Source organism: Kogia breviceps, chromosome 7 (genome assembly GCF_026419965.1).
Source record: "Kogia breviceps isolate mKogBre1 chromosome 7, mKogBre1 haplotype 1, whole genome shotgun sequence".
Classification (NCBI taxonomy): Eukaryota; Metazoa; Chordata; class Mammalia; order Artiodactyla; family Physeteridae; genus Kogia; species Kogia breviceps.
In genome coordinates, this window is record NC_081316.1 from 118,970,512 (window position 1) to 119,023,369 (window position 52,858).

Here is a 52,858-nt window from a genome sequence, read left to right on the forward strand (position 1 = left end):
TCAAAAATGAGACAAAGAGGGAGTCTTAAAAGCAGCAAGAAAAAAGAAACCTGTAACTTACAAATGAAACCCCATAAGGCTATGCACAAATTTCTCAGCAGAAAACTGAGAGGCCGGGAGAATCAAAGCGCTGAAAGAGAACGAAAAACAAACAAACCAAAAACAAACCTAAAAGCTCCCAACCTAAAATATTCTACCCCCAGCAAAGCTGTCTTTCAGAAATGAAATAAAGACTTTCCAAGAGAAACAAAGGCTGCGGCAGGTTGTCACCAATAGACCTGCCTCACAAGAAATGCTGACAAGAATTCATCAAGCTGAAATGAAAGGACACTAATTAGTAACATGAAAACATATAAACGTATACAAAACACTGGTAAAGTTAAGTATATAGTCAAACTCAGAATGCTGTGATACTGTAATATGGTGGTATGTTAACCACTTAATTCTAGTATAAATTTAAAGGACTGAAGTCTTAAAAATAACTATAGTAAAATAACATGTTAATGAATACAGGATATAAAAAGTAAATTATGACATCAAAATATAAAATAGGAGGGAGTAAAAGAGTAGGGTTTTTTAAATGGGATCAAAATTAAGGTGTTAGCATTAAAAGACTTATATCTATAAGATGGTTTCTGTAAGCCTCATGATAATTACAAAGAAAAACTTAAAATAGATACACAAAATAAAGAGAAAGGAATAAAGGAATACCTGTACAGAAAATCACAAATTCACAAAGGAAGGCAGCAAGATAGGAAGAAAGAAATAAGAGAACTCCAAAACAGCTAAAAAACAATTAGTAAGGTGGCATGAGGAATTCCTTACCTATCAGTTATTACCCGTAATGTAAATTGATTAAATTCTCAAATCAAAACATATAGAATGGCTGGATGGGTTAAATAAACAAGACCCAACTACACGCTGCCTACAAGAGACTCACTTCAGCTTTAAGGGCAAGGGTTCAAGGTGAAGGGATGGAGAAAGATATACCATGTAAGTGCAAACCAAAAGAAAGCAGTGTAGCTATACTTATTTCAGACAAAATAGACTTAACACTAAAACTGTAGCAAGAGACCATGATAGTCATTATATAATGATAAGGGTTATAGAAGGAATGTACCTCAACATAATAAAAGCCATATACCTTAACAACAAAATATCTGAAAAGGGAATAAAGAAAACCACTCCATTCACCATAGCATAAAAAATAAAATAGTTAGAAATAAGTTTAACCTAGGAGGTGGAAGGTCTGTACACTGGAAACTATAAGACTTTGAGGAAAGAAATTAAAGAATACTCAAATAAACCTGAATATATTCTTCACAGACTGGAAGAATTAATATTGTTAAAATGTCCATACTACCAAGAGCCGTCTATAGGGTCAATGAAATCCCTATCAAAACTTCAGTGGCATTTTTCAGAGAAATACAAAAAGCAACCCTAAAATTTGTATGGAACCACCAAAGACCCCAAACAGTCAAAGCAAACTTGAGAAAGAACAGAGTTGGAGGCATCACACTTCCTGATTTCAAACTATGTTACAAAGTTATAAATAATAAAATAGTATGGTACTAGCATAAAAATAGATACATAGAACATGGATCAGAAACAAGAGCCAATAAGTAAACACTTGCAAAACGGTCAACTAATATTTGACAAATGAGCCAAGAATACTCATTGGGGAAGGGATAATCTCTTCAATAAATGATGTTGGAAAAGCTGGATTATCACATGCAGAAGAATGAAATTGTTCCCATGTCTTACAACATTCAGAGAAATTAACTAGAATTGGATTAAAGACTTGAATGTAATACCTGAAACCATAAAACTCCTAGAATAAAACATATGGGAAATGCTACTTCACATTGGTTTTGACAACAATTTTTTTGGATGTGACACAAAAAGCACAAGCAACAAAAGCAAAAATAAACAAGTGAGACTACACCCCAAAGCTAAAAATCTGCATATCAAAAGAAATAATCAACACTATATGTAAAATAGATAACCAACAAGGACCTAGTATATAGCACAGGGACCTCTACTCAATATTTTGTAATAACCTATAAGGGAAAAGAATCTGAAAAAGAATATATATATATATATATATTCTTCATATACATATATATATTCTTCATATACATATGTATAACTGAATCACTGTGCAGTACACCTGAAACTAACATGACATCTATTCACCTATACTTCAATAGAAAAAAAGAAATAATCAACAAGCTGAAAATGTAGCTTACAGAATAGGTGAAAAAATTTGCAAACCATGTATCTGATAAGAGGTTAAAATATATTAGGAACATATACAACTCAATAGCAGAAAACAAAAATCTGATTTTTTAAAATGGGCAGAGGAACTGAATAGACATTTTTCCAAAGACGTACAAATGGCCAACATGTACATTAAATGTGCTCAATATAATTAATCATCTGGGAAATGCAAATCAAAACCACAATGAAATATCAACTCACACATGTTAGAATGGCTGTAATCAAAAAGATAAGAGAGAACAAGTGTGGACAAGGATAAGGGAAAAGGAAATCCTTGTCTTCTGTTGGTGGGAATATAAATTGGTGCAGCCGCTATGGAAAACAGTATGGGGTTTCCTCAAAACAATTAAAAACATAACTACCATATGATCCAGGAATAACACTTGTGGGCATATATTCAAAGAAATGAAATCAGGATCTCGAAGAGACACCTGCAATCCTATGTTTATTGCAGCATTATTCACAATAGGCAAGATATGGAAACAACCTAAATGTTCCTCTGTGGATGAACGGATAAAAAAGATGTGATATATATCATATATACAATATATAATATATAGTGTGTTTTTGTATAAATATATGTGAAATATTATATCAATAAATTTATATATAATTCACCCCTGAGAAGGAAGAAAATCCAGCCATCTGTGACATCATGATTGGACCTTGAGGGCATTCAGCTAAGTGAAACAAGTCAGACAAAGACAAATAATGCACAATGCCACTTATATGTGGAATCGAACAAAGCTGAACTCACACACATAGAGTAAGATGGTGGTTTCCAGGGACCGGGGGGTGGGGTAAACGGGATGTCAGTCAAAGGTACAAACTCTCAGACATAATATAATGAAAAAGTTTGGGGAATTTAATGGGAAGCATGGTAGCTATAGTTAACAATGCCGTCTTTTATACTTGACTTTCCATATGCTCTTATACTCTTCATCAGAGTCTTATACTTGAAAGTTGAAAATTATGTGAAGTGAAGGAGGTGTTAACTTACCCTACTGTGGTCATCATTTGGTAATATATAAGTGTATCCTATCATCACATCCTATCGTTAAATTACACACTGTTATATGTCAATTATATCTCAATAAAGCTGGGGGGTGCAGAAGTTCATACGAAGCCTCAGTTTCCCCGTGGCTGGTGGCTCCTGGCCTGAGAGGTACCCAACACAGTCTCAGCGAAAGTTCTCACTTCAACCCCAACATCAACGATATTAGTATTGTATGAGGATTTACAAATCCCTTCCGGAACATTAGGTCTCCACAGAGAGTTGAAAGAGGAGTTCAGTAGGTTTTTGCTGTTCTTGCTGAATCCAAGTTTCTTTCAGTCCCATTGTTTTCCTTATATTTCTGAATCATGTTATCTTCTTTCTGGTACACGTGTTCCTAAAAGTAAGCAAGGAGATTTCTAGAAATCAACGCACTGCCGCCGTGACGAGGAAAGCAGTTACATTTGGAACTGGACAAGAAACTACACGTATACATTGATGCCTCGTTGTTTATTCAGGACCTAATATATTCCCGACACTGTGCTAGGTACTGGGGATAAAACGGAGTGCAGACAAAACCATTCCTGCTCCGGAAACATTTCCAGTCTGGTGGGTGAGAGAGTCCGTAATAACATTATCACACGCACACATGCACACACGCACAAGTATGAACATATATACACATTAGAAATGTGCTCTGCGCAGGGTGCTGTGATCACATGTCACGTGAGGAGCTTTCTGGGCGACCAGGAAGGTTTCCTGATGAAGTGAGGTCGGCTTTGAGCCAGTAAGAATGGGGAGTCACCTGAGTAGGTGGGAGGGAGGGAGAGGAGGACAGTGACTCCAGATACAAAGGCCCTCAGCAGAGGGACACCCAGCAGAACAGAGACATCGGTCACCTCCAGCTTTATTCTCTCATACACATCGCTACACATTTTTTTTTTTTTTTCTGGGACAGGGAACCTTATACATATAATTGAATGCAAGCCAGTATAACTGCCATTTTTCTTACACACACATTTGACACTTAAAGACCAGTGAACTTTGAAAAACATAAGGTCTGTGCGTTAAAAGACAGGCCTATTCTAGGGCTTCCCTGGTGGCGCAGTGGTTGAGAGTCCGCCTGCCGATGCAGGGGACGCGGGTTCGTGCCCCGGTCCGGGAAGATCCCACGTGCCGCGGAGCGGCTGGGCCCGTGAGCCGTGGCCGCTGAGCCTGCGCGTCCGGAGCCTGTGCTCCGCAACGGGAGGGGCCACAGCGGTGAGAGGCCCGCGTGCCGGAAAAAAAAAAAAAAAAATTTAAAAAGACTGGCCTATTCTCAACCCCCGGTGCAGCACATCTGAATCATGGGGGGAGATACCTATCAAATTAGAATCTCCAGGGGGAGGGCCGTGGAATGTGTCTTCTAAACCTGAGGTCCCCAACCGCCGGGCCTCGGACCGGTACTGGTCTTCAGCCTGGTAGCAACCAGGCCAAACGGCAGGCGGTGAGCGGAGGACGAGCGAGCCAAGCTCCCCCTACGGCTCCCCATCTCTCGCGTTACTGCCTGAACCAACACCCCCCGACCCCGTCCCCGGAAAACTTGTCTTTCACGAAACCGGTCCCTGGTGCCAAAAAGGTTGAGCACCGCCGTCCCAAACTAGTTCCCCAGCTGAGCTCTCAGAACGAGTAAATCCGAAACAAGGCATGCGGTTCTTCCAATTGCTTCCTCTCTATAAATGTCACCTCAAACCCACACCTGGAACTGATCTTGGATTCCTCTCCCTCACCGCCCGCACACGTCCCATCAGAAGACCCTACCACTTCCAACGTGGGTCGCACAGGGGTCCAGTTCCTTCAGACTCACACCCACCTTCCTCTGCGGCCCCCTTACTGCTCCAACCACCCTGCACTGGTCCCCTAACTATTCCACCGTCGCCCCTAATTGGCCTCCTAGTTGCCTACATCCTGCACGCAGCTGCCAGAGTAATGTTAACGCACACACACACCACCCATCCTTCCACAACCCATGGTAGCTTTTGACTCTTTTTATCTCGTGAATCCCAGCAACCCCCCCCCCCTTAGGGCATCTCTCTGACCCTGATTTTCAGATGCCTGTGTTCAGACACAGGGATGCACAAGGTCACTAGAGGTGAAGCCAGGATTGTAACCCAGGGGGTCTGACACTGGAACCTGCTCCTTCAGTCTCTGAGCCACACGACCTTTCATAAATGCCTCTTGAATTCAGTTCTAAGATTCACGTTGAATTCTTTGAAGATGTGTCTTGCAATTGGTGGCACGTCATAGTTTAGTTGACATCCTTTTCTTCTGGTGGTATATAAACTAATGGCATGTCTTATGACAGATGGCTCTCAGAGGTGGTGACACACAGCATTTGTGAATGAGGAGGCGGGAGCAGGAAGGCTAGCATCTCTGCCCTACTCCTTGCCTCCAGGGGAACAGCACATGCACTGAATGCTCTGGAAAAAATCTGTAGAGACCTATACAACTATTTTTATCACCGTCAACTAGTGAAGGCCCTAATGAATTATATGTTAATTTATTTAACAGAAAGGAACTTAAGGGAAAGTTACATTAGAGTATCCCTCCTTTGTTTAACGTTTCTTGATGACTCTTAAGAATTTCGATACTCAAATATTTCTTCCAAACTGCTATTGTGAGATTTTATTAAGGCATTAAACTCACGCCATTTTCCATCATTCTAGATGGTTTGAACTAGATGATCTTAATTTTAGTCACCATGATTATTATTCTCTGTGGGTCACACTTCTAAACACAATGTTTTCTTGTGTTAGAGGAGAATAAAATCCCCGCCAGGGACATATGATGCTCTCCTTTCTACTTGTTTGCGTGTATTTTATTCATTACTCTAAGTGGATGATGTGGACTGGATGTTTGGGAGTTGACCACATACTAGTCAGTGACTGAGGAATAAGTGCCCAGACAATCCCGCAGGAGTCATAGGATTAAAAATAAAATCATCTCTTCTTTGCAATCTACAAAGTACTTTCACATACGCTATCTCATCTCATCTTATTTAAAGCTCTCCATACTGTGGAAGGAGAGACACGGCCTTTCACAGTCTGCATCTTCTTCATTGTTTGTATCTCCCTCAGAATTTTCTCTGGGCTCTAAAGTGACTACTTTGGACCCAAAGTCATGAATTAGCCAAGGAGACTTGAAGAGTCCCAGCAAACCGGGGAAGTGCGTTTCTGGGTGGCGATGAGCCAGCGAGTGCAGAGAAGAACTGCTAACACGGTTCCATGAGTCTGGCCTACAAAGACGGGGTTGGAGAAAATCCACAGGGCAGGGCCTGGGCAGTAGGGACCCCTGACCCAGTGGCATCTAACTGTGACCAGCTCTGTCCATCTGCCCTACAATGCCACACATACACGTGTTTTCTGTGTGCTAGGACACGCACGAGGTTGGAAACGCTGCAGACTTCATAGCAGGTTAAACCTTCCGGCTGGGCCCTACCTCTCCAGGCCCACTTCCCCGACCAAATCTGCGCCATGCCCTTGTCTCTGGTCTACGCAAAGGAAGGTGCCACGGGGCCAGGGGATGGAGCACACAGCCCCCATGGCTTCGTGCTGGGCCCCGCATCTTTCTGCAACAGAGACGCTAAAAAAACTCACCATCCAAGTCTCCATGCGGCTCCTTTCTTGGAGATTCCATGCCAACCCGGGGGCTTAAAAAAGCGTCGAGCTTTGGAACATTCCTAGGAGTGACCTGATGATGATCTCTTGGGAACTAAAGCTCTCGGAGTAAAGACTTGGCTGCCTAACCCTCACTCTGCCTGCTTCCTGTCTCCCAGGGACCCCAGAGGACTTCCACGGCCGTTCCCCTCTGCTAGGATGAATTTCCTAGGTGAGATTTCCTGGTGGGCGGAGAGTGCCAGCACTCGGGCTGTAGTGGCCGGAACACAACCTCCGCGGTGAACCAGGCACTGCTGACCCAGAGCAGGCGGCTAAAAGCCATCCATACGATGTGGGGACAGTATTAGCAGCCCAACCATTAACAGAGCTATAATGCCAGAAGCTCTAAGACCCTCCAGGAGCTCGCAACTTCTGGGAGTTTTTACCTTCGATTCCATTTAAGTCCAAGAGGCTTTCACCCCGCCGGCAGCTCCGGAGTTACTGCTGAGGCTTAGGGAGAAACTGTTATGAAAAGCTGAGGTCGTTGCTCAGCAAAGGGGGGTCTCGCCAGGCAACTGACAGAGTCAAAGCAACACCTGGTTAAGCTGAAACTGACGGGAGACCTCCTCTCGCGCTGCTTTTGTGAGGCTAAGAGTTCCATCCACCTCATAGCGAAAAGGCAGTAAACAGGGAGAATCGCGGTTCCTCCAGACACGCGGTTCCCCAACAGTGGGGACACGGTGAGAAGGTGCAGCAGACTGCGGGGCGAGCAGGTCGTGCTTGCGAGGCCCCCCAGCAGCCCCTCGCTGGGCAGGGGTGGGCTGCCCGGAGGAGGCAGACGCTGCACCTGGCATCCTCCGCCAACCTCACCTGGCAAAAGGAACTTACTTGCAGGAGAAACGGCTTCTCCCCCGTTGCTACGAAGGCAAGGCTCCCGACATCTAATGTGTAGGTGGTATTGCATCCAGGGAGCCTGGACCCATTGCTTTCCTCTGGGAGCCTCACCGCGGGTTCAGGAGATCCGGGGGGGGTGGGCGGCCCTGCTCATTGTCTCGGCCTCGAGGTAGTCTCCTCATTACAGCACTGACGCACAGCAGAGATTTATTTTGAAAGATATAGCATGGTTCCAAAGGATAGGTGCCCCCCAGCGTTCGCTGAAGCGCTGTTTACAACGGCCAAGACATAGAAGCAACCTAAGTGTCCAACGACGCAGGAATGGATAAAGAAGATGTGGTACGTATGTACAATGGAATATTACTCAGCCACACGACAGAATGAAATAATGCCATGTGTAGCAACATGGATGGACCTGGAGATTACCATACGAAGGGAAATCAGTCAGACAGAGAAAGACAAATACCGTAGGATATCACTTATATGCGGAACCTAAAAAAAATGATACAAATGAACTCATTTACAAAACAGAATCAGGCTCACAGACTTTTAGAGAGTGAACTTATGGTTACAAGGGAGGAAGGGGGAAGGATAGATTGGGAGTTCGGGATACACACTGCTATATTTGACTCAGGGAACTGCAATGCTCCATAGTCTGTAATAATCTACATGGGAAAAGAGTTTGAAAAGAACAGATACAGGTACATGTATAACTGGATCACTTAGCTGCACACCTGAAACTAACACAAGATTGTCAATCAACTCTACTCCAATATAAACTAAAAATTAAAGAAAAAAAAAAAAAGATAGCAGAATGTCAGGGCATCCCAAATGGTGTTGCCCGGATTGTAAGGCGGGCAGGTGTTCAAAGGAGACAGGGGTGGGAGTTTGGGGGGGGTGGCTGGAATAGCCAGAGTGATCCATTGAGTCGGGGAAGGAAGACAGGGTTCGGACAGCAAGAAGATAAGGACTTCCGGCAGGGAAACCATGCGAGGGAGACTCCAAGGTGAAAACGAACAGAAAGTTAGACCTTTCTCGAGTGAGAAGAGACAGGAGGAGATGGCTGAGACCCATGCATTGCTCCATTTTTTCCCTCCTGTAGTGCACAGCAGTAAAGGTGACCGATAAAGGACACAGAGGCAAGTGCACTCGGCTTATTGCTGTAAAGCTGTGACTGCAAACACCCAGGTAGGACCTCTACCCTGGAGCTGGCTCAGCTCTCCTGGGGAATCACAGTCTGCTTGTCTGTTGCTTGAAGACTCCTTACCCTGAGAGCTGGAGAAGTTGGTCCCTGTTTTCTACCTTAGGCAGAGCTTGCCTCTCTTTTCCCTGCTAGAGTGGTAAGCTCTAATGGGATGAAAATATAATGGAAACTAATACAAAGGGAAAAGGGGAGCGTGACATGCTAAGACTTAGTGCTTTATTCAGAACCTGGTGTCAGGGAAGCAAATCCTTTCCATTTGCTATTCAGGGGCACGGACAGATCAGGACAGACTCCAGCCGACAGGGGCTGTCCTTGGGGTGCCCTGCCCGGCCAGGCCTTGGGTGCTTAGCTTGAGTATCTTCCCTTTGCTCCTGTGAACAAAGCCCCCTCCTTCTCTCCCTTGCTGTGCGCCCGGAAGGCTGGCCTTGACTGCTGGCCTCGGTTACGACCCCTGTTGTCCAGCTATAGGCCGGAGGCAGCTCTCTGGGCCACCAGGAGGAGGAGTCCAGAAGGGAGCGGGCAGAGGGGTTGGGCTTTTCCTTCCTGGGCCCCTTCTTGCTGGCTGAGGTTGCTGCTGGCTATGTGCCTCCTCGTAGGCCTCAGCTCCCATGAGCTCTATAGTCGATATAGTCTCTATAGTCTCCACGGCTGTAGATCTAACCAAATTCCCATAACCACTCCACACCCTTGACGTCTCAGGCCGAAGGATTGCAGAAGTGTCCCACTCTCCCTGGGCCTGAGGTGTCTCTCCAGCCCTTGATGCTTTTCCTTAACCCCAAACACATGACTGTACCTACGTCCCCCATTGGTCTCTCTTCAGTCCCCCCTTGGGATGTTACCCGCTTCTTGCAAAACTCCCAGATGATCCGTTCATAGCCTGATTTTGGAGAGACCCAAGAGGCTCCACGGGAGAGTGGATGGGGTGTCCAAGAACAGCAAGGGTGTTCAGGGGCAGTCAGTATGGAAACGTTTCCGCATTTTAGCAGCCACAGTCATCACACACATGGGTGCTGGCTCCCATCAGCCCCGTCCTGAGCATTAACTGCTTCTGTCTCCTATTTCACATAAAGGAATCAAGACTCAAGAAGGTCAAATGAAACGGCCCATTATAATTTTCCTGTCTGGGGCTACCGCTTACGAATCCTTTTAGGATGGTGAATGCCACATTCTATATATAAAATCATGACATATAAAGGAAACATGTAAGAAATTCTTTCAAAAGGGTCAGAACCCTGAGTGCATTTATGTCCTTTACCTGTGATATTTTTTTATCACCAACTCAATGAATTTAGTTTCTCTGCTCCCTGGAAAGCGCCTATATCATAGTGGAGACCTTATCTAATTCTTTGTTTTGCTACAATGTCTGACATGTTTTTGGCATTTAATGAATGTCTATTAATAACACCTATCCACAGGGGCTCTGTGCTCAGTGTGACCGCTTGCTGTTTCATATACAGACATATAATACAAAATAAGAGATCGACTTTCTTCCAGATGAAATCATGGGTCAGCCCTCGAGAGGGCTTTCCGAGGCCATGTCACTCAGCTCTCCACCCCCAGGCAGACCCGGGCTCCAACCGTGACCATCAGAGCCGTGTCTCTCACGGGCACCTCTGCACAGGTGCCTGGCGGGCCCTTCCCCGACGCTACCAGGCCGACAGCATGAGGGCATCTCTTCCCGTTTGGTCTAAACCCTTCCCGTCAGACTCTGCCTGCAACTACGGGCACACAGTGGGCAGAGAGAACCATTCACAGCCGGGCGGGAGGAAACTGGTGGAAAATGAAAGCAAAGCCAGTGGAGAATGACGGGGACAGGCTGGGAGGCAGGGCGCTCATTCCTCCCAGGTCGGAAGCAAAAGGATGAGATTTTGGGGGGCGGTCACGCGTGCCCCCCCAGGGACAGCTGCTGAGCCTCCCCTGTGTTTCGGGCGGTGTATTAGGCCCTAAGGATATGCGAATAAATACGGACATAAAAATAGGACATAGGGATGAATCCTGACCCCGAGGAGCATTCTGTTTAAAAGGATGAAAAGTAGAAAACGGTAGCATAGTTTGTGGTTTATTTGGGGCTTCCCTGGTGGCGCAGTGGTCGGGAGGCCGCCTGCCGATGCGGGGGACGCGGGTTCGATCCCCGGTCCGGGAAGATCCCACGTGCCGCGGAGCGGCTGGGCCCGTGAGCCATGACCGCTGAGCCTGCACGTCCGGAGCCTGTGCTCCGCAGCGGGAGAGGCCACAGCAGTGAGAGGCCCGCGTACCGCAAAACAAAAAACAAAAAACAAAAAAACGGTAACATAGTTTGTGGTTTATTCCTTCCCATATTCAAGTTCCAGGAGCCTGGGATATGAACAAGAGAGCTTCAGATATTTCCCTTCCAGCAGCATGCTAGAGTTAAGCCATAACTGGCTCTGACGGTTATTTAAGCACCCTAGTACCCATGACATCAGGTTTTGATAAGATTCAGTGAGTTCATGTGCATAAAGCACTTTGAACAGCGCCTGGTCTATAGAGTAAGCGGTGTATGAGGGTCACAAAGGAGAGCTACAGTGTGAGTTGAGAGAAATCTCGGGGCCTAAGCTGCTCTTAGGCATCAGAAGAGGCCTCCTGGAGGACACGCCGTGTAAGCTCGGGTCGGGGTGCAGGCTGCGAGGAAGCCCCCCAGCAGCGGAATCAGCGCCGTGCAGACACCGTGGAGCGAAGAACTTGGGCCCGGCCGGCGGGAGCGCAGGGGAAGAAGGAGGGGACGTGAGGGCTGCAGCTGCCTTGGTCCTCAGGTGCAGGGCAGCCCTGCGGGCTGGGAAGGGGGTGGGCCGGAGTCCAGCCCAGGCAGCAAGGGTCGGCCTCCCTGGAGCCCTGCATCAGCCCCGACTCCTTTACTTCCGTCACCTGGAGAAGGAGGTCCCAGAGACATAGAGAAGTGAGAGACCTCGCGGTGGAGACCCCAGGACCGTCACCTCCCAGATGCGAGACGAGAGGGATAACACTGAGGAGACGGTGTGACCCCCCCCCTCTAAGGGACTCGCCAGGCGCTTCCTGGGTGTCTAAGGGAGCCCACCCAGGGATTCTAAGGAGACGTTTCTGAATTGACCCAAAGTAGCTGGCACTACGTCAACAAAGAAGAAACAGGCGAATGCATGTATTTCATCTCAATGGCGAATCCCGTTGAAAAGCTCTTAGGATTACCACGGTCCAGGAAACTAGTTTTATGAGCCTGTACTTCTTAAGGGCCTGCACTTTTAGCCCTGGTGGAGTGACGGGGTTTATTCTCCCGCCTGATGTGTCTGGGACACAAACTGAACATAGGAGCCCGGATTTCACTCACTGGATAACATAAGCAAGGCAGCACGGGACAGCCAGCCCTTAGAGAAGGGGGACAAACGAACGTGGTCAGTGGTGGCCCCAGGTCACTGTTCAGAAAGCGTTTCCCGGCCTCAGTGCAGAGAACAGGGCCCAGCACGGGGCCTGACAGTCTCCTGAAGCAGCCGGGACTCACAGGTGGAGCACTGAGAGAAGGAAGCTGCGCGAGGCCCCCCAAGGCGCCTTCCCCCGGCACCGGCCACCTGAGCATGTATGTGCCTGGCACACCCGGAGCCCCGGCAAGGCCTGCAGCTTGGATCAGGCAGAGGAAATGACCACACAGCACACAGGAATCAGGAACCTCCAGGCCCACCAGGTGAGGTGGAAAATCCTCCCGTCACAGAGAGCTACTTTGAAAAAATAAGTATCTGCTGCTTAACACCCGAAGCATGTATGCCCTGCTTCTGGAACAGCGGGCGTGGGTGCTCCTGGCTCACACCCGGAGGGGGCAGCTGTCCAGAACCCAGAGGGAGGAGGCCTGGGCCGTCTCCTCTGTTGGCATCTGGGGCTGCCCTGGATGTGGGTGTCCCCTCTGCAGCTCAGAGAGGACAGACACTGGGGAACTTGCCTTTTCACCACTTCGTCCTGGAAGTCACACGTCACGTCTGCTCTCACTGTTGGGAGGAAACCGTCACGCCGGCCGTTCGACAACAGGCCTCGAAAGGAAGTCAGTGCTTGGGCAGCTGTCTCTCATCAGCGGCAGCCTTGTCTGCTGGCAGGGGTGGGAGTTGCTTCAGTGACTGAGTCTAGAAAGAAGGCTGAGGGGTGACTGGTGGGAACTAATATGCTTGTCATCTAAAGCTCAAATCAGGACTCTGTGAAAGTACCCCCAAACCAAAAGCGTATCATTTACTGTGCCAGACAAACTACCGTCTTTGTCATCCGATGTAGTTCAGGCTCCCCCGGGCTCCGGTGAACTGGCAAGGAGGGTTGACTGTTCAGCTCCAGATCTGCTCTTGAGACCATCACCCTCACTCTATCGGTGACCAGCATTGGAAGAAGTAAGCGGTAAATTCACATTTAAACAAAGTCGTCGGGCTTCCCTGGTGGCGCAGCGGTTGAGAGTCCGCCTGCCGATGCAGGGGACGCGGGTTCGTGCCCCGGTCGGGGAGGATCCCACATGCCGCGGAGCGGCTGGGCCCGTGAGCCGTGGCCGCTGAGCCTGCGCGTCCGGAGCCTGTGCTCCGCAACGGGAGAGGCCACAACGGTGAGAGGCCTGCGTACCGCAAAAAACAAAAAAAAAACCCAAAAAACAAAGTCGTCAAAATTAGAGAAGCGGCCTTTTCCTCGTTCACCCGTATTCCGGGACGACGTGTCCCTGCTGTCAGCACTGAAATGTCGCAGCTCAGGGAAAATGTGTGTCTGACCTCTTCTCTGACCCTTGCCTCACTGCCCCACGTGCTTCTGTCTGGCTGCAGCCTTGTGAGGGTGTCAGGGGCAGGAATGCCAGGGCGGCCTCACAGCAACACACAAAACATCAAGACAACTTCCCTCTGCTGTGGTCACCTCTCCAAAACTTTTCCAGGGTTGTGGATCAAAACCTTAGAAATGTTAAAAAAAAAAAAAAAACTCTTTTCAGGCTCATGAAAATTTTCCCTAATAGTCCTTAATTCTACTCCAGTAGGTCAAAAGTCTGGTTTCAGCCACAAAAAGACAGAAGACTTAAATAATAGTCTTTTGTATCTCGAAAGAGTGAGTGCAAAACCGTGGTCCTGGCTGAGCCCATGCAGTTGCACAGAGACAGAGCCTGCGCCCTCCGGCGTTTATTTGCATGAGAGAAACACAGACCCTGAGCAGACCTTTTGTGTCCTCAGGCCCAGGCGGCAGGTGAGACACAGGGCACAGAGCCCCTGACCTGCCAGCAATGCTCCTGCTCCAGCCCAGGGATCCAGTCCGGGCCCCGTGAGAGGGAGGGGTCTCCCCTCTGTTTTGCGTGAAACATCGCATTTGCCATAGATAGAGGATGCTGTGACTCCTCGGGGATTCTGTCGCTGCCCAGAGAAACAACATTTGAAACAGGACTCAGTGTTCTCACAAGAGGTGGCCGGGAGGTGGTGTGGTGCCTGGCGTGTGGCCCTGGCGAGATGTGTGAGCCGAGAGAGAGAAGCAAGCATCCCGGGAGAGCTGGGGTGGCCAGAGGGCGAGGGAGCCCAGAGTGAGGTCCTGCAGTCACGCAGACCCATGCAGCAGCGTTCACAGCACATGGGGGTGAAGCTTGGGTCATCTGGGTTGTGCTTTTGAGGATCTCACACAAGACTGGGAGGTCCCTTTGCACCTCCGCTGATGGCTATTTTTAGAATAGAGTCAGAAGTACACCTTCACCACGTCCACCAAAGCGCTCAGAGGCCGGACAAAGCTTGGGTGCACGTCTGCAACCGGGCCCTGGCGTCTCGCGGGACAGGAGGAGGTGCTGTTGGATCCAGCTTGACGTTGGAACCAGTGCCGCGAGGGGCGTCCTGTGAGGAATGGGGTACGTCAGATGGGGAACAGGACCTGTGCAATAGTTTATGAACTCTCTAAATTAGTAAAATATATATTTTTAAATGTCTCAAAAGCATCCGGGGAGGAGGGGTCCTGGAACACACTGTGTAAGGCAGTGTCTATGTGCATCTTACTTCTCAAACTATAGATGACTTTTCTCCACCCAGAAAGGAGGGTTAACAGAGATGTACTAAGCGGACATCAGGCTGTGTCTACACCTGTGTAGGTGACGTGGCAGGTGGTGGGGGCCCAGAACCAGGCCTCAAGAGCACCCGCAGCTGCAGGAGACAGTGCGATGTGCAGGGACAGTGCCTAGAAAGAAATGCAGGTGCTGTGGCCCTACAAGCCCTTGAGACGTTAAAAGACCAGTAGGTGCCCGAGGCAAAGCAGGATAATGATTTTACATGCCCACAAGCCCCGGCGCCAAAGGTCGTCTGTGACCTCAACCCTACGGCTGCCTGGAGACCCGTCACCAAGGGCTTAGCTGCCCTTAAACAGCAGCTGGTCACGTGGAGGCCATAGGGACCTGCAGATCCACCTTCTTCACCCTGAAGCACGGGCCAGAGAAGACCCCGCACAAGGGTTGAGATCAGAGAGGCCGCTGCAGGAGGCCGTGCTGAAGGGCGCGTGGGGGCAGGAGCAGGGGCTCAAGGGCACCTGTGTCCCTTAGATGCCTTTTCAACGCCAGTGACCCTGGAGCTGGTGCTCAGGGTGGAGGGCGAGGAAGCAGAGCCAGTGACACAGGGTCTCGGGCGGCAGGACCGGGGTCAGGAGACGCAGCGACCCGAGGCCCGGCTCCGGCCAAGGGGTAGGCATGGGTGTGGTCCTCCGCGGGTGCTGGGGTCAGCCCGTCACCGCCAAGGCATTGCGAGGGAGCACAGCCAGTCTTGTCCCCGGCCTGTCCTCCAGGCAAGGCTGTCTGGGTGTAAACGGGCCCGCTCTTCCGCCATCCTGGGGGACAGGACACGAGCAACACAGCCTCTAGTCTCTGCTAAGGAGTCTCAGAGACAGGTATTCAGCCCTTCGCGGGGCGTCCTGCAGCAGCTGCCACAGCAGCCGAGTTGAGAGGAGGCTGTCCTCAGCCCCCAAAGGGAATAGGTCCAGAAAGCCCTAAGATTCCGCGAGTAAACAAGCTTCTCTGTTGAGTAAGGCAGGTGTGTTTGTTTCCTGTTGCTGCGGTAACAAATGAACCTGGTGACGTAAAACATTACAAATTTCTCATAGAGCGCAGGAGGTCAGAAGTCCAAAATAAGTCTCACTGGGCTAAAGCCCAGGTGTCCGCAGGGCTGGTTCCTTCTGGAGGCCCACAGGATATGCACACTTTTCCTTGTCCTTGCCAGCTTCCTCAGGACACCGGCAAACCTTGGCTTCTGGTCCAGCCCGGACCCTCAGACCCTGGCCTCTTTGACACCTTACCTTCTCTGACCCCGATCTTCCTGCCTCCCTCTTATAAGGCCTCTGTGATTACACTGCACAGCACAAACAATGAGGATGCGCTCTCCATCCCAGTTTCTTTAATTTAGTCACACCAGCAGGGTGCTTTTTTGTCACAAAGGTAACCTGTTTACGAGGTCTGGGGATAAGGACACGGAAACGTTTGGGGACTGGCTGGCGGCTCTGTACAGCCGGCCGTGATTGGCTCTCTGTGGTGGAATAGAACAATACGGACCAAACGCCCCCCTGATTCTGAAGCACACGTCCTCTTGAAGGATGATGGTAAAGCACAAGGGCTGGGGCAGAAGCCACTACGTTACTGTCAAGGAAAGGAGCTCCGAACTCCCTTCCTGGAGAGGTGTTTCCTCTTCAGGGATGATGGGACCCTGGAGAGGGAACGAGAACCACGGAAGCACCAGGGAGAGAGAGGGGCCCTTGCGGCCTGGACCAGGCGCAAGCGTCCAGTGTATACTCAGGGCGGAGTTGGGAGAGGCCTGCTTTGCTGTTTGTTTACCGTGATGATGTTTACTAGGGAACCCCTGAAGCCTGAGTACGGGGCGAGAGGCCCTCTCTGCTCTGTGCTAGACAGTGATGCTGCTGTAACACCCCGAACTGTGAATAAAGAGAACTGGGGCTCGAGAGCCGGCCCGGAAACGATGCTCACCCAGCCGGCCCCAAACATTTCCACGCTCACTCTCTCTGATGCAAAGAGAGCTGCCAGCCAAGAGGGCTTGGGAAGAGCTTCTCTGGGATGGGACTCGTAGGCAGTGACTGGCGTCCATGCCAGAAATCCAGCGCCAGACTGGCGGGGCCTGGCCTAGGTGGCAGGCTTTAGAAGTCCTAAACCCCGCTAGAGCCCGGAGGAATGTTCGGTGGTTCTGGGAGTGGTGGACAGGGAGAGGCGTCACCCAAAGTCCCTTCCAAACAAGACCGGCTTCGCAGCCGGGGGTGTGATCAGCAGAGAGCCCAGAGCTCCTGCGGGGCCCACCATCAGGGCTCAGAGCCACGCCTGCTGCAGGCCACGCCTCACCGGGAACAGCCCATGTGTGAAAACAGCGAAGCAGCGTGAGGGCAGTACTCTCTCTAGAGCCCCGACCAGGCTTCCTGGGGCCTGAATCCTGCTTCTGGATACCGACCAGGGTTCCAGGCCTTCCCCAGGCAATAGAAATTGACTAGAGGCCAGACAAGAAATTCAGGCAAGGCTTTGCTGGGGCCCCTGCTGCACAGCAGCGTGGCGGGAGAACAAACAACAGGTTCCCACGCTTGCTGGCTCCCTGGGTGGGGGAGGGGAGCTGGTTCCTTACATGGGGCGAGGGTAGGGGCGTGTCCAGGGGTCGTGCTGGAGGGGTGGCTTGGGTGTTTCGCCCACCCCCCTGGTGGTGCTGAGTGCAGGGGGCAGGCGCAGTGCCCCGCTTTTGCTCCCGGCTCCTCAGAATTGGCAGTTGGGTTGGTTTGTTTGTTTTTTAGTTGTTTTGTATCTTGTGTCCAGAATTTGCCTCAACTGTGCATGCTGCATGCAGTTATTTTTAGTCCCTTACAGTTTCTGTGTCTTTTGTTGCTGAAGGAGAGGTGTGTCTAGCTGCAAGCACTGCGGCAAAGGGTCCCAGGTCCCAGCCTGTCTCATAGGGACCTCTCGCCACGCGCCATTCCTCTCCCTTCCCGTAACAAGCATCGATCCCTAGTGTCCAGTTTGGTCTTTAAGGAGAAGTCACCTTGCATCAGAGAAGCCCGAGCAGCTCTGTCACCCAGGAGGTTGGGAGCACAGACGGGCAGGGCTTGGTGGCCAGGATGGCCATTGTCCTGAGAGGAGACAAATCTGGACAGGGGATGATACTTGCTCAGAACCAGGCGTCCTGGGGGGAGCTGGCAGTGCTCTGCAGGAAAACACCTGAGCAGGTGCCCGGGACCAAGGAAGCAGCAACTTCAGAGGCCATGCATGCGGCCCCACTGCAGGGCAGGCAGGTGCTGTGCCTGGTGAAGGCCTTTCTGCGGCACAGACGAGCGTTGTGGATCTTAGCAGTGAGGCCAGGCCGAGGAGGTGGCAGTCCGGCAGGGGACTCGTGTCCTTTCCAGGCATGGCACTGAGAGAAGAGTCTCCTCCCCTCACTTTCTATCGGGCTGAGTAGGTGCCTGGGGTCTTGGATAATTCAGGGTGGATGCTCTTTAGAGAGGGAGGCACTGAGGGTCACTAACTGCAAATAGAAAAGAGATATGGATGTATTTGCAAGCAAAACTGGGAGAGCAGGTCATAAGGACATCATTTAGATGTTCAGATTGGCGCCATCACTAATGCGTGACACCAAATCAGTGCTAACACTGGGACTTCCATTTCCCACATGTGGAAGAAAAGTAGTTATTGAAAAGTAGTTGTTTCTCTCAGTATGAGAGAGGTTCAGAGATAGAGGATGTAAGTATGCAGAGTGGGCCAGCGAACAGAATGGACTTGAATGTCTTCTCCAGAGAAGAACACGGAACCCTGAGGGAAGACAGACCTTGGGCTTCAGATGAAGGACTCTGGAGGCCCCTCTTCTCTCCTCCCCTTTGTCCCAGAAGCAGGTTGATTACACAAGACCTTGGAATAACTACGGGAGCTCAGAGACTCTGTGCTGTCCACTACTCTCCCTCACAAGTTGTTGTTAATTAATCTTCTGAGGAAGATTATGTGTCATGAGCCTGCATCACTGGGCACCTAACACAACATGAAACTCACGGTGATTACTTTTAATATTATCCCTCTAAGATGGGGCCTCAAGAAGTGTGTTTCTCCATGAAGTTGGTGTTTGGGGATGTTTCCACGGAAGCTGTGGCTGTGAGATGGACTTAGGATTGAGGAGACTCTGCAGAATCAGAACCACAATGAGGTTATCACCTCACTCTGGTCAGAATAGCTATTATCAAAAGTCTATGGATAACAAATGCTGGAGACGGTGTGGAGAAAAGGGAGCCCTCCTGCACTGTTGGGGGAAATGTAGGTTGGTGCAGCTACTATGGAGAAGAGTGTGGAGGTTCCTTAAACAACTACAAATAGAGCTACCATATGATCCAGCAATCCCAGTCCTGGGCATATATCCAGAGAAAACTATAATTCGAAAAGATACGTGCACCTATATTCATAACAGCACTATTTACAATAGCCAAGAGATGGAAACAGCTTAAATGTCCATCGACAGATGAATGGATAAAGAAGAAGTGGTACATGTATACAATGGAATACTACTCAGCCATAAAAAGGAATGAAATAATGCCATTTGCAGCAACATGGATGCAACTAGACATTATCACACCAAGTGAAGTAAGTCAGAAAGAAGAAGACAAATACCACATGATATCACTTCTATGTGGAATCTAAAGTATGGTACGAATGAACCTATCTACAAAACAGAAACAGACTCACAGACGTAGAGAACGGACTTCTGGTAACCAAGGGGGAGGGGATGGAGGGAGGGATGGACTGGGAGTTTGGGATTAGCAGATGCAAACTATTATATAGAGAGTGGATAAACAACAAGGGCCTACTGTAGAGCACAGGGAACTATATTCAATATCCTGTGATAAACCATAATGGAAAAGTATATAAAAAAGAATGTATATATATATTATATATATAGTATATAAAAATATATATTATATATATAATATATATATGTATATGTATAATTGAACCACTTTGCTGTACAGTAGAAATGAACACAACATTGTATTAACTCAATCAGCTAGACTTCAACTGAAAGAAAGAGTCTCCGCAGGAGAGTTCAGGTCAAGGCACCTCACCAGGAAGTGATTCAGACGCAGGGAGAAACCAAATTCATCACGTCCAGGTGGGCACCAGTGCCACAAGCCCCCCACTAAAGTGGCACCGACCACAGGAAGGCTGATCTTTCTCCCGGGAGCCCTGTGTTCCCTGGAGGAGACGGTGAGAAAATGGCATGAGCTCTCAGCTCCGGGGACATGGCTGGAGTCCCCTCTTCTGTGTTTGCAGGCAAGCGGTTTTCAACAGTCTGTACTAATTAGCTCTGTCACAGTTGGTTTTGAGGCATGTCACAAGTAATTTGTGGGTAATAATAAAGGAGCAAATTTTGCCAGTGATTTCTTTCTTTGTCAATTAGATTAATGTGTTGAGACTCCTTTGGTTGTAATGGAGAGATAGGCATATTGAATTACTTTGGGCAAGAGGAGGAACTTATTGCAAGTTCTATGTCACTCCAAGAGCAGGGCTACCGCTGGCTGTCAGCCTGGGACCGGGAATCCAGTGCCCCCAGGGCAGTCTTCTCTCACCTTTCAAACCTACTTTTCTTTACACGTTGGATTTATTTTCCCTGCAGGACAGTCTCCTCAACACGGCAGGAGGCGCAGCAGCAAACAGTTCACGGCCTCACGTCACACATGTTGCCAGCCCGGCATCCTGAATCTCTGCTCCAGGTTCCAATTTTTTTTTTTTTTTTTTTTTTTGCGGTATGCATTCGTCTGTCTCACTGTTGTGGCCTCTCCCGTTGCGGAGCACAGGCTCCGGACGCACAGGCCTAGCGGCCATGGCTCACGGGCTTAGTTGCTCCGCGGCACGTGGGATCTTCCCGGACCAGGGCACGAACCCGTGTCTCCTGCATCGGCAGGCGGATTCTCAACCACTGCGCCACCAGGGAAGCCCTCCAGGTTCCAATTTGAACATCTCTAAGGGATGAAGGATTCCCATGGGTGTGTCTTGCAGCCGCTGCCCAAACAAAGTGTGTCACATTCCTGATCACCTGACTCCAACCCAGGTCCCCACCTCCCAGATAAACCTCTGTCACCCAGACCCAATCTCCACATCCCTTTAATAGCTGTTACTCTGGTCCAATCTTCCATCTCTCTCCAACACCCTTTATGTTCTGGTCTAAAACTTAGAGTCTGTCAGTAGAATTTCCCCTGCATCCTGAGCTCCTTCTCTAAAAGTGGCATTCATGTGCTTTTCTGGAAGATATTATTACCTCTTGAGTTCTTCTCTCAAGTGGAGGCTGAATCTTCTCTTTCCCTGACCCCACCCCAAACCTCTGGCTCTATACTCCTTGCTCTCTGTTGCTTCCACAAAATCACTTTTTATTCCTCAAAATCGCCAAGCCTTAGGGACCAGGTGGTTAAACTGTATCTAGCCCCGTCCTCTCTGTTCACCTCATCATTGACCTCCTGACCATTTCCCCTTGCTCATTCCAGTTTTTTTTTTTTTTTTTTTTGCGGTACGCGGGCCTCTCACTGTTGTGGCCTCTCCCGTTGCGGAGCACAGGCTCCGGACGCGCAGGCTCAGCGGCCACGGCTCACGGGCCCAGCCGCTCCGCGGCACGTGGGATCTTCCCGGACCGGGGCACGAACCCGCATCCCCTGCATCGGCAGGCGGACCCTCAACCACTGCGCCACCAGGGAAGCCCCGCTCATTCCAGTTTGAGAACTTGCCTTATTACCATCATCCTCCCTACCCCATCTTCCACTTCTGTGAGGACAATTCATCCGAAATCCTGCTGTTCTATTTGCATTATATTTGGGCCTGTGGGGACCCAAGGGGCTGCAGAGAGCAACAGAGGAGGAAAATGTAATTTAAAAAAAAGTGGGGCCTCAGCTCTGCCTTGAGTTACACGTGATCGCTCTAGATGGGGTGTGGGGAAGGGTGTGTCAGGGGAGAAGCAGTGTGTGTAGCCTCACGGGGATGAGAAACAGCCCCATTCATGTCAAAGTCTGGACGTGATTTCTCCTGGGCAGGACACAGTGGAGGGCAAAGTGCAGAGGCCGAGGGAGAAGACCAAGAGGACTTTGGAGGGCTGTCTCCGCCATCTTTAAGGAGGCCCACCTCCTTAAAGCTGCTCTTTACGATAAAGAGCAGCTGAGTAGTTTCGCACCTGTGCACGTCTTGGTCACAGTATTTTGCACATGATTTGCGATAATTTGGTCTTAGGCTCTCTCTTTCGACTGAGGACTTCCGAGGATGGAGACCTTCTCCCCATCTTTCTGTCTCCTTTTTTGAGCACAGAGTAGGGGCTCTGTGTTCACTGAATGGAACAGTAAACTTTGTGAGATGCCTCAGCTCTGCCTGTTCATAGAATTATTTACAAAGGAAAATATAATGAAAAGTGTATTCCAAGTTATGAATGGCAGCCTTAGAGACAAACTTTAGAAACCCAGCCAATTCACAGCGTACACTCCACTGGGATAACATTTTTGTGACTTTGACATTTTTTCAAACCTACTCTAGAGAACTGGGATGCAGCAACTTTGTGTCGAGGAGTTTGTGCACACAGCTAATACTTTACATTGCTTGATCGGTTTACGGTCTGCAAAGTGCTTTTCAGGAACATTATTTTATTAAGTCCTCTCCATCAAGAGTAAGAGAATAAAAGGCAGGTCTTGGGGCTTCCCTGGTGGCGCAGTGGTTGAGAATCCGCCCGCCGATGCGGGGGACACGGGTTCGTGCCCCGGTCCGGGAAGATCCCACATGCCGCGGCTTAGGCCCATGAGCCATGGCCGCTGAGCCTGCGCGTCTGTCCGCAACGGGAGAGGCCACAACGGTGGGAGGCCCGCGTACCGCAAAAGAAAAAAAAAAAAAAAGGCAGATCTTATTATCCTTGCAAGAAAGACAGATATTTTAAGCCACTTGTCCAAGGTCATACAACCAATAAGTGATTGTGTCTGAACTTAAACTGGCATATTTGGTTCCAAGTACATGGTCCCTCCGTTGCTTTGCGCTGCCCCTGGGTTACAGGGAGGATGCCTGACATTGGAGAGAGTGGGGGTTACCAGGGACGTTGCCCTCTGGAACTGCTATAAAAAATGAAAACAAAAAAACAGGTAAAAGCCATCTGTGCTAATAAGTGTGTGAATTGCCTACAAAAACTGGCCATACTTTCATCCTTTCACTGCTTATGCTATTGGTCAGACCCTTGTATTGTGTCTGGCCTGAATCTCAGTCTTTCAAGAGAGATGTGCAGAAATGTAAAAGGAATTCAGTCTATTCTATCTGATCCATGAAAGAATATTATAGGGAGGATTGTGGTCACTATCTCCACAGAGGGCATAGCCTCACAGGAAATTAGCAAGTTGCAGCAATACAAATATAGGTTAGACCCAAGAAAAAGTGACTGATTGTGAGGGCTGTGAGGTGCAGAGAATGTTTTCCAAGCAGGATATGAAATGTCGATCACTGCAGATTTTAAGAATAGGAGAGATTCTGTACAGAGTATGGTGAAAAGCCTGGAAGCTGAGAGATATACATAACTAGCTCTGCTTTACATCCAGGGGGAGATGTGGCAACGGTACCCTCCAGGCTTGCCCTGAATGTTTGATTTTCATTCAGCTCCCCTCCCATGTTATGTTACTGTGTAGTTTGCTAACTACAAGTAAATGTGTTTTCCTCTCTTTATTTTTTATTCAACATGTGAAGTATGATCTAGGTGTCCATTCCCAAGAAAAATCTGCTGTCTGAAAAGTCCAGCCCTCTGATGATAGCAGAGGTGAAAACAGAAAAAAGAAAGAAATCAAACCATCTGTCTTTTTCTCATCTTGTCCTCACCAAACGCAGAACCATGTTAGAAGCAACACAACACACCTAAAAAGGGTATTAGTGATCCTTTTCACTCTTTACCAATTGCCTTATTCTGCACTCTTCCCCAGATCCAAAGTGATTATATCTGTCTGTCTTTTTGTTTAAAATATATACTGATATGTTTGGAGGCATGTATATTTATAGATCTTTAATGATTTTCTTCTTACATCATTACACACTACTGTTAGGGTGTGGGGGTGGGGTTTCAAAAATAACAGGATTCTGCCCCTCCCTGCATCCACATCCCCTCGAGATGCATAACTCTGAGACATCCTCCACGTTGATTCTGGGCTTGGCCTTGGACTCCTTTGCCTTTGCGACGTCAGCAGTCCACCCTGTATCACCCAGCCCCTAGCCAGCTCACCTCAGTCTCATCAGAGTCCAACAGAGATTAACCAAGACTAAGCCTACAGCCAAAGGACCACCGGCTGATCGTTACCTAAATAAGTGGTTGGTTGAAACTACTCAGCTTTTAGATGGTGTGTTACCCAGTTCGAGACAACTACAGAGTCTGTAAACTTAGAAATGGCAGAAGTTGTTTCTAATCTCTTCCATTTTAGGTTTGCTTTATTTCAGAAAAAAAAAAAAAAAAGAAAAGAAATATACATACAGACACTAACCCATCAAATACCCATGGACACAACACCAAGACTTTAATGTTGCTTTTGTTTCCCATCATTTAATAATACAGAGAGAATTACAAATGAGGTCAACCTCTCTGCAAACCTATTCTCCTTTTTACTTCCTTTTAGCAATTATTTTCATGAATTTGGTAGGTATTTCCCCTGTCCAAGCTTTTCCACTTGTACTATACGTATGTGAGTCCATATTTTCTTTAGATAGGAAAGTTTTCTTTATTCAGTGAGACTAATATATATTAAATTATATATAAAATTCCTTCATGTATGTAAACCTGAATTTGTTTTTCCATTCCCCGCTAATAGACATTTGGGGTGGCTTCCCACATTAGAAAACATGCGTCTATAAAGATTCCTGTGCTTATGTCCTTGTGCACATATGAGGGTATTAGCTGGAATCAGTTATTATTTAATAACCATTTAGTGTGCACTCTCTCAATTTTACAAGAAATTGCCAACTCCCCAAAATAGCAATGATAATTTAAATTTTTATTAGCCATACATGAGTTTCAATTTCCTCACCTGAAACAAATACTTGATATTTTTTTTCAGCCAAGGGTAGGGTTAAGGAGTAAAGCAAACATTTTTAAAAGTCAGAAAATTACATAAAGAGAACTGTGCACAGAAGACTTAATTATAATACATGTTAATACATTTTAATAAGATAGGTGAAAATAGTGTCTTGTTTTATTTGCATTTTACTGATTACTGATAAGATATAGCATTTCTTTATATGTATTAGTCATGCAGACTTTCTTTTCTTTGAATTTCCTGCATGAATCGGTTGCACATGTTTTTATTGTGCTGGTCATTTTGTTATTGTTTTTTTAAAAGTTCTTTCTATGGATATTTACCTCTTCTCCTTTATAAATGTTGCAAATATTTCCTCCAGTTGGTTTTTGCATTTTACTTTGTCCTAGTATCTTAGCCATGCAGAAAATTTCATCGTGATGTAAATTAATGTAATCCGTCTTTTAATTTATCATGTGGACTTCTTTTTTGTCTCACTTTTTGTTTAAAAAATTATTTCCTCTTTCAAGTTCATAAGATATTTACATATATGTTCTTTAAATAATTTTATGGTTTTGCATTAAATCCATGTGGAATTGAGTTTTGGGTAGATGTAGAAGAGACCATACATTATTCCACAGGAAAAGGAAATGATTCTTTCAATTTCTTTTAAGGAATTTCCTTTAAGGAATTTAGCGTTTAAAGAATTATGCATTTTTAACCCTTTCACTCTCCATATTGATTTTAAAAACATCTTTATTAAATTATCAGACTTTTAAAATGCTTGGCTCTGGTTCTGGGTCTTCTATTCTGCTCTGATTTTTTTTTTTTTTGGTCTATTCTTACACATATACCACATTATTTTAGTTATTGTAACTTTAAAGTGAATGTTGACAAATGGTAATGTCTCTCCTCTTTGTTCTTATTTTATAGAAACGTCTTGGCTATTGTTATTCATTTGCTATTTTATTTTAGACATGATGTTTTAAGTTTCACAAAAAGTCCTTTGAGAGTATGATTAGAATTTCATTTCATTTAAAGATCAAATTGGAAGAATTATATTATATATTTTATTATATATTATAATATAAATATATTATATTATAATTATAATACTGAATTTTCCTATCAGAATAATGGCTATCACTCTATTTATTGAGGTCTTCTTTGATGCTCTTCATGAGTTTTGTATTTCTTTCCATAAGAGTTCGACCCATCTTTGGCTAGAGTGTTCCAAAGTACGTTTTATAATTTTTTGTTGTTATTGCAAATAAGTATTTTCTTTCCTGTCATACTTTCTCACCCATTATTCCTGGCAAAGAGGAATATTCTTTAAAATACTCAGATTATATCCTGCAACTCTACTGTACTTTTTATGTCTATAAATTATAAGTTATTTTGGATTTCTATTTATGCAATTACATCTTAAATAAATCAAAAAGTATAGCCACTCTTCCTTTCCAACTCTAAAACATCTTTTCTTTCTCTGTCTTATTTTTGTGTGGTACCTCCAGTAAAATGCTTAACACTCATTCACATCCCAAATATTTATTGAGAACCTACTATATGACTGAGCCTGTTTAGATGCTTGAAATACACAGTATACAAAACAGAAAAACGTTGTTTTCCTCATGTAGGCCCCATTCTAACAAGAGACAAAAATATTTGTATATATTACATATACAGTGTTAAACAATTATAAGTGTTGTAAGAAAAATATAAAGTAGGATTAGAGAGTTTAGGCTCAGAGGGTGCTGGCTGTAATTTTAAGTAGGGTTATCGCCATAAGCCTTAATGAAGTGATATTTGAGGAAAGATGTGAAGGAGGTGAAATGGTTCACCTTGCAGATATCTGGGTGTATAGTCAGGCCACCCAGGATGGCTGTCTGCTTGTTGTCTGTCCGTCCCCCTGCTGGACCAGTTCTGCTTCACCTACACCCCACTCACAAGACTGACCTTTCCCCTTAATAGTAGAGCCGAATCAGTAAATACCTACATACTTGCCACACCTCCCAGCTGGTGCTTGTTATCTTTAGATCAAGATGGCTCCCCTTTGACAGTTTAACAGAGGGAAGACCTCAGCCCCAGGAAGATACTTAGCCCAAGATGCTAAGAGGGCTGTGCCTCTCGGCTGGTTTCCCTGGTAACCAATGGCCAATCTGATGTCAGTTACTCTCCTATAACTGGTGGTCCCCCTATTTACCCGGGAGCAAAGACTGCTTCTGCCCTGTCCTGCCCACTGTCTGCCTGCCGTCCACGGTGGGCTCCAGGTGTGTAAGATCACCCATCTATTAAACCACTGCTTTTGCTCCAGGTGTGTAAGATCACCCATCTATTAAACCACTGCTGTTGCTGACTCCAGGCTCTTTCTTTGGTCTTGAGGCGGGGCTAGTACAGGGCTTGCAGGCCTGTGGGGTGCAGCCCAGCACTGGGGAAAGAACGCTCCCGGTAGAGGGACGTTCTCAGACAAGGTTCAAAGCAGTGGAGAAAGTGAGAAATAAGAACTGAATTCTGGGTTTTCTGTTGAATTGGATGTGATGTTTGAGAGAAAGTAAGCTCTCAAGAAAGACTCATGTTTGTGGCTTAAACGGCCAGAAAGATACATGTTGTCTCAACGGGGAAGGGAAGACTGGGGTTAAGCAGATTAAGGGTGAGAAGAGCAGAAGTCTTACTTCGGACGTGATGCTGGGCTGCACCCGCACAGGCAGTCCAGCTTCGAGACGGAAGCAGGAGCCCGGAGTCAGCAACAGAGACATCCGTGGTTTAATGGATGTGGGCGCTTAACACACTGGAAACCAGGTCCTGGAGAGACACCCCAATGTGTGTAGCACAAGGTGGGTAGAACATCTTCACTCCCGGGGGGGGAGGGGAGACGACCAGGTGTAGGGGAATTGACGTCAGGTTGGCTCATGGGTTACCAGGGAAACCAGCAGCGGGGCACAGCCCCCCGCTGTCCCTTTAAGAACAATCACCAGCTGGGGTCTGGGGCGAGTATGTAGGAAGGTCAGCCAGGGGAGTAGGTGTAGGTGAAGCAGGCACTGGACAGTCAGGGGATGTACAGAGAGCAAGAGAACAGCCATCCTGAGTGGCCTGATTATACACCTGGAAAGCTTGTGGATTAGACATCCGAGGAGCCCATGTTGGGTATTAGCTGGATACAAGCGCTTTTTAGCCAGGTGGTGAAAAGTTTTTTAAAATATTGTATATATTTTTCACCTGTACTTTACCATAAAATTGGTAAAGTTAGTCAATTTGACAAAGTTCGTAAGAGAGGTCTGGCTGGAGATAAAAATTTGAGAGACACTGGCAAATAGAAAGTATTTAAAGTTATGAGACTCGATGAAACCATAAAAACTGAGGACTGAGCCCTGAGGCACTCTAAAATAAGAGATTGTAGAGATGAGGAACCAGGAAAGGTGAGGGAGAAAGAACAGCCAGTCAGGAGGAAAACCAAGACTCTGGCTTCCTAGGAACTGAATGCAGGGTGTGTAACTGGAGGAGAGTGAATAAAGGTATCAAAGGCTGTCGACAGGTCAGGTGAGACAGAGGTCAGAAGAGACCATCGAATGTAAACCTGGGTGAGTTCATGTTCAGTAGAAATGATGGGGACAAAACCCTCTTTGGGGGATTTGAAGACAGGATGGAGAGAGACATCTGACACAGTGAAAGTAGCTAACTCTTCTGAGTTTTGTTAAAAAGGAAAGCAGAAAACTGAGGCTGTGGCCACAAGAGAAACAAAGAAGGACGCAGAGAATGGAGAAATAGCATGTATATGTGCTGATGAAAAATATCCAATAGCAAGAGAAAAAATGATGTAGAAGACAAAGACAAGGATTTTAGAAGTTATGTCCTTGAGTGAATGAAAGTGAACATAAGCTCGAGTATAAAGCAGGAGAGATGGGTTCGGATAGAGCTAATAAGGCATTTCTAATCAAGTCAGGGACATGCCCTTCTATTCCACTCTGCTAAGAGCTTGTTTGAATCATAACTGAACATTAAATTGCATCACATTATTCTCTAGGACCTATTTCACCGATCATAGCACATTCCTTCTTTTATTAACATGGTATGTTAGTAGTTTATCTCATGTTGAATGTCTTTGTATACATGGGATAAATGCTACTTAGTCATGATGTATTTTTACACAATACTATTTTCAATATTTTAAGAATATTGCTTCTGTGTTGCAGTTTTGCCTTAAAAAATTAATCCTCTAAAACAGTTTTGTAAGACAGGAATTATCTCTTTCTCTTTCCTGAGGATTTGGTGAAATCTACAAAATTATTTAGAGCTGATGCTTTCCTAGGGAGAAGATTTAGACTAATGATTTAATTCCTTCATAATTATTGGTATACTCAAGATTTTCTACTTCTTCTGGAGTCAGTTTGGTGATTTATATATATGTGGTTTTATATATATATATATATATATATATATATTTTAATTGTGGGAACAAAATTGTTCATAATATTGTTTTAACTGTACCTGTAAGTATGTTTTTTTCCAATCTTCATTGCATAGAATATTTTAAAAATTAATTTTATCATGAGCATTTATTTTTACTTACATAGGTATATGCAATAAAAAATACTCAATTTTCTAATTCCAAGAGAACCTATGCATTTGAGTTTAATTCTAAAAAGATCTTTGAAGGCTTACTGAGTGGACGTACATTACAAGGTTTATAAGTAAATTTAACTTTCTATAACAAATACTAAATGAATAAATACAATTTCCCACAAACCACAACTTAAACATACATTGTACCAATGATAACCTTGAACTTTAGAGTTATATTTTATGAGACAAATGTAAACCATTTCGGTTAGAACCTCTTAGGAGAATTTCTTTTAAATAAACTAGCTAAGAAAGCAATTTTATGGTAAAGTACAGGGGAAAAATATATACAATTTTAAAAAAAACTTTTCACCACCTGGCTAAAGAGCACTTGTATCCACAAACACTCTAATTGAACTTTCTCATTATTTAACGTTGAAATGAGTAGACTATGATTTATTCTAATTTTAACCAAGGCTGAATCAATGGGTTAGGGACTAACAATTTTCTATTCCCACTTCTCTCTCTTTCTTGAAGTTTTGCCATACATTTTCTGTTGTGTTGTTTTAATTTATAGAATTAGCTTCTGGTTTTGCTAAAAATCCCTATAGACTCATTTAGTATATTTCTGTGTTAGTCATCTTTACTTTTATTTTTATTATTTCCTTCATTCATTATGTTGTTTAGTTTTCTTAACCTAGATTTGTGATTGAGTGCATAATTCATTACTGAATAACTCAAGTTTCAGATTTTCTTCTTTTTATTTTGTACATTTAAAGCTGTAAAATTTCCCACAATTACTACTTTAGCTGCAAACCGCAGTTTGGATATATAGAGTTTCTTTGTCATTCCTATCTAGATATTTTATAAGCCTACTGAGATTTCTTTAATTCATGAGTTACTTAGAAATATGTTTTTACATTGCCATGTATATGGGTAGAGACCATTGAAATTGTGTTTTTATTGATAATATTGCATTGAGATCAATGAACTCAGTCTGCATGATTTCTTTTCTTCTGAATTTGTGATAAATGTACAAATATAGATATAAATATTCATGACAGTAGGAGTTTGCTGTAACATGGCTTTAGCTCTAAAAAATTTACTTATTTGCTCCTGGCCTCTACCTAGATGTTTTCTTATAAGAGTTGTGGAGGGGGGATGAAAGGCAACATGAAATCCACTGGGGAATACAGGGGCATGGTGGGTAGGCCTCAGATCTCAGAATCCTCCCTGACCAATCTATCCCCATACGACCAATGAAATGGGTGACAACAAACCTGGAGGACCTTGGAATTACTGCTGCTGTTCTGGACATCTCTGCTAGGCACAGAGTCTAGTGTTGCTTCCACGGAAATTTCAAGCAGAGCTGACAACTGCTATCAGGCAGCTCAAAAATGAAGCTGGGACTTAGTTGGATTTGGACTGTGCAGCTATGGGCCCCCTAGCGAGTGCTCTCTTTTCAGTTCCCTTTCTTCTCTCCCTGGGGCTCCTCTATGTATTATTTATCCTTGTAGGCAATCCAAGAAGCCCCATATGTTGAGCCAATTCACCTGCCAAGTGATAGCTTGTATCTTTCTCCTGCCTCTTTGCCACATGGAAGCCAGCTCAGTAAAGCATTATTTGCATTGCTTTGCATCTCTCCCTGGTTCACTTTCCTTTGTGTCGCCTTTACTGGCTTGGGTTTTCACCACTTAAACAGAAGGCCAACACTTTAATGCTTCATTCAAGCTCTGTTGTCTCGGCATCCCAGACTAAGGCAACCGATATTACAAGTGAAATCTGGAAAACATACCCTTAAAAATGTTTTTTTGAGTTGGGTGGTCTTCCTGTCTGGAAGCAATATAGACTTGTTTGCTGGTAGTTGCGAAGGTGGTATGGAGTAGCAGTGAAGTGGATCGAAGCTTTCCTCGGTGGTTAACTGAACAGCAAGTGTCAGCGTCAGTTTGGAAACCATGAACATTGTAAGGCTTGTGGAGTAGATGGATGATTGTGATGCCCGTAGGCACTTTGAAAAAAAAAAATAAGCTGAGGACAGCTTTTGCCAACTTAGTAGGTCCTAAAATTAGGGGGTGTCTCTGGTAGCTTCAAAGGCAACCCTTACGTTCTGCATTCTCAGAGTGGACGGATTGGATAGTCGACCATTCACACAGCTGGGGCTACTCTCGCACAACGCAGGAGTCAATGCTTCAGCAAGGACCTATGGAGTAAATCCTGTAATAACTAGCTTGGAAAGCTTCCTGAAACTGGGACTCAACAATGACCTGCACGAAACTAAGTAGATGTGTCGGTTTTGGAAAAGGGATAAGAAGAGTTGGGAATGTGGGCATGTTAGCGTGAACCGATTATGTATAACCTGGGACCCGACCATCTGATGATTCCCCAGGAGGGTCCAGAAGGCACATACATCCCTAGAGCAGTAAGGAGTGGGGTGGTAATGGGTATATGGGCACTGCTGAGAAGCTGCATAGCTATCTTCTGAAAGCCGAGGGAGGTTGGGGTGTTGCTATGTTTGAACCGGTCTTTTTCACGTCAATATCAATAATGCGATCATGAAATGACAGACGTCACGCAGCATCACATAACCATCACAAGTGAGATGAATGTGGTTACTGGGATAGGCTGTAAGGCTGCCTTAACCAACAAGAATATATGGTGGTGGCTAATGATCACGGTGTTTTCAAGGACAAGACAGAAGGACCGAAGCCTAGGGTATTACGCGGTTTATATAATCAGGAGAAGTAGCAGGTTGATATTAATTGACACAGTAGTGAGTCACAGCACCTCACCTGGTGATCAGATCTAAGCCGGTTCATGGACTCGGAACCTACTGGTTGAAGAGGAAGAAATGTCCCCGTCACGAGTTGCCCTGCTACTCCACTATACGTATTCACAGTAAATATTTCTCCAAGCTTTTCCAAAAAAATTTAAGAGAAGTCCTCACTATGCAGTGGCTGAAGAGATAGTTCCATAATTGTTAGCTATTGAGTCTGAACTTATGGGATGGAAAACACCACCAGGTCCTCCATAATTAGGGTGAGGGCTTGTGGAAGTCAGCTGATAAATAGATTCTGGCCTGACATTATCTCAATTGTGGTTTCACTGAGTCAGCAGACTCACTCTATGGTTATTTCCCTGGATCCCAAATGTGTAATTGGGATAAATATTTTTAGCATCTAGCGAAACATTGGCTTTGGTTTCCTGATCTGTGGATATTATACTAATTAGTGAAAACTTCTGAAATGCCTTCCCCCTCAACCCTCCCTCCCCCATTGCCAAGAAGAAATATTGTATTCCTTGAGAAAATGTAGATATTCATATTACAACTAAAGACATAAAACGAGGAAAGGGTGTATGGTCTCTATCATATCTCTTTAATTTATCTGTCTGACCCTTACAAAAATGGACCATGGCAGATGGTTGTGGAATACAAGATAACCTAATGAGATGGTTTTCTAAATCACAGCTGCTGTTTCAAGTGTCACTGTTACTGAGAAGATTAACACAATTTCTGCCACTGGGTAAGTGGCTGATAATTTGGAAAATGCTATTATTGTCTGTTGTCTTAATATCTGATAATACAAAAGGGTCAAAAATAGTTTGCCTTTGCATGGCAAGGAAAGCAGTATACTTTAATATCCTGCTTTAAGACATGTTAAATAATATGCTTTCTATCATAGTATAGTCAGTTCTCAGAGACTTTCATGGTATTGACATGGTGAGCAGAGAGTCACACGTAGAACCCCAGAGATATGCCACATGTACTATCTGTGTTGAAAGTCAGTTTACATAGTTTTTGTTGTGTCTTTGTTTTGTTTTATTTTAATTCCCAATCATTCACAAACTAATACTCGTATAAACTACAGAGCTAAAAGCTTAGCTGTAGTGGAAATATCAAAATAATATATGAAAGTGTTTAATTGCTCTCACTTTCTGTACTTATTATCTCTAGGACAGGTTAATTTATCTTTTGGACTTATCTTTTGGTGATAACAAATAGTTCACAGATCAGCAGCACTGCTCTAAATGCCTTAATAAGACATGTATACATATATGTAGGTACATAGAAACATATATGTGTGTTTTATTTATTTACATATATATGCATGTCTATGTGTATGTATACCCACACAAACACACATACCAACCATAGAATAAGAAATTTAAAAGTTACAGAAATTAAAACACGTGGCACATTTATCCTGTGGTCTGAAATGTGCTGTGACTTTGTAAAGTACAACTTGCTGCATTCTGTAGCTTCTTCAGGGAAGCTAGAGGCATAGCACTTGGCCGTCCTCTTTGGATTTTTGAGGTAAAATACACTCCCTTTCAGAGCACTGCTTCAGAGACTTACTGAGCCATCCAGAGACTTCCATACAAGGGTTTTCTGTAGGTTCAGACTGCCTTCCATGATGTTCTGATCCCTGGGCCATATAATTCAGGTGATAGAAGACCTGTCGTGGATAAGGATGCCAGATGAAATTTTTGTTGAACTCTAGTAGAAGTCACAGAGAAGACATCTAAGGTTCTGGCACAGAGACATGGTTTACCCATCAGAGAACTACTTTTCCACTTGAAACATAGCTTCTAGTGAGATACCGGGTGGGGTATAGTAGATACTGAGCTCCTGCCCATAGAAAACCAAAGAATTGTAACCTGCAATCGCCAAGGAGCGAGAAGGCAACACCCAAACATAGAGGCACATCGCAAGCTCTGCTTGAGTTACCTGCACCTTCTAACATTCCGTTGGCCAAAGAAAGTCACAAACGTAATCTAACGTCAAGGGGCAGGAAAGTGTGTTCTGGCCGCCCCGAGGTCGAAGGAAGTCATCAGTGGAATTGGGACATATATTCCTCCTGTGGAGGGAAGCGGGAGACTGAATATATATGAACAATAACGTAACCTATCGTACCTACCAATATATGAAGTCAGGCAGGCTGATCAGAAGTCCATCCGGGAAATGGTACCTTTGGGACCAGCCTCAAACACACCCAAGAAGCGCGATGTGTTATATGAACAGACGTCATCTGCATCTGACGTCCTGCCTCTATTCCCTCAGACATTCTTATCACCGCATTGTCACGTGAGGAGGTTCCTAGGACCAGCTGACTGCAGAGGAAAGGAATTTGACCTGATGTGTCGGTACAAAATATTAGCACTACCCTGAAAGGAGCTACTGCCTTCTATACAGGGAGGGGTCAGAAGGTAAGCTATGGACAGACTTTTTTTTTTTTGCGGTATGCGGGCCTCTCACTATTGTGGCCTCTCCCATTGCGGAGCACAGGCTGCAGACACGCAGGCTCGGCGGCCATGGCTCACAGGCCCAGCCGCTCCGCGGCACGTGGGATCTTCCCGGACCAGGGCACGAACCCGTGTCTCCTGCATCGGCAGGCGGATTCTCAACCACTGCGCCACCAGGGAAGCCCCGGACAGACTTTTGACAGGATGGCTTGCTTGATTCATCAGAGGCTTGCAGGAATAAGACCAGAAGGAAACAGAGAAGGAGATCTGGGGGAGAGTGATGTGGATGGACCTCTGAGAGGAGAATGGAGAGTGGGCATCTTTTTGTCCTGTATCAATGCCCAGTAGGAAGCACCCACTGCAGAGTAGTAGCTCGGTAACCAGGTGGGAGTGTGATTTCTCCAGTGCATGTCAGGCAGCCTCTTTCCTTAGCTACCCAGATGCATGGCCCATGGGTTTGGTGGCAGAGAGGGAGGCTATGAACGGACCCAACCATCCGAGAGTGTCTTCACGGTGGCCTATCTAGTGAGTGCCTATGACACCAGCAGAAAGGATTCGTGGCCCTGCTCCTTGGGGCACCTGCCAGCCCTCCTTGCACAGGAAAACCCATCCCCTCTTTGCCCACTTAGGTTCAAGTCCCTGTCTTCTCATTATGTCCACTGTCGCCTGCATTTTCTCCCTCTCTACTGGACCATCCCACCAGGCCACAAACATGTCAATATTCCCATCTTTAAAATATATCCTGTGCCCTCACCCCCTCCTGCAGCTACTACTTAACGTCCCAGATACCCTTTCTGACAAAGTCCTTTAAGTAACTTTGTCTCCAACAACCTGATCATCTATCATTTCTTTATATGTGCCAGGATTTTGTCCTCATTACTTCACTCATGAAAACTGCTTCTCAAAAAATATTTTCCCTCAAATATATCTGTCAAGTCTCAATCTTGACCTTGTTACACTTGTTACACTTTTTGGTGGAATTTGATCCCCTTGACGGCTGCCGCTTTCAAATATATTTTTTCTTTGGTATCCAGGTGTTGCCTCTCCTTTCCCTTCCTGCCTCCGTGAAGCACTTTTTCATTCTTTCACTGACTGCGCTCCTGTTTCTCATCTTCACATATTGGGTTTCAGACCTCTCCTCTTCTCCACCTATAATTTCTTCCCAGGTGATTTTTCCAGCCGCTGGCTTTAAATCCCACCTATATATCCTGATGGATGCCAAATCCGTGTCTTCCATTCCAACTTCTCCCCTGAGTGATGTGTTCAAGTATTTGACACCTGGACAGCAGAGAGAAACCTCAAAGGTGTCACGCACACACACGGACGCGTGCACGTGGACACACACAGAGACACACACGGACACATGCACACAGAGACACACAGAGACACACACACGGACACATGCACATGGACACACAGATGAGCACACACACAGACACATACACGTGGACACACACACAGAGACACATGTGGACACACACACGGACACATACACAAGCACACACACATGAGCACACACACAGACACATACACACATGGACACACACACAGAGGCACACACACACACGGACACATCCATGGACACAGATACACATGGACACATAGGGACACATACACGGACACACACGTGAACACACACAGGGACACCCACACCGCCACTCTTCCACCTACACCCCATGCAGTGCACCCCTTTCTTCTACTTGTTCAGGAAGGAAATGGGAGGCATCCTGGATTCCTTGCTTTCTCTTTCTCTGCCGTACTCTCCTATCAACACAAATGCTATTGGCGTTCACTTGAAAACAAATCCTAGACCCAGATGTTTCTCATGCTCTCCATGGAAAGCACCTGAGAGAAGCTACCCAAATGTCTAGCCAGCATGACTGCCACAGTCTTCCGTCAGGCCTCTCTTCTTTCCCTCTTCTAATCTCCTCTTCACACAGCAACCAGGAATATTACTTTAAAAATACATAAATCACATCCTGTTTTTCCTAGTTCACAAGCTTCCAGTGATTTTCCCGACTCACTTAGGGGAAAAAAGACAATAAAAAATTTTTTTATCAGGCTTACAAGGTCTACATGAGCAGGCCTCCGGCTACCTCTCTGATTTCACTTGCCAACTCCCCAGCTTCCTTATTCAGATCTAGCTTGATGTCCTTGCTACGTCTTCAACATCCAAGCACAAGCTTACCCCAGGACCTTGGCCCCTGCTACTTCAGCTGTCTGGAATGCTCTTTTCTAGGACGTTTATAGCTTGTTCCTTCACAACATTCAGCTCTCCGCTGATGTCTAAAGGTCTATCTCCTTTAGGCTACTTTATATTTCTTCATAGCACTTATCACTAACTGACAACTTATTACATGTTAACTTTAATATTTTTGCCTTTCCCACTAGAAAATGAGGTCCACAAAGCTGAGACAACATGTTATTTATCATTGCATCCCAGCTCTTAAGAGAGTACTTGTCTCATTGTTGGTATTTAATATATATCTGTTGAAGGAATAGGTGAGTCAATAAAATGACTTCAGTGCTCTTTACCATAAATGCTCACACATACGTTCATCTTTAGATTTATTTATTCACTTAAGCCTCTGTTTTTTTGTGTGTGCTTATAGTCTTTTCTTACTTTAGGAATTTCAGGTTTCTCCCAATTGTTGTGTTTTTAAATTTTAAATATTGTGATATTGGATTTCCGTATATATTTTAGCAGTTTGGATCGTGAGCTCATTTTCCCAGACATTTTCTTCTGCGGGGTTTGTGTGTTCTGTGGACCGTGGAAGCATCCAGAAGAGCTGGTTTCCTAGTTGCCTCTGTCAAATTGTTATTAATTTTGCATGTTCCAAACCAATTCTATGTAATGCAAACATTTGCGGTCTACATCCATCTTAAGTGCAGACTAGCATCTCTGAGTTCTGTAGTTGAATAATTTTTGCCCCGGGGGTCCAGCTGGAGGTATTGCTTCCCTGCTTTCTTTTTTTTTGTTTTTTTTTTTTTTGACTGAGTTGGGTCTTCGTTGCTGCGCTGGGCTTTCTCTAGTTGCAGCGAGTGGGGGCTACTCTCTGTTGCAGTGTGTGGGCTTCTCATTGCTGTGGTTTCTCTTGTTGCAGAGCACGGGGTCTAGCACGTGGGCTTCAGTAGTTGTGGCACGCGGGCTCAGTAGTTGTGGCACGCGGGCTCTAGAGCACAGGCTCGGTAGTTGTGGCGCACGGGCTTAGTTGCTCTGTAGGCATGTGGGATCTTCCCGGACCGGGGCTCGAACCCGTGTCCCCTGCAATGGCAGGTGGATCTTAACCACTGCGCCACCAGGGAAGCCCCTCCCCTGTTTTCTTCAGACACGTTTTCCAGGCTCCTGGCTCTTTCAGCCATGCCCTTCCCCCACTCCCAACCCCCGCATGGGACTCTGGCAACCATCGGCCATCCCACAGAGACATTAGGTCCCTCAGGTGTACGTCCTGGTCATCTTCCTTCACACGTCCTGTGGTCTCACAACCTTCTTTCTACCACATGTTCCATCTTTCCTCTGGAAAATGGAGTTAGTCCCTTTTTGATTTGCAAGCTTCACTACATATTTGATTTCTTTAAAAATATATATTTTCTGTAGTGTTTTCTGTGTTTGAAGTAGAAGATGGCTTCATAGTTCAGTACAGCATGGACTAGAAATCTCTGAGGTCATATACACACACCTAGGGTGACATCGCAGGCTCAGAGGTTCACAGTGATGGGTGTGGTGGTGATGACCCTGATGTGGATGCTGCGGGGTTGCAGTGAGACTCGAAAGAGGCCGTGAGTCTATATTCATTATCCTATAATAAACCGTCATGGAAAAGAAAAGTAAATGAATAAATAAAGAGGCAGTTAGTATTGGGGAGGATATCCAATTGTCCGAAAAGAAGTCATAGATGCTGGATTGATTTCCTGTGTTTGCTATAACAAACTATCACACACTTGGCCACTTAAAATAGCACATAGTTATTCTCTTACAACTCCGGAGGCCAGAAGTCAGACTTCAGTATCCCTGGGCTGAAATCAAGGTATTGTCAGGGCCTTGCTCCTTCCACAGACTCTAGGGGATAATGCCTTCCTCGCCCCTTCCAGCCCCTGGTGGAGGTCAGTTTCCTTGGTTTGCAGCTGCATCACTGCAATCTGCAAAGCTGACATCTTCAAATCCTTGTCTGTTCTGTCTTCACATGCCTTCTATGTATGTATCAAATGTTCCTCTGCCTCTTTCTCATAAGGACACATGTGATGGCATTTAGAGTCCACTGGATAATCCAGTATAATCTTCCCATCTCGAGATTCTTAACTGTAAAGATCTGCTCCTGTTTTGCTTTTGTTTTTGTTTGTTTGTTTTTGTTTTTTTTTCTGTTTCTATATAAGGGTAGATTTACAGATTGCAGGACTAAGGGGGTGGGCATCATTTATGTGGCTTGGAGGACCACGTTTCCATCTACCACAGATGGTGATGATACGTATAAACAAGAAAAGTAGTCCCTTTTCTCCCAGCACCCTAAAGGGGCGATTTCAGAGGAGCACGAATGATAGAAAGCATGACCAGGAGAGCTGATTTGTAGAGAGGAAGCAGGAAAGGAGGTGAATCCAGTCACAAGTGGGAATGCGTGGAAGAGAGGCGACTGTTTTGAGAGGATTCTGTTCCGTGGGGAGACCTAGGGAGGACTGAGAACAAGGAAGCTGTCGGAGCTGCCTTTGACAGCCCCTGGCTCTCTGCAGCTCAGGTGATTTTTAGGCAACAGAATTTACTTTGGAATCACAAGAGTCCACGTGGCTATGAATGGCTGATGGAATAAAACCATAAACGTGTTACGTTACGCTCTACTTCTTCAAATTCCAGGAGCATGAAAAGCACATGGGTCGTGAGGGATGGGGTCAGACAGAGGTCAATGCATTCATTTCAAGTTCACCAGGGTCAACCGCAGGGTAAGGAAAAGCCCCTCAAAATAAATTGAAGCGTGTTCTACAGGAAGAGTACATTTCCTAAGTTTGGGGAAGGGGACAGGGGAAGACCCTTGGCCCACAGGGGTCACATCAAAAGAAGGGTGGAGTCGCACAGTTCAACAAACTAAGAAGTCCATCTGGGTCGGAAAGAAAAACGATTAGAGGTCACGCATGTCAAGTTAGAGTCTGAGTGCTGTTTTTCTCTTCAAAATTAAACACAGCAGGAGTGTCCCCTGGAGGCAAAGGAGGTCAGAGAGAAGACAGGAAGTTTTCCACATGTGCATTAAAGCTTCTTGAGATTCAACATAAAGACTAGGCAAGCTTCCGCTTAGATGTGAGGATCCAAATAATTGATCGGCTTTCTTCTCATGATGGAAAGGGTGATAGAAACCCCCACACTCCCAGAGCAACATGATCTGGGGGTACCTTCTACCCCTGATAAACTCACAAGTTTAGCCGAGCCCATTTTTTTTTTTAACATCTTTATTGGAGTATAATTGCTTTACAATGGTGTGTTAGTTTCTGCTTTACAACAAAGTGAATCAGTTATACATATACATATGTTCCCATATCTCTTCCCTCTTGCGTCTCCCTCCCACCCTCCCTATCCCAGCCCTCTAGGTGGTCACAAAGCACCGAGCTGATCTCCCTGTGCTATGCGGCTGCTTCCCACTAGCTATCCACCCTGCATTTCGTAGTGTATATATGTCCACGCCACTCTCTCACTTCCTCACAGCCTACCCTTCCCCCTCCCCATATTGTCAAGGCCATGCTCTAGTAGGTCTCTGTACTACTGGGCATATACCCTGAGAAAACCATAATTCAAAAAGAGTCATGTACCAAAATGTTCCCTGCAGCTCTATTTACATAGCCAGGACATGGAAGCAACCTAAGTGTCCATCAACAGATGAATGGATAAAGAAGATGTGGCATGTATATACAATGGAATATTACTCAGCAGTAAAAAGAAATGAAACTGAGTTATTCGTAGTGAGGTGGATGGACCTGGAGTCTGTCATACAGAATGAGGTAAGTCAGAAGGAGAAAAACAAATACTGTGTGCTAACACATACGTATGGAGTCTAGGACGAGCCCCTCTTTTTAAAATGCAAACGCAGAAAGAAAAAACACCCGGGTCATTACATATCTTCCGTGAACTCATCCCTTGCCTTTTTTGTGCTCCAGTCTCAGGAATGACGTTAAATTTTTTAAATTATTTTGAGGAATTTGGAGGAAAAGTGGAGGCAGGTGAAACTTGAGGGACCCCCCCCAAGAAGGGGAAACCCAAGGAGACGTCAGGGCCGTGAGCTGTGGTCAGCCTTAGGGAGGGGCAAGGAAACTCAGAGACATTTATTCTCACTTATGTGTGGAGAATATGGCCATCTATCATCTCTCCGTTATCTTTTTTATTTTTTAATTATTTTTGTTTGTTTGTTTGCAGTACGCGGGCCTCTCACTGTTGTGGCCCCTCCCGTTGCGGAGCACAGGCTCCGGACACGCAGGCGCAGCGGCCACGGCTCACGGGCCCAGCCGCTCCGCGGCACGTGGGATCCTCCCGGACCGGGGCACGAACCCGCGTCCCCTGCATCGGCAGGCGGACTCTCAACCGCTGCGCCACCGGGGAAGCCCCATATCATCTCTCCTTTAAATTTCCTCCACGGCCCTGTGGGTGGTACGGCTGTCTCACTTCACAAATATAAGGGAGACCCTCGGGGTGACAGTGTTTAGAGCCAGAGGGGGCAGGATGTCCAGCGCTGGTTTCTTTTACTTCCAGTGTCAGGAGTGCTCTGCAGGTTGGGATGTGGCCACGTGTTCCTTACCTGCATCTCGGCTGCCTCAGGTGCGGGAGAAGCAGTCCTTACACTCTTCCCTTTCTGTTCCTGCTGCCTCTTCAGGGTGGGCTGGGCCCCTCCCGTGTTCCCCCAGCACTGGGCTGAGTGCGGCCCCCTTACGCTGATCTCCCCACGCCCGCCTGTCCCTGGGCTTCCTGAGAGCGGAAGCTGTGTCTTACTTAGGTTGCTTGACCAGTGCCCCGCACAGGAGGCTTATACATAAACGGCCCGGAAACCGGTGGCCAGTGAGGGCACAGTCCCGACAGTACTTGGATCTGGGGACAGTTATCAGTGCCCTCTGTGCTCCGGCACCTTGCCAGGCAGGCACTTAAACAAAATCGACATTTGTTAATTCTCAAAACCGCCACGTGCCAAGGCTGTGATTCTGAATTCCACAGAGAGGGAAACCGAGGCTCAGAGAGGTGAACCAACTTGCCTGAGGTTACCCAGCAGTGGAGGATGGTAGGGCCTGAGCAGGGCCTGTGATGCTCCCCTCACCCCAGCCTCCCCGGAGACCCCTCTGCGGACACGGCCCGCTGGCCGCACCACCAGGGCCTTTGCACGAAGGAGCTTCAGGGAAAAGAAGAAAGAGAACGACCTGGGGAGTCTTCAGGAAGCAGCGAGAACCACGTGCAGCTCAAGGGCCAGCTGGCCAGCACGCCGGGGGACGCGGGATTGGGAGGGAGCGCGGAGAGGGGCTGGTCAGACGAGGCGGGCTTCCTGAAGGCGGTGGCATTTGCCTGCAGTGCAGCATCTCTGCTACCTGGGGAGTGGGTGCAACTGTCTCCCCAGCAGCTTGATGGGTCACCAGTGCCCCCCCCCCGTGCACACAGGGAGATCTGGAGCCACTCCCGGGCCCACAGGTTAGGGGTGGCCCCAAGGCCGCGGAGCCCTGAGCCAGGAGCGTGCATTGCTCCCCCTCTGCCAAAATTGGCAAACCGCTCCTTCAGTCCCAGGACCAAATAGCCAAGCGGGTCTCCAGGCCCAGAGCGGGTGACGCGTTCCCTTCTGCCTTTCCTGCTGCAGAGGAGCCTCTGGCCCTGGGCCCGCTCCCAGCGTCTCCGGGGTTCCTCCTGGGGCTGTGCGGTGGACAGGTGAGCTGGTGCATCCACCAGAGGAGAGCAGGGTTTTACCCGGCCCGGGATATCTGCAAGGGGGCAGGTCTGAGGGAAGGGCCCCAGGCTGGAACTCAGGGAGCGTGGGCGCAGGGTGTCAGCGGGTTTGCCTCCCTTTGTTTAACTGGGCAATTTTTTTTCCCTCTGGATTTCAGTTTCTCCACCTGAAAAACAAGTTACTGGATCATAATGGGGTTGACCTGGAGTCAGGTGTTGGTTGCCCCCTCCTGGGACCTTCCTGGCCTCTCCCCATGGCCCCTCCTCCCCCCACCCCCCCGCCCCTTGGAACCAGTCACAAGGAATGTGGATGGTTTAAAGGGGTAGATAGTCTATTTAGATTAGAAAACGAAGGCTAGGGTTACTGAGGTTCCTCTGGTTGCAGCCGTAGACTCCATGTGAGAATATCCACTCCTGTCCGGGAGGCAAGCAGCACTTCTGTTCCTTTGATAGGTCAGTCGACGCATATTAGTTTCGTGCCTATTATATGCTAAGCAAAGTGCTGCCCCCTGGCCCCTGCTGCCTGACTAACAATCTGGAGAGGATACCAACTTGCATCCTGGTGGCTGTAACACAGAGTTGTATCTTTGCTCTGCTTACATCTCTGTAAAATTGCCTTTGTATGAGGACAAGATTTGGAGAGAAATAGAAACTCAAAAAATAAGACAAGAGTCGATGGTGTGTCGGAAGGTGGGAATGGGCAGCTTTTACTGCTATAATGTTGTTTATGAAACACACACTCAGGGCATCACAAGGATGTGCAGACACGGGGGCCGTGACACTGGAGGCGGAACAGAGTCACTCTCACGACGGCGGCTAGAACGTCCCGGCGCAGATGCCACGTCAACGTCAGCGTGAGAGCGGGACGTTCACACACCCAAGTGAAAAGGCTACGGAATAAAAATAGATAGATTCATTCATTGCATCAGTCAGTCAGTCATTCACAGCTGAGAATATACAGATAATGAATACACCTTTCGCGCCCCGCAGGAAAACATAAGGAGAACAAACAGGAAAGAGTTAAGAAATGCTGGTCGTCAGGTGAATACAAGCCCAAGGGAAGTGTTTTCTCAGTTAGCAACTAACGATACCTCCCCATCTTCACAGCCCACTGGCCATAAGGAATCTCTCAGTCATGAGTATTATTATTCTTGACATTATTATTTACCCTGTGTCCATGGAGCTTTCTGGGAGAAATGGGAGGGAGCAAAGAAAGGGAGGACATGGCAGGGAGAAGTACATTTTAAATGGATTCAGATGCTATCAATTAGAAAACAAAGCTCTGAAATAAAGTTTGGGAAAACGTGAAAAAAACGCTTAACGTATGAACGAATCCTGAACTCACCCACAATAGCAGCAGCCCCTCCGGCTCACTCCCATTGCCTTGGCAGCCTAAATAAATGTGGATGTGTTCTTTGATTTACCTTCCTTTCTTCCAGCAACGGGGACTGCACGCTGGTCCCCTCTGTGCCCTGAGCTGCGCTGACCCCAGGCAGCTTCTACCCTGTGGCCAGATGCAGTCACGTGAGGCCTCTTCACCTCCCACAGACACACCCTCTTTGCTGGCGATACAGAAGCAAGGTCGACGCGGAGGCGGGGAGGGAGCTAGGTGCAGCCGCCCGCCAGTCCCACGGAGGGACCGCGGGCGATCAGAGCAGGCAGTGCCCTCTGCTTGCCTCTGGTTAAACCAGGGGGTAGCGTGGGAGGAGACAGACCCCCCAACCCTTATCTGCATTACTGAGCCCTGACACGGCGGGAAAATTCACTGCAGGAGCGGGCCCCACTGGACAGAGGAGGGTGCACTCACCCTTGCCAAGGGGGCAGCCCCTTGCTGGCCAGCACCCTCTCTGCCTCATGGGCCAGGACTGGGTAGGGGCCACATGAACTCTTGAGTTCCTGGCCTGTTAGGCTTCCTACAGGCTGATGAATGGTTTCGTTCATCAAAAAACAAACAAACAGGGCTTCCCTGGTGGCGCAGCGGTTGAGAATCCGCCTGCCGATGCAGGAGACACGGGTTCGTGCCCTGGTCCGGGAAGATCCCACATGCCGCGGAGCAACTAAGCCCGTGAGCCATGGCCACTAGGCCTGCGCGTCCGGAGCCTGTGCTCCGCAATGGGAGAGGCCACAACAGTGAGAGGCCCGCATACCGCAAAAAAAAAAAAAAAAAAAAAAAAAAAAAAAACAAAATCCCCAAACTTTACCCCATGGCCATTATTATTACCACCAAAATGTTCCCTCTCCAAAGCACTCTAGGCTTACATTCGTGCGAATAAAATAACCCCCTTTGCCCTCGCCTCTCTCCCTGCCACACTTAACGTAACATTAAGCCTGCTAGAAAAAAAAGGTATGTCTCCTAAGAAACATTATGGAGAGCCCGTGGATATTTTGTTCATGTGGACCTTTCAAAGCAAGCTGCCATCTTGAATATTCTTTTCTCAATCTCCATCCAAAAGCAAAGTTCCTGTAACTAAAGTGAATGAGGAAATTGAGTGCAGAAGAACTTGACAGAGATCAGACTTTTTTCCCTTTCAAGAATGTATTGAGGCCAAAGTAAGCCAAAACAAACAACAAAACAGCCTCTGCAGGATAAAGTACATCAGAGAAGGCCCTGCACGTTTCTCTTCATTTCATTTTTTGAGCAACTTATCTGCCCATTAAAACCAAGCCCAGGGAAATGGATGTGAGTCAGGATCTGGGGCTGAGAAGGGTTAAACGCCTTTTTCTTCTTGCGCGGCATATGCTCTGGGGATGTGAGAGGAGCCCTGGTCAATAGACAGATATATTGACTTGTTATTATTTAAAGTTGTTTAACCAGGTAGAGATAAACGAAAGCTTTCAGCAGCTGAACTATCACACAAATCACAATTAAGGTGGCATATGTGTTTGGGAGACGTAAAATCAATTCCCGCGAAGATAATATTTTAGTCTCTATTGGAACTTGAAAACAGAAGTAAATTTTCAGCAGCAACAGCTGGGCTTGTTCCATCCAGGAGGCTCTCTATTAACTGTACGAGAAGGGCGTTTATTACCTCTTCTAATGGTTTTCCTCTATGGTTTTGTCTTCTTCAAAAAAGCCAAATTGATTGCGGTGGTGCTGTTTACTGATATGACCGTGGGGGCGGCGGCAGCTGAGGCTCCCCACTTGCACGTGGACCACCCGCTCCTCCGGGAGGGATGCTTGTTGTTGGGAGGAGAGGGTACTGGGCCCATAGGGGCTGCTGGTGGCACTGGGTCCGGAGCGAGCGGGGCCTGACCTTCACTCCCGGGGGTGGCTTTCCTGGCAGCCTGGGAGGGAAAGCCTGTGTAGGAAAGGGAGGCATTTGTGGGTATGAAGTAATCTCTGGGGTTTCATCACCTCCAGAGTTTCCCCCAGTGGGATGTGACCTCTGAGGACTGTGTCTCACCATTTAACATTTCAATCATACGAATGTGTACGTGTGTGTGTGTGTGTGTGTGTGTGTGTGTGTGGATGCTTCGTCCTCTTAATTCTATCCATTGCCTGGAGGGCAGGGACCCCATTTAATGTCATTGGATTCTCTATTGGACTTAGTATGATGCTGGCACACAATATGTGCTCCTACGAGGGGGGCCATGGATGTGGGGAGCCCACCGGTCCAAAGGCCTGGCTCTAATTCACTCCCCAGCACCCTACCCTTCTCAGCCCTTACTCGTGGTTGTTCGTGGGAAGTGAGGCTGGGTTAACGTTTCACTCCTGTTGAGTTCTCCCTGTGAGCTAAGATAGGAAGCTGCCATGTAAGCAGGGTGGGGCACAGGGGACCCTTTGGGGGTCACAGGGCTCGCCTATGAGTAAGAGGAAAATAGGATGAGGAAATCTGGCCTCCTCAGGGAAGCAGGTAGGGGCCTAGGACGCCTTGGTTCCAGAGTGAGAACAGAGCAAGTCAGGAGAGGAAAGACGGCCAGTGAAGGACCAGCAGCCCGGAGCCCGGGCCCCATTCTCATCTGGGTGCTAACCGGCTGGGAGAACTGGGGCCTGCCGTCGGGCTCTGGGTTGTAGGTGCTTTGTCTGAAAAACATGAACAGTGAAACCCAAGCTCCTTAGAAGACAGACACTGATAAGAATGCAAGATGAGCATTCCTGCCAAAGGGAAACAGACAGACAAGCAAACAAACCCAACAAGCAAAACAAAGAAAGATGAAAACAGACAGCCTGGTTCCCTTTTAGACAAAGAAGTGAGTAGGAAAGTGCTATGGCAAATCTCAACATCTCTCATTTCTGGGTGATCCTTTGCAACCCACGGCCACCTACATCAACCTTGGGGACCACAGGCGTGGACCCCACAGAGCCCCCTGCCTCCCCCTTCACTCTGTGCACTGCATCTCTGCAGGGCCTCTGCTCGAGGGCCGCTGTGGTCACGCTTCGCGGCTCAAAAGCCACGGGTTCACGTATCCCATAGTCCCTGAGGTGTACAGCGTGCCAGGCACTGTTGTGGGTGTCTGGGAAACAGCAAGCACACAGACGGTGAGCTAGGGGCAGTACAGGCTGACAGAGGACGCGGGACAGGCAGACAAGTCAACGGAGGAGGGGAGAAATTTTCACACAGACGCAGACGTTGCCATTTACGTAACGTCAATGGTTCCCAGTTGCCTGAATAGAGAGAGCCGTGTGGGACCAAACAGAGTCTGAATTTCCATTGTCCATAGTCTGTCTTCCTAGGCTGTGATTTTGGGTGATCTCTCTTGTTTTCTCCAAACTAGGAAACGAAGAAAAGCTATTCCCTCCTATTATATGATCGTCTATTGTGCACTGTGGCCTGGAATTAAATTCTTTCCTCTCTTTGGTTCTTTGTAGGACCAAAGGTCCCTCCTGTGCGCTGCTTCTCCAAAGCTCTCAGACCTGTGCCCGTTTTAGCGTCAGACGCACGTAAGCCAGCCCTGCCAGGGGCTTGTTTCTCGATGGCAAAGCAGAAGGGGCCAGCCTGCAGGGCACAGTCGTCTTCTAGACCCAACCTTTGGAGCCAGGAGAGCACCAATTTCTTTCCAGAGGTGGAGACGCCGCCTTGCCTTCTGGAAGCTCACAAAGAAGGTGGGCATACACAGACTTAAGGGACTGCCCTTGGGTCAGTAAACAGAGCCCCGAGAACAGGGGGCCACGGGTGCCGAACCGGGGAGAGCACGGCGTAAGGAGTCAGAGGGACACGCGCCATGGAGGTGGATCCCAGCCCTGCCGACCTCTGGCCGCAGGAGGACCTCTAGACACCTGCCTCTGGGCGCCGGGGACATAGCGCATGGTGCTCGAGGGAGTTTGAATCTTGTACGATTTCGTACACGCGAAAGCCCCTAGCTCCACACGTGCTTTCAATAAACATAAACGTTAGCAGCGTCCGGCCCTTGCTCTACCACTCGCACCCCGCCTGCTCCCTCCCCTGTACACACATCGCCGTCCGAAGCCTTCACAGTGCCGCCGGGCGAGGCGTGGGCCGCGGCAGGGTCACAGCCACCCGTGCACATCGCTGAGAATGCACGTCACACTCGAGAGACAGGATTCCTTCCCCCCCCCCCCGTCGGGCACGGGCCTCCTCGTGTCTTACTCTCTTCCTCAGCAATTTCCAGTTTCTTAAGGTAAGAATGGAGAGGAAGGAGAGGGGCAGGTCGAAGAGTGATGAAACTGTCCACAGAACAGAGATCAGTACAGGAAAGAGCAGGGCAGGGACAATGGAGATTCTGCCAGTAACTCAACAAGGAATTGACATCAAAGTGGGCACATTCAAACAAGCGGATCAACTCGGGTACCGGAGCACCGCCACGCGGAGTGGAAGATGTGAGCCGGGAGCAATCACAGACGGGGTGTCCACGCTGCCCGCGCGGCACTGACACAGAGACTCTGGCTTCATCAAGAGAACAGGGCCTTTGTACCCGAAGGCCTCCGATGAGTCCCTTTACTGTCCTAGCTGACTCCACCATGCAGCCACTAGTTCTCTAATAAGCTGATTTCCCCCGAGACCTTTACCGAGGAAGAGACAGAAACTGCAGTGATTTGGTCTTGTAACCACAGCAACCGTGCTTGCAAATCCGCCTGGCAGGGAACGAGGCCAGGAGCGAAAAAGGAAGCAGCCTCCATGGGTGGCACCCAGGCTGCCTTCTTCCTTAGACAACGCAGAAAGCATCCCCTACCCCGCGGGGTCCAGGCACCGGAGGATCCAGGGATATCCTCTGTGCTCTTGGAGTCGGTCTGCTGACTTGCCCAGCACTGCATGGAGGGAAAGGGAAAAGGGGAGAAGAAGGAGGGTTTCACTGAACACTTAGGGGCTGGATATCTTGCCAGGCGCTCTACACGTTTTATTTCCTGTGACCCCGAGGACCACTCTGAGAACGTGATATTTAAGCAGAGCCATTCCTCCCACGGTGTCTTCTGGACCATCATGGGGGGGTAGGTGTGGGGTGGTTGGAAAAGGGAAAAGACGGAGCAGAGGGTAGAGAAGAGAAACTCGCTGCGTGGCCACCTCCTCGTGCCCGGCAGCCAGGCCAGGAGCCTGCCCGTGCCTCCCGCCCCATCTTCCCTCATGCACCTCGGGCCAGGGCCACGGCCATCAGAGAAACTACCTTACGGTCGAGGAAGCCGAGGCCGTAAGAGAATCTGCTGTCAGCTCACGGGCACACAAGTCGCCTCTGGCAGAATCAGGACTTCGATCCCCGGCGTGCAGCTTCTGCTGCCTCATCTCAGAGCAGCACACACGCCTGGGCTCAGACTCCCGTGGCTGCGTGTTGACGTGCACCTCTAGGGCCGCGCGGACGACCACGTCGCTGGGAGACGCAGCAGACGCCACGCTGTCTGCCGAGATGCAGCCTTCCCTAGTTTTAGGAGAGTTTCTCTGGGCTCATCGGGGAAGAAATTAACAGAGCAGAAGTACATCCATAGTCTCGAGTCATTCAAGTGGAATGCAGTCCTCTTAGAAGTAGCTCTCTGAGGGGGTTTGGCAGCCTACAAACCTTTCTGAAATTTCTTCACGAGCAAATGAGCATCAAGCAATGCGGTGACAGGGCAAAGGGGACCCGCCCGACGCTAATATATGCAACAGATGAATTCTCAGTGCCCGGTCATCCCCCCCGTCACCCACTGAAGAGAGGCTGGGCCCCTTGCCTTAGACACGAGAAGCGCCAAATCCCATCCTGGAGCGGGGATGGCCGTGCAGGTGTCTCCCCTTCCCGTTTAAATCCTCTGGTATCTCTTGACTGTCTAATCAGGGAGCTGCTCTCTACCCCTCCATCACGACAAGCAATGAAGGCAACACCTCTGTAAAACAAAATTCAGGTGCAGAGGAAATGGGGGATGATAAGTGAATTGCAGGTGACCCAAGGAGCTAGAGTTCCTATGGAATTAGAGTGGGAGGTAGAGGAAGGGAATCAGGATCCCTTGTAGAGGATGATGGTATAATTAGATGACTCAGGAAAATGCTGATGGTGTTAAACCTCTCCACCTGGAAGTCCTACGCATGTTTAACAATGAATAAACCAAAATTGGGTGGGACCTCATCCTCCTCCTAAGTTTTCAGAATGATAGAATATGGGAGCATCTCCTACCCAGCTGGCTAACTGAGAAATCTGGAACATTCCTCATATTTCACATTCTCCATCACCCCAGGCGTCGAGTCCTTCTTACTCGATTTGCCTCCGAAAACTCACCCCAACTTGCTTGCTTCTTACTCCTTATCGTTCCTCATCTGAATTCTTTTAATTACTTCTAAAGTTAGTTTCTCCTCTGCCAGGTTGACCAACGCCCATTAACCTGGCCGTGGTGATATTTCTAAATTGCAAATACACTCTAGCCACTCTTAAGATTAAATCCTTCTACAACTCCCCTACCTCTCTTAAGACAAGTCCCCACATCTCAGCATTTCTTGTCGAGATTTAAGGATCCTGTCCCTGTTCACCCCTTCTACCTGCCGTGCCACCTCTGCCCTCAGGCATCTTGGGATGGTCAGCGCTTGGAAGTTCTTGACCTTGCTATGCTTCTCAGGCCCGTGTGGGTGCATCAAGTGTGAGCACCTACCGTTACTTAGCTGTTCCCGTCCCTTTTCCCAGCGAATTCCTTCTGTCTCTGCGAGACCCGGCTCAGGCATGTCCTCTTCTGGAGGTGAGCACTGAGCCCTGCGATCCGGCTACGTGTCCCCTCCTGGGCTCCTCTGGCCTTGGCACAACCTACCATGTCGCGACGTAACTCTAAATCCTCCTCTGGCCCGGGATTTCCTGGACAGTCGCCCTGCTTCTGACATTTTTATCCTCAGTACTTGTCACATACTAACTGTCGACACATGTGTATTCAGTTGAAATGAACTTCTACTCTCTCTATTTTTTGCACCATTCCTGGGGGGTTCTACCAAAAATCTTCTCACTTTCCAAGCTCGTGTCCTCGAATGATCCGATACTCAGAGATTCCTTTCTTCCTTTGAAACTTCAATAACTTAAAATATTTTGTTTTCATTTGTTTGAAAGAAGCAAACACAGTTGAGACTCTGCCATATAGAGGATCAGTTAAGTGAGGACATGGAGGGAAGGCTGAGGGAAGAATAGGAGAAAAAAAAACCGACTAACGTTTATTTCGCAACTAATACGTAACAGGTACAATGTTAAAACATCCTTACCTACTCACACCTAACAATTCTCACGGTCAGTCTTCTGAGGTGGGCATTATTAGCACCTTATGAGTGAAGATGAGACTGGGTGTCACCTATGTCTCTGAAGAGAAAATAGAGAACTTAAACTAAAGAGAAGGAAATATGACTTATAGGGCAAAGCACATAATGGACAGGTAGGAACTGTAAATATTCTTATTTTGAAATAAGAGATACTGTTAAACACTTAAATGCAAATGAGCCATGTCTTTCATCTTAAATCGCAGAGTTTTAAGTAAGTGGCGGTCCAGTGGTTAAGACTTCACCTTCCAGGGCGGGGGGTGCAGGTTCAATCCCTGGCCGGGGAGTTAAGATCCCACATGCCTCACGGCCAAAACACCAAAGCATAAAACAGAAGCAATATTGTAACAAATTCCATAAAGACTTTAAAAAAGGATCACATCTATATATATATATATATATATATATATTTGTTTTTGTTTTTTTGCGGTACACGGGCCTCCCACTGTCGCGGCCTCTCCCGTTGCGGAGCACAGACTCCGGACGCGCAGACGCAGCGGCCACGGCTCACGGGCCCAGCCGCTCCGCGGCACGTGGGATCCTCCCGGACCGGGGCACGAACCCGCGTCCCCCGCGTCGGCAGGCGGACTCTCAACCAGTGCGCCACCAGGGAAGCCCTATATTTTTAAAAATTGTCTTATCTGAACAAGCTCGGCTTAGAGGAAACCATTCAGCAAGACCAAAGTCTCTGCCGCTCACCCTTCCACCCTCAGGCCTGCCTGTGCTCCCCGGTCTCTGCTTCCTCTTACCCTCATCAGAAAGGTTTACGGAGTTTTGAGATCCAGTGAAGGACTCTCAACACCCCCGGCCAAAAAAACCCGTCTGTTGCAAGCAGATCTGACGTTCTCTAGATGGTATGTGCTGTGGCCCTGGCGCCCCATTTACGTGCGTAGTGATCTACCTGTTGACAATATCCCCGGCCTCAATCAGCTGACTGCAGCCCTGGGACAGGGGCAGAGGGGAGAAGCCTCCTAGTTCTCTCTATGGTTTCTTTGTATGCAGCTGTTTTCACATCTCAGATGTGAGCTCCATCAGGGAGCTCCTCTCTAAATTCAATGCCTGGATGAATAAATGAATACATGGGAAAACATTTAAGGGGAAAGAGAGACTTCCGAATGGACAGATGAACACGTTAAAGAAAGGTCGCATCATCTGTAGCTTGAGGGTGTTGGTTTTTAAAACTGATCATAGGATTTGGTACCAATCCGTCCCATCGCCTGGTCTTCATCAAAATAGGTCATTTATTTAACAGAAAATCAAACAGAAAAGAAGGAACAGCTGCCGGTGGAGGTCTCTCCTGTCTATTTCCTCAGTCAATTCTCGTGTTCATGGCTTGACTGCCTTCCTCGTGTTAGAACGTTAGGCCTTAACATCTGCTTCTCCGGGTGTTTCCACCACACTCCCCGTTCTCCACCTTCTGCCTGCTGTAATAATCCTGATAGGAGTGAGTATGCCCTTAATAAATATCCTAAGGCCCTTCTCTACGTATATGTTTTTAATAGGGTGCATGGTGGGCGAGGATAATGA

At 47.3% G+C, this 52,858-nt stretch overlaps 1 long non-coding RNA gene across 1 annotated transcript; it reads right to left on the reverse strand.

Annotated features, from left to right (window-relative positions):
* Positions 1 to 17,086: 17,086 nt before the first annotated feature.
* Positions 17,087 to 34,504, reverse strand: LOC136794547 (uncharacterized). The gene is made up of 3 exons (XR_010841530.1): positions 34,272 to 34,504; positions 33,900 to 33,999; positions 17,087 to 18,468 (listed from the first exon to the last, which is right to left on the reverse strand). It is a non-coding gene; the product is annotated as an uncharacterized lncRNA (long non-coding RNA).
* Between the last annotated feature and the right edge of the window lie 18,354 nt (positions 34,505 to 52,858).